Below are 72089 nucleotides of genomic sequence, written 5' to 3' on the forward strand. Positions count from 1 at the left end.
GAGCAGACTGGATGTCACTGTGTTGTCTGCAGTGTGTACTGAGTATACAATGGGGCTCTCCGACAAGAAACCATGTGATAGGAACTGTTCATAATGACTGGAACTGAAACATACAGTCTCTGGTCTCTCTACCTTTCCTTGCACACATACGCTTGAGTCACTCATCTCTGGTTCTAATGAGGTTCACTCTCACACGGGAATTTTTGACTGCTCTCCATATGAGGTACATTCTCTCAATCTGCACTTCAGGCCTTTGCTCTCAAAGTGTCCACTTGTACTGCTGAATGGTCCTTTACTGGATACTAATGTGCATCTCAGGTCCTCAGCTCTACATGGACTTTCTCCTTGTTCACAGTCCTGACCTCATTTGGCCAATAGTCTTTCCCACTCGGCTTTGGCTGTCACAGTTACTTTAGGAGCACATACTTGAACTCTCTCTCAGATTTGCCCCTTCAGGCTCCGGCTGTTACAGCTAGTTCTGGCAGCATGCATTTACCCTCTTACTATAGCTTGTTTCTCCTCTCAGGGAGACAGTTTATTAGGGCGGTTTCTACAGTTATAGAGTCAATCACCTCCATACACACTACTGTTGTGAAATTGGATTTTGGGCTCCCCCGGTGGCCACTGGTGGAATTGAACTTGTGTGCATCATCCCCTCTGTTCACCTGTTCCCATCAGGATGTGGGAGTCGCTATTTAACCTTGCTCCTCTGTCACTTCCATGCCGGTCAACATTGTAATCAGAAGCCTTTCTGTGCATGTTCCTGCTACCAGACAACTTCCAGCTAAGTCGGACTTTTGTCCTTGTTTGTTTTTTGCATTTTGTTCCAGTTCACAGCTGCAGTTTCGTTTCTGTGTCTGGAAAGCTCTTGTGATCTGAAATTGCCACTCTGATGTTATGAGTTAATACTAGAGTCTTAAAGTAATTTCAGGATGGTGTATTGATAGGGTTTTCAGCTGACCATGAAAGTACCCTTTCTGTCTTCCTGCTATCTAGTAAGCGGACCTCGATTTTGCTAAACCTATTTTCATACTACGTTTGTCATTTTCATCTTAAATCACCGCCAATATATGTGGGGGCCTCTGTCTGCCTTTCGGGGAAATTTCTCTAGAGGTGAGCCAGGACTATATTTTCCTCTGCCAGGATTAGTTAGTCCTCCGGCCGGCGCTGGGCGTCTAGGGATAAAACGCAGGCTACGCTACCCGGCTACTGTTAGTTGTGCGGCAGGTTTAGTTCATGGTCAGTTTAAGTTTCCATCCTTCCAAGAGCTAGTTCCTATGTATGCTGGGCTATGTTCTCTTGCCATTGAGAACCATAACAGTTTGACCGGCCCACAAAGGGTTAAATTAATTGGCAGAGAAAGGAGAGAAAAAAGAAGTCTGCTGAAAAAATTTTTTTTTTTTTTTCCTTCAGTTCTGAGTGTGCTTTCAATTGAATCACTTGCAAGTCTGCCTATATTGCAGCCTTCCTCTCTCTCTCTCCTTCTAATCCTGGAATGGCTCTGTGTTCACCTGTTTAAAATGGATATTCAGAGTTTAGCTGCAGGTTTGAATAATCTCACCACGAAAGTTCAAAATTTACAAGATTTTGTTGTTCATGTTCCTATATCTGAACCTAGAATTCCTTTGCCTGAATTTTTCTCGGGGAATAGATCTTGCTTTCAAAATTTCAAAAATAATTGCAAGTTGTTTTTGTCCCTGAAATCTCGCTCTGCTGGAGATCCTGCTCAGCAGGTCAGGATTGTGATTTCCTTGCTCCGGGGCGACCCTCAAGATTGGGCTTTTGCATTGGCTCCAGGGGATCCTGCGTTGCTCAATGTGGATGCGTTTTTTCTGGCCTTGGGGTTGCTTTATGAGGAACCTCATTTAGAGCTTCAGGCGGAAAAAGCCTTGATGTCCCTATCTCAGGGGCAAGATGAAGTTGAAATATACTGCCAAAAATTCCGTAAATGGTCTGTGCTTACTCAGTGGAATGAGTGCGCCCTGGCGGCGAATTTCAGAGAGGGTCTCTCTGATGCCGTTAAGGATGTTATGGTGGGGTTCCCTGTGCCTGCGGGTCTGAATGAGTCCATGACAATGGCTATCCAGATCGATAGACGTCTGCGGGAGCGCAAACCTGTGCACCATTTGGCGGTGTCTACTGAGAAGACGCCAGAGAATATGCAATGTGATAGAATTCTGTCCAGAAGCGAACGGCAGAATTTTAGACGAAAAAATGGGTTGTGCTTTTATTGTGGTGATTCAACTCATGTTATATCAGCATGCTCTAAGCGTACTAAGAAGCTTGATAAGTCAGTTTCAATTGGCACTTTTCAGTCTAAGTTTATTCTATCTGTGACCCTGATTTGTTCTTTATCATCTATTACCGCGGATGCCTATGTCGACTCTGGCGCCGCTTTGAGTCTTATGGATTGGTCCTTTGCCAAACGCTGTGGGTATGATTTAGAGCCTCTTGAAACTCCTATACCTCTGAAGGGGATTGACTCCACCCCATTGGCTAGTAATAAACCACAATACTGGACACAAGTAACTATGCGAATTAATCCGGATCATCAGGAGATTATTCGCTTTCTTGTGCTGTATAATCTACATGATGTGTTGGTGCTTGGATTGCCATGGCTGCAATCTCATAACCCAGTCCTCGACTGGAACGCTATGTCTGTGTTAAGCTGGGGATGTAAGGGGATGCATGGGGACGTACCTTTGGTTTCCATTTCGTCATCTATTCCCTCTGAGATTCCTGAATTCTTGTCTGACTATCGTGACGTTTTTGAAGAACCTAAGCTTGGTTCATTACCTCCGCACCGGGAGTGCGATTGTGCCATAGATTTGATTCCGGGTAGTAAATACCCTAAGGGTCGTTTATTTAATCTGTCTGTGCCTGAACATGCTGCTATGCGAGAATATATAAAGGAGTCCTTGGAAAAGGGACATATTCGTCCTTCGTCATCTCCCTTAGGAGCCGGTTTTTTCTTTGTGTCTAAGAAAGATGGCTCTTTGAGGCCGTGTATTGATTATCGGCTTTTGAATAAAATCACGGTTAAATATCAATATCCGTTGCCACTGCTGACTGATTTGTTTGCTCGCATAAAGGGGGCCAAGTGGTTCTCTAAGATAGATCTCCGTGGGGCGTATAATTTGGTGCGAATTAAGCAGGGGGATGAGTGGAAAACCGCATTTAATACGCCCGAGGGCCACTTTGAGTATTTGGTGATGCCTTTTGGCCTTTCAAATGCCCCTTCAGTCTTTCAGTCCTTTATGCATGACATTTTCCGTGATTATTTGGATAAATTTATGATCGTGTATCTGGATGATATTCTGATTTTTTCGGATGACTGGGACTCTCATGTCCAGCAGGTCAGGAGGGTTTTTCAGGTTTTGCGGTCTAATTCCTTGTGTGTGAAGGGTTCTAAGTGCGTTTTTGGGGTTCAAAAAATGTCCTTCTTGGGATACATTTTTTCCCCCTCTTCCATCGAGATGGATCCTGTCAAGGTTCGGGCTATTTGTGATTGGACGCAACCCTCTTCTCTTAAGAGTCTTCAGAAATTTTTGGGCTTTGCTAACTTTTATCGTCGATTTATTGCTGGTTTTTCTGATGTTGTTAAACCATTGACTGATTTGACTAAGAAGGGTGCTGATGTTGCTGATTGGTCCCCTGCTGCTGTGGAGGCCTTTCGGGAGCTTAAGCGCCGCTTTTCTTCCGCCCCTGTGTTGCGTCAGCCTGATGTTGCTCTTCCTTTTCAGGTTGAGGTCGACGCTTCTGAAATCGGAGCTGGGGCGGTTTTGTCGCAAAGAAGTTCCGACTGCTCCGTGATGAAACCTTGTGCTTTTTTTTCTCGTAAATTTTCGCCCGCCGAGCGGAATTATGATATTGGGAATCGAGAGCTTTTGGCCATGAAGTGGGCTTTTGAGGAGTGGCGTCATTGGCTTGAGGGGGCTAGACATCAGGTGGTGGTATTGACCGACCACAAAAATTTAATTTATCTTGAGTCCGCCAGACGCCTGAATTCTAGACAGGCGCGCTGGTCGTTGTTTTTCTCTCGGTTTAATTTTGTGGTGTCATACCTACCGGGTTCTAAGAATGTTAAGGCGGATGCCCTTTCTAGGAGTTTTGAGCCTGACTCCCCTGGTAATTCTGAACCTACAGGTATCCTTAAGGATGGAGTGATATTGTCTGCCGTTTCTCCAGACCTGCGGCGGGCCTTGCAGGATTTTCAGGCGGATAGACCTGATCGTTGCCCACCTGGTAGACTGTTTGTTCCTGATGATTGGACCAGTAAAGTCATTTCTGAGGTTCATTCTTCTGCGTTGGCAGGTCATCCTGGAATCTTTGGTACCAGGGATTTGGTGGCAAGGTCCTTCTGGTGGCCTTCCCTGTCACGAGATGTACGAGGCTTTGTGCAGTCTTGTGACGTTTGTGCTCGGGCCAAGCCTTGTTGTTCTCGGGCTAGTGGATTGTTGTTGCCCTTGCCTATCCCGAAGAGGCCTTGGACGCACATCTCGATGGATTTTATTTCGGATCTTCCTGTTTCTCAGAAGATGTCTGTCATCTGGGTGGTGTGTGACCGTTTCTCTAAGATGGTCCATTTGGTTCCCCTGCCTAAGTTGCCTTCTTCTTCCGAGTTGGTTCCTCTGTTTTTTCAAAATGTGGTTCGTTTGCATGGTATTCCGGAGAATATCGTTTCTGACAGAGGAACCCAATTCGTGTCTAGATTTTGGCGGGCATTCTGTGCTAGGATGGGCATAGATTTGTCTTTCTCGTCTGCTTTCCATCCTCAGACTAATGGCCAGACCGAGCGGACGAATCAGACTTTGGAGACATATTTGAGGTGTTTTGTGTCTGCAGATCAGGATGATTGGGTTGCTTTTTTGCCTTTAGCGGAGTTTGCCCTCAATAATCGGGCCAGCTCTGCCACCTTGGTGTCTCCTTTTTTCTGTAATTCGGGGTTTCATCCTCGATTTTCCTCCGGTCAGGTGGAATCTTTGGATTGTCCTGGAGTGGATGCTGTGGTGGAGAGGTTGCATCAGATTTGGGGGCAGGTGGTGGACAATTTGAAGTTGTCCCAGGAGAAGACTCAGCTTTTTGCCAACCGCCGGCGTCGGGTTGGTCCTCGGCTTTGTGTCGGGGACTTGGTGTGGTTGTCTTCTCGTTTTGTCCCTATGAGGGTTTCTTCTCCTAAGTTTAAGCCTCGGTTCATCGGCCCGTACAAGATATTGGAGATTCTTAACCCTGTGTCCTTCCGTTTGGACCTCCCTGCATCTTTTTCTATTCATAATGTTTTTCATCGGTCATTGTTGCGCAGGTATGAGGTACCGGTTGTGCCTTCCATTGAGCCTCCTGCTCCGGTGTTGGTTGAGGGCGAGTTGGAGTACGTTGTGGAAAAAATCTTGGACTCCCGTGTTTCCAGACGGAAACTCCAGTATCTGGTCAAATGGAAGGGATACGGTCAGGAGGATAATTCTTGGGTGACTGCCTCTGATGTTCATGCCTCCGATCTGGTCCGTGCCTTTCATAGGGCTCATCCTGATCGCCCTGGTGGTTCTGGTGAGGGTTCGGTGCCCCCTCCTTGAGGGGGGGGTACTGTTGTGAAATTGGATTTTGGGCTCCCCCGGTGGCCACTGGTGGAATTGAACTTGTGTGCATCATCCCCTCTGTTCACCTGTTCCCATCAGGATGTGGGAGTCGCTATTTAACCTTGCTCCTCTGTCACTTCCATGCCGGTCAACATTGTAATCAGAAGCCTTTCTGTGCATGTTCCTGCTACCAGACAACTTCCAGCTAAGTCGGACTTTTGTCCTTGTTTGTTTTTTGCATTTTGTTCCAGTTCACAGCTGCAGTTTCGTTTCTGTGTCTGGAAAGCTCTTGTGATCTGAAATTGCCACTCTGATGTTATGAGTTAATACTAGAGTCTTAAAGTAATTTCAGGATGGTGTATTGATAGGGTTTTCAGCTGACCATGAAAGTACCCTTTCTGTCTTCCTGCTATCTAGTAAGCGGACCTCGATTTTGCTAAACCTATTTTCATACTACGTTTGTCATTTTCATCTTAAATCACCGCCAATATATGTGGGGGCCTCTGTCTGCCTTTCGGGGAAATTTCTCTAGAGGTGAGCCAGGACTATATTTTCCTCTGCCAGGATTAGTTAGTCCTCCGGCCGGCGCTGGGCGTCTAGGGATAAAACGCAGGCTACGCTACCCGGCTACTGTTAGTTGTGCGGCAGGTTTAGTTCATGGTCAGTTTAAGTTTCCATCCTTCCAAGAGCTAGTTCCTATGTATGCTGGGCTATGTTCTCTTGCCATTGAGAACCATAACACACTACATTGCTGGAAACCAGAGGTGAGTCTAGGATTTACCGCACTTGGGACAAAAATTAATTTTGGCGCCCTCCACTATACACAGTATTTGAATAGTCACCATGAGATTGCTCATATGTTATTTGCATACTTACACTCGCGTGCCAAATAGTTGCTCTTCCTAATTCTCTCAATCTTCAGTGGAAAACTAGACCACATGCTTCATTGAGACAATCAGGAAGAGACGTTAGTTGGCACATTACCGTAAGTATGAAAATTGCATATGAGTGGTCACGTGATGACCATTGAAACCGGCAAGGAAAACCATATCCTGATAGTGAGCATATCATTCGTTGTTAGGATTTAGCATGCTGCAGGACTTAATTTGACAATGCTCTTTATATAAATAGATATCTTAACCCTTAATTTCTCAGATCACATAATACTTTACTAACATAGACATGTATCACCTTATCTAACAAGTTATGGATTGTTACATGTGTATAGTGTCATAACTACTAACTGTGCAGAAGTACAGCATCACCATAACCATAATCAGTAGAGAAATATATCACAAGAACCACCGTCAGTATAGAATTACCATCAGTACATGAACACATTACCAGAAGAAACATTAGTACCATGAATGCATCATCATGAGGACTATTAGTAACATAAATAATAATAATAATAATAATAGCAAAAAGCTTGGAATAGAAATTAATTACAGTGTCAGGTTAGCCCCATATGCATTTGTATTTCATGAACCTACATCTCCCAGTATGTCCTTAACAATGGTAAAGAGTTACTGTAAGTTGTTGTTAACAGTCACCATCAGACTGTGGACCATACAGGAACCGCAGCACTGATAGGCCGTAGTCAATATCACAAATAAACATTTACATCCAGGTGCATAATCTCTGATTGGAGTCATTGTCTTTCTTTTATTCTCCATCTTTTCCCAACATCATGGTGAATTTTCACATCCACAGCTTGTATCTGCAGACTTTCATCTTCTCTGGTCTTGCGTACCACAAACCGTCATGTTGCCCTTGAAAATAACAGTGTCATTATGATGGTCCTGAATAAAAACATCTTTCTTAAGCTGTGCCCCTGAATATTGCCACTCACTGTGAAAAATATGACCTCTACACTAGCCCTCTTGTGATTCATTCCCTTCACACTGTCCACTCACACTATGTTCCCCTCTGTTACCCAATCTCTATTCTGTGCCCCTCCTGATATAACCCCCTACCTATTGTCACCTTTATAATCTGCCCTTCCACTGTCCCCAGTTCTCACCCCTCTATGAATTGCTCCCTATGCTGCTCTGTCTCTATATTGTGCCCCTGCACACTTTTCTCCCCTAATGCTGTCTCCACACACATTTCTCCCCCATATTGTCTTCTCACATTTCCCCTCATTGACCCTTACACATCCCCCCATACTGTTTCCTCACACATTTCCCTCCTTGCCATACTATCCCCTCATATTTTCCTCAACTGACCTCTCGCACATTCCCCCATAGTGTCCCCTTACATATTTTTCCACCTCTTCATTCTGTATCTTCACATATTTCTTCAATCCCCATACTGTCTCTTCACACATTTCCCCCATTACTGCATCCTCACACGTCTCCCTCACTATCTTGACTCCTCACACATTCCACTTTGCTAATACTGTCCCTCACACTTTTCCTCTCCTGAACATTACCCCCTGCCCATACTGTCTCCTTACATTTTCCCATCATACTTCTCCTGAGACATTTCTGATCCCATACTGTCCCCACACAATTCACCCCCCATACTGTCCCTTAACATTCCCCCCACTGACCCTTCACACATCCCTATATTGTCTCCTCACACATTTAACTTGCCTATGCTGTCTCCTTACACATTTGTCCCTTCTCATGCTGTCTCCATATCCCCCTACCCTTACTTCTCACACGTTCCACCCCCTCCAAATACTGTCTCCTAACATATTCCCTCTCATACTGTCTCATACATTTCCGCTCCTGCCCATATTGTCACCTCACACATATCCTCCCCCTCTCCCTGCCCATATTGTCTCCTCACATATTCCCCCTCTACATACTGCCTCCTCACACATTCTTCCCTATTCATATTGTCTCCTCAAAAATGTTTCCCACTGCCCCATACGATCTTCCCATACATTTCCCTCGCTCCATTCTGTCTCCTCACATATCCCTCAATATTGTCTCCTCATACATTTCCATTGCACCTACTGTCTCCTCACACATTACCCCTACCCATACTGTCTCCTCACACATTTGCACTCTGCCCAAACTGTCTCCTCATACATTTCTTCTCTTACCATACTGTCTCCTCACACATTTACACCCTGCTCATACTGTCTCCTCATAGATTTCTTCCCTTCCCATACTGTTTCCCCACGCATTTACCCCACCCATTCTGTTTCCTCCCACACCACGCTCCCTACCCATACTGTCTTCTCACACATTCCCCCTACACACACTGTCTCCTAACATATTTTCCTCCTGCCCATACTATCTTTTCACACATTTCTCTGCTCCTCATACTATCTTCTCACATATTCTACCCCTCCCATTATGGTCTCTCCACACATTTCCCCCGTGTCCATACTGTCTCTTCCCACATTCCCTCTATCCATACTGTTTCCTCACACATTTTTCCTGCTCATATTGTCGCCTCACATATTTCCCCTCCTGTCTTTACTGTTTCCTCATACAATCCCTCAACCCATACTGCCTCTTCACACATTTCCCTTAACTATACTGTCTCCTCACACATTTCCTCTTCTGTTTTGCCCATACTGTATCTTCACATATTCCCCCCTGCCCATACTGACTCATACTGATTTTTCATAACCAGTCAAGGTAAACCAGACATCTGTGGGCTGATATTATCAAGCTGGAAAGGTCCCTTGTATTGGCCCCTTCACAGTCTAAAAATACTAGCCCACAGCAACACCAGAATTGGCGCATTACATGAGATACGTCAATTCTGCCCCCTTGCCCGGCTCTTGCCGATTGTCCTGATGAGGTGGCAATGGGAGTAATTGTAGTTGGGGTTGATGACAGCTGTGATTTGCAAAAATCACAGCTGCTATCAACACCTGGTGTTAATAATAGAGAGGCGTCTATCAAACACACCCATTACTAACTCCGTATTCAAAAAGAAGAAATTCAAATAAAGTATTTTTCTGTGTGTTTATATTTTTTATTACCATTTACTAAGGGGGGGTCTTTGTCTTTGATAGACACCTCTCCATTACTAACCCTAGGGGTTGCTGGCAGCTGTGATTTTTGACAAGTCACAAAATCACAGCCGCCATCAACCCCTACTACGATTTCCCCTATTGCCATTGATCGTTCTAATGGATGTGCCAATTTTGGGGCAACCGTGGGCTGGTATTTTTGGTCTAGGAAGGGCACAATAACCATGGACCTTCACAATAACCATGGACCTTCACAGCCTGATTATATGAGCCCGCAGCTGTCTACTTTACCTTGGCTAATTATGAAAAAAGGGGAAACCCATGTATATCTTTCTATCTATCTACACCATATCTATCTCTATCATTGCACATCTAACATCTAAATATGTCATATCTATTCTGCATTCTGTTCCGGTACATGTCACATGGACGGCACAGAAATGTCACACTGTATATAATCCGTGTACATGTCCACGTGTGGGTCACACGGACACACGGTATGTGTGAACACACGGATATTTGCGCTGCCCCATAGATTAAAATAGGTTTCACGATGGAGATTCAGCAATATCACACACTTTAAAAAGGCTGCTATCACTTTTAGTAATAGAAAAGAGATGTCACCAATCCTCAGAGTTGATTTATGAATCATTTTCTATTGCTTTTTTTGTTTGTTTTCTTTTTTTAAACATCTGTGTAGTTTTTAACGTTTGCTTTATTGTAGATTGTGGAGAGCAATGCTGAAATTCTTTTTTTCTTTATAAATAATCAACATAATATATAAAATACTGTTTATACCTCTCCTTTATTTTCCAAGCAGAGGTAATAACTTGAAGGGAAAAAAATGTGAATTTGTCTGTCCCTTATTTAATCTTAAGAATTAGTTTAAATAGTTTGCTTTTGCTTTAAATATCTGCAGTAAGTTTTGTGTCTTTAGTGTTTAGAGATGTAATATTTTTCCTTATTAATTGTACACTAGACTAACAGCCTGATACTGCAGATATATAGTTTATCCATCAGATGGCGCTATAATACTTGGAAAAAATGTAAACATGCGCTCAGCTGCTGACTGCATTTCGTTTGTCTTTAGTTAATATTCTAATGTTTAATGTACATATAATACTAACATGGTATACCGTGCCACAGCTCAATTAAATCATTGCTGACTATAGAAAAATGCTGGATATATAGATATTCACTGGAAAGAATTCTGCTGCAGCCATTCAATACACACAGTTATGGGAAAAATACTACCGCTTGTAACAATTATTATTACCATAATCCATTGTTTAAGCAGGTGTGGAAATATGCCGCAATGTAGCAAAGCTTTTACAAATAGAGGTGTTAATAATTTATTTATTATTTTTTTATCAATTAACAAAATGCAAAGTGGGTAAATAAAATGTAAATCAAATCTACTGTATATTTGTTCTGCCCTCTGCTTTTAAAATGGGTACAATTCTTCTAGGTACACTTACACAAAATCAGGTATTTTGCAAAATTGTCAGGTGTATGAGTAATCAATGTTACCAAACAGGTGATAATGATAATCATCACAAATAATTTAAAATACAAGCATTAACTGAAACAGAAACATCCACGTAGGAGGCTTAAATCCGGGTGAAGAACAGTCAAACTCTGCTACAAAGGTGAAGTTGTGGAAGACCGTTTTATCGAACAGGTCATACATTCATTATGGCAAGACTGAGCACAGTGACAAGACACAAGGTCGTTCAACTGCATCAACAAGGTCTTTCCAAGGCAAAGATTTCAAAGCAAAGGTTTCAAGTTGCGCTGTTCAAGCTTTTTTGAAGAAAACCAAGAAATGGGCAATGTTGAACACCATAGACACAGAGGTTGGCCAAGGAAACTTAGTGTAGAAGATAAGACACATCATGCTCTCTTACCTTTGAAGTCGGAAAATGTCCAGCAGTGCCAATAGTTTAGAATTGACAGCAATTAGTGGGACCCAGCTACACCCATCTCCATCTACTGTTCTGAGAAGCCTGGCCAGAAGTAGTCTTTATAGAAGAATAGTGGCCAAAAAGCCGTACTTTTTACATGGAAAGAAGGCCAAAGTCTCAACTAGAGATGAGCAAATTTGCTCGGGTTCCCTCTTATTTGGTAAGCTATAACGGTTGCCGAATAAACTGCAGAGGAAAACCTGGCTTCCTGGATCGCGTCGGCCGATCAGCTGTCCGGCGGTGCAGTTCCATGTGTTGAGGCTGTGTGACAGTCACGACTCATGCATGGAGAGCCCACCAAACAGTAGGACAGCGACCCCAAAAATACAGGCGATGTTAGAGATGTGTGAATCAATTTGCAAGAACCAGGCCACAGGCTAGGTCATTACTCTCTGCCACTGGATGGGAGCCCTGAAAACTGCTTCTTACCTACCAGAAATTGCAGTTCGTCTTTCGATTAACTGGCCTGGCATGACATCACATATGCAAAACAACACAATGGTAAAGTCCCACAAGGCATGTTAATCAAAAGAAAAACCACAAATGCTGGGGAGTAAGCGGTGTTTCTCAAGGTTCCTGTCCAGTGGCCAAAGATTACTGACCTTACTGCTGGGCTAAGTACTGCGAATAGGTTTGAAAGAGTTCTATTTTCAGCATAAAGAAGAACAAGGAAGTGATGATACGGCTCCACATACCCCTAATCTCAACATCATCAATTCTGCCTGGGATTAATGAAGAGACAATATGATTTGTGCAAACCGACATCCACAGAAGATCTGTGGTTAGTTCTCCAACATGTTTGACACAATCTCTCTGCCAAGTTACTTCAAATTCTATGAAAGTGCACATAGAAGAATTAATGCTGTTTTGAAGGCAGTGATATGATGTAGATTTCTCTTTTGTTCATTGACTTTGCAATTTGTATACACAGTTGATTTATTTATACAAATATATATAAGTAAAGGCAATGTAAATGGGCAGAAAACATTGACATGTTGTGAAGAATTGAATAACAATTTAAAACCATTTTTGTGGCTTAAAAAAGATGCACATTTTCTAGCAACTTTTGTCCAAAAATAATTGTATCTTGTAATTTTGCACTTTTTTTTGTGACTTTTCAAAACTGCCTGTAGAAATGGGCAAGGCTTAGTGGAGGAGGTGGTGCCTGATTTCCTATAACTTACAACAGAAAGTGGCCACACTGGTTCACAGCTCGTAAATTTTAGCTTTCACTACATGGACAGCCCAAGATGTACAAAGTTATTTAGATGTGCGGGCCTCTTAATAACTCTAAGGCCGCCGTCACACATGCGAGTTTTACAGACGTAAGAGCGCAGAAACTACGTGCGTAAAACTCGCATAACATACGGCACAATTATTCTCAATAGGTCTCGTCCTATCAGCCGTATATTACGGATCCGTAATATACGGCGTTCTACGGCCGCAGAAAATCGCAGCATGCTGCGCTTGTCAGCGTATTGCGCAAATAATACGCCAATGAAAGTCTATGGGGGCGAGAAAAATACGGATTCCACACGGACCAGCAGTGTGACTTGCGAGAAATACGCAGCGGTGTTAGTGAAAAGTCGGTAATTCAATTGCCGGCTTTTCATTTCTCCTGCCTAAACCCGACAGGATATGAGACATGGTTTACATACAGTAAACCATCTCATTTCCCAATTTTTTTTGCATATTCCACACTACTAACATTAGTAGTGTGTATGTGCAAAATTTCAGCGCTGTAGCTGCTAAAATAAAGGGTTAAATGGCGGAAAAAATTGGCATGGGCTCCCATGCAATTTTCTCCGCCAGAGCGGTAAAGCCAGTGACTGAGGGCAGATATTAATAGCCAGGAGAGGGTCCATGGTTATTGGCCCCCCCGTGGCTAAAAACATCTGCCCCCAGCCACCCCAGAAAAGGCACATCTGGAAGATGCGCCTATTCTGGCACTTGGCCACTCTCTTCCCATTCCCGTGTAGCGGTGGGATATGGGGTAATGAAGGGTTAATGTCACCTTGCTATTGTAAGGTGACATTAAGCCAGATTAATAATGGAGAGGCGTCAATTATGACACCTATCCATTATTAATCCAATTGTTTGAAAGGGTTAAAAAACACACACACACATGATTTAAAAGTATTTTAATGAAATAAACACAGCGGTTGTTTTAATATTTTATTGCTCTCTCAATCCATTTGCAGACCCTCGCTTGGCAAAACAATAAACCCACAATATACATACCTTCTGCTGACCCGTCACGTCCTACGAGGTAATCCATCTGAAGGGGTTAAAATAATTTACAAGCAGGAGCCCTGCAAATGCAGCTGTGCTCGTGCTTGTAATTCCACGGCGAATGAAGGAAATGTAGGTCATTGACCTACATTTCCTTCAGTGGCGGTGATGCGCCCCTGCTGGATGTTCTCATGAACTGCAGCCTGGGAACTTTTTCCCACGCTCCAGGTCATATGAGGACATCCACCAGGGGGCGCATCACCGCGACTGAAGGAAATGTAGGTCAATGACCTACATTTCCTTCATTCACCGGGGAATTACAAGCACGAGCACAGCTGCATTTGCAGGGCTCCTGCTTGTAAATTATTTTAACCCCTTCAGGTGGATTACCTCGTGGGACGTGACGGGTCAGCAGAAGGTATGTATATTGTGGGTTTATTGTTTTGCCAAGCGAGGGTCTGCAAATGGATTGAGAGAGCAATAAAATATTAAAACAACCGCTGTGTTTATTTCATTAAAATACTTTTAAATCATGTGTGTGTGTGTGTGTTTTTTAACCCTTTCTAACAATTGGATTAATAATGGATAGGTGTCATAATTGACGCCTCTCCATTATTAATCTGGCTTAATGTCACCTTACAATAGCAAGGTGACATTAACCCTTCATTACCCCATATCCCACCGCTACACGGGAATGGGAAGAGAGTGGCCAAGTGCCAGAATAGGCGCATCTTCCAGATGTGCCTTTTCTGGGGTGGCTGGGGGCAGATGTTTTTAGCCACGGGGGGGGCCAATAACCATGGACCCTCTCCTGGCTATTAATATCTGCCCTCAGTCACTGGCTTTACCGCTCTGGCGGAGAAAATTGCGCGGGAGCCCACGCCAATTTTTTCCGCCATTTAACCCTTTATTTTAGCAGCTACAGCGCTGAAATTTTGCACATACACACTACTAACGTTAGTAGTGTGGAATATGCAAAAAAAATGGGGATATGAGATGGTTTACTGTATGTAAACCATGTCTCATATCATGTCGGGTTTGGGAAGGAGAAATGAAAAGTCGGCAATTGAATTACCGGCTTTTCACAGATATCGCGCTATAGTAAATATAAATACAGACTATATATATATATATATATATATATATATATATATATATATATATATATACATATATATATGTCTCAATGACATATATATATATATATATATATATACTGTATATATGTTTTCCCGAACATTTGAGCACATAAATCCATTAGATGTCGGTTTTGCAAGCCTGCGAGAAAATATCGCAGTACGGATGCCATACGGATTACATACGGAGGATGCCATGCGCAAAATACGCTGACACACCCTGCCTACGGATCACTATTTTGGGAACATTTCTCCGTATTACGGCCGTATTACGGCCGTAAAATACGGACCGTATTGTCTTACGCTGAGTGTGACGCCGGCCTAATACTCTAATACTCTTAGTTGGTTTCTGTTTAAGACTAAGGTATAAAACCTAAGTCTTAATTAATTACCCCCATTGACTTTGTAATATTTTTAACTAGCTCACAAAAATTCTAAGATATGTCACTTCCCTTTTTCATTTAATCCAATCTGTACTTTAAATATTGGACAATCACGATTTATTACCATCAAGCCCCAACAGATGTTAGTGGAACCTGTCTCAGGAATCATGCCTTCTGACAGGTTTCCTTGAATTATTGAGATTTCTTATTAAGATTGAGCTTAAAGGGCCTTTTGCATAGAGCGATATTCACCTGAATGATGAATATTCATTGCATCTTTGTACATACATAAACATTAATTTGTTGGCATCTGACAAATTTCAGACAAATGATCGTTCATACAAAACCCATATGAAAGTTGCAACAACAGATAAATAAACCAGGCCAACTGTCTGGCTATAGAGTCCATTGGTGCTCATAGTGAAAAACGTATCTGCCTTTGCAAAAAGAACCTTAGAGTGAGGACCTGGGGCAAAGTGTGACCAAGACAAAAATTAAAAGTGGGGCCCCAAATGCTAACATATCACACTGCGACCCAGAAACCTATAGAATGCAAGCCTATGTTTGACCATTAAATGAGCGAAGATCCCTATACTCAAATCATTCAGTGCTTGTTTACAAGCCTCTATACATAGGCTGACGAGGAATCATGGAGATAGCATGATCGCTAACAGATCGTTCCGTCCCCATGCATTATCTTTTTATTAGTAGGCTGCCTTTGACACAGTGGACCATTCCCTATTATTACAGACCCTCTCATCCCTTGGCATCACAGACTTGGCCCTATCCTGGATCTCATCATACCTAACAGACCGGACATTCAGCGTCTCCCACTCACACACCACCTCCTCACTTCGCCCCCTATCTGTAGGAGTCCCACAAGGTTCAGTCCTTGGTCCCCTGCTGTTCTCCATTTACACCTTTGGCCTGGGACAGCTCATAGAATCTCATGGCTTTCAGTATCACCTCTATGCTGATGACACACAGATCTACATCTCTGGACCAGATATCACCTCCCTACTAACCAGAATCCCTCAATGTCTGTCCACTATTTCATCCTTCTTCTCCGCTAGATTTCTGAAACTTAACATGGACAAAACAGAATTCATCATCTTTCCCCCATCTCACGCGACCCCCCCAACGAACCTATCCATTACAGTGCATGGCTGCCCACTCTCCCCAGTCCCACAAGCTCGCTGCCTCGGGGTAATCCTTGACGCTGATCTCTCCTTCAAACCACATATCCAAACCCTTTCCACTTCCTGCCGACTTCAACTCAAAAATATTTCACGAATCCGTACATTCCTCAACCAAGAATCTGCAAAAACCCTAGTCCATGCCCTCATCATCTCTCGCCTTGACTACTGCAACCTCCTGCTCTGTGGCTTCCCCTCTAACACTCTCGCACCCCTCCAATCTATTCTAAACTATGCTGCCCGACTAATCCACCTGTCCCTCCGCTATTCACTGGCCTCTCCCCTCTGTCAATCCCTTCACTAGCTCCCCATTGCCCAGAGATTCCAGTACAAAACCCTAACCATGACATACAAAGCCATCCACAACCTGTCTCCTCCATACATCTGTGACCTCATCTCCCGGTACTTACCTACACGCAACCTCCGATCCTCACAAGATCTCCTTCTCTACTCCCCTCTTATCTCCTCTTCCCACAATCGTATACAAGATTTCTCTCGCGTATCACCCCTACTCTGGAACCCTCTACCACAACACATCAGACTCTCGCCTACCATCGAAACCTTCAAAAAGAGCCTGAAGACCCACCTCTTCTGACAAGCCTATAACCTGCAGTAACCACCGATCAACCAAACCGCTGCATGACCAGCTCTATCCTCACGTACTGTATTCTCACCCATCCCTTGAAGATTGTGAGCCCTCGCGGGCAGGGTCCTCTCTCCTCCTGTACCAGTTATGACTTGTATTGTTTAAGATTATTGTACTTGTTTTTATTATGTATACCCCTCCTCACATGTAAAGCGCCATGGAATAAATGGCGCTATAACAATAAATAATAATAATAATAATTAGTAGCACATGTCCTGTTTACACTGGGTAATGTGCAGCTGGTAATGATGATTTTTCCTTCAACACAAACCATCCAGTCACCTAATGAATGAACATTTAGCTTGTTCATTGGTTGATTGACAACATGATTACACCTATGAATGCTCATCTGCACTGATAGTATTCTTAGATGTGGACGCTACACACACTGTATGCAACGCACACACACATACATTTTATGTTACACACACACTGCATGTTATACACATACACACGATGTATCCTACAATCACACATACACACGATGTATCCTACAATCACATACACACAATGTATCCTACAATCACACATACACACAATGTATCCTACAATCACACATACACACAATGTATCCTACAATCACACATACACACAATGTATCCTACAATCACACATACACACGATGTATCCTACAATCACACATACACACGATGTATCCTACAATCACACATACACGCGATGTATCCTACAATCACACATACACACGATGTATCCTACAATCACACATACACACAATGTATCCTACAATCACACATACACACAATGTATCCTACAATCACACATACACACAATGTATCCTACAATCACACATACACACAATGTATCCTACAATCACACATACACACACAATGTATCCTACAATCACACATACACACACAATGTATCCTACAATCACACATACACACACAATGTATCCTACAATCACACATACACACAATGTATCCTACAATCACACATACACACACAATGTATCCTACAATCACACATACACACACAACGTATCCTACAATCACACATACACACAATGTATCCTACAATCACACATACACACACAATGTATCCTACAATCACACATAAATACTGCATGTTAGGCATAATTCAAGTTACCCACATACACACACATACACACACACACACACGGTTCATATTACACACACTGCATTACACACACATACACACTGCATTTTACACACACACATTGCATATTACACACTCTGCATTTCACTCACACGCATGCACACACGCACAGACTACATGTCACACACATATTACACACATACACACTACATGTCACTAGTGTTGAGCATTCCGATACCGCAAGTATCGGGTATCGGACGATATTCGCTGTATCGGAATTCCGATACCGAGTTCCGATATTTTTGTGATATCGGAAATCTGAATCGGAAGTTCCCAGTGTATGGTTCCCAGGGTCTGGAGGAGAGGAGACTCTCCTTCAGGCCCTGGGATCCATAGTCATGTAAAAAATAAAGAATAAAAAAAAAAAATATGGATATACTCACCCCTCCGGCGGACCCTGGACCTTAGCGGTGTAACCGGCAGCCTCCGTTCCTAAGAATGCAGTGAGTGTAGGACCTGCGATGACGTCGCGGCTTGTGATTGGTTGCGTGAGTGGTCACATGAGCGGTCACACGACCAATCACAAGCCGCAACGTCATCGAAGGTTCTTCACTCTGCATTCTTAGGAACGGAGGCTGCCGGTTACACCGCTAAGGTCCAGGGGCCGTCCGAGGGTGAGTATATCCATATTTTTTATTTTTATTCTTTATTTTTTACATGAATATGGATCCCAGGGCCTGAAGGAGAGTTTCCTCTCCTTCAGACCCTGGGAACCATCCAGGATACCTTCCGATATTTGTGTCCCATTGACTTGTATTGGTATCGGGTATCGGTATCGGCGAGATCCGATATTTTGCCGGTATCGGCCGATCCAATCCGATACCGATACTTTCGAATATCGGAAGGTATCGCTCAACACTACATGTCACATACACACTGCATATTATACACACACTGCATATTACACACACACTACATGTCATATACAGTACACACTGCATATTACACACATACACACATACAGCATGTTACACACACACTACATGTCACATACACACTGCATATTACACACACACTGCATGTCACATACACACACACACACACACTGCATGTCACACACACACACACACACAATGCATGTCACATACACACACACACACACCGCATGTCACATACACACTGCATATTACACACATACACTACATGTCACATACACACTGCATATTACACACATACACTACATGTCACATACACACTACATGTCATATACACACTGCATATTACACACACACACACACTGCACGTTACACATACGTACACATGCACACTGGGAAAACCTAGGTGGTTCTTGGCTGTTTTTAAATCTCAGCTTAGACACGCGGAGCAGGTGCACATATTGGCCGAAAAGCTTAACAATGCCATAAAATATAAAAGTATATAAACTTTTTATAAAATAATGTAAGCAGAAAAAGCCAGAATACAACCTGCAAGTGATAAACGTCTCAGTTTTGCACAAAAGGAGAAAGTCCATTCTAAAACTGTATGTATGCAGACTGGAGTTTATCCATTTACAGGGAGGACTGCCATAGGTCATGTAAACAGGACACCGTATTAGTTATTTATTATCTTTCCCCCCATATAGCAAACTCCAAATAACCCATAGCAAAGAATCGGTGACTCGTGGACATATCAACTTAAAATGTCTGCAAATCCTATTACTTTAGATGATTTTGAGCAATATGCTAAGCGTTTTATGAAAAAATCAGTGTATGATTATTATCGATCAGGGGCCGAAAATCAACAAACCCTAGCTGACAATGTTGCAGCATTTTCAAGGTGAGACACAGAATGCAATGATTTACTCTGCTTTTCTTGTTGTTAAAAATAATCATGATCGCCTTGTTCTACATTTCCCAACTGTACTCGTCACATATACTGTTAGTAGCTTGGGAACTAAAAGTTGTAATTATCTCCATGGAACCATTTACAGGTCCTTCTCAAAAAATTAGCATATAGTGTTAAATTTCATTATTTACCATAATGTAATGATTACAATTAAACTTTCATATACTATAGATTCATTATCCACCAACTGAAATTTGTCAGGTCTTTTATTGTTTTAATACTGATGATTTTGGCATACAACTCCTGATAACCCAAAAAACCTGTCTCAATAAATTAGCATATTTCACCCGACCAATCAAATAAAAGTGTTTTTTAATACCAAACAAAAAAACCATCAAATAATAATGTTCAGTTATGCACTCAATACTTGGTCGGGAATCCTTTGGCAGAAATGACTGCTTCAATGCGGCGTGGCATGGAGGCAATCAGCCTGTGACACTGCTGAGATGTTATGGAGGCCCAGGATGCTTCAATAGCGGCCTTAAGCTCATCCAGAGTGTTGGGTCTTGCGTCTCTCAACTTTCTCTTCACAATATCCCACAGATTCTCTATGGGGTTCAGGTCAGGAGAGTTGGCAGGCCAATTGAGCACAGTAATACCATGGTCAGTAAACCATTTACCAGTGGTTTTGGCACTGTGAGCAGGTGCCAGGTCGTGCTGAAAAATGAAATCTTCATCTCCATAAAGCATTTCAGCCGATGGAAGCATGAAGTGCTCCAAAATCTCCTGATAGCTAGCTGCATTGACCCTGCCCTTGATGAAACACAGTGGACCAACACCAGCAGCTGACATGGCACCCCACACCATCACTGACTGTGGGTACTTGACACTGGACTTCAGGCATTTTGGCATTTCCTTCTCCCCAGTCTTCCTCCAGACTCTGGCACCTTGATTTCCGAATGACATGCAAAATTTGCTTTCATCAGAAAAAAGTACTTGGGACCACTTAGCAACAGTCCAGTGCTGCTTCTCTGTAGCCCAGGTCAGGCGCTTCTGCCGCTGTTTATGGTTCAAAAGTGGCTTTACCTGGGGAATGCGGCACCTGTAGCCCATTTCCTGCACACGCCTGTGCACGGTGGCTCTGGATGTTTCCACACCAGACTCAGTCCACTGCTTCCTCAGGTTCCGGTCACCTCTTCTCGTTGTACAGCGTTTTCTGCCACATTGTTTCCTTCCAACAGACTTACCATTGAGGTGCCTTGATACAGCACTCTGGGAACAGCCTATTTGTTGAGAAATTTCTTTCTGGGTCTTACCCTCTTGCTTGAGGGTGTCAATGATGGCCTTCTTGACATCTGTCAGGTCGCTAGTCTTACCCATGATGGGGGTTTTGAGTAATGAACCAGGCAGGGAGTTTTTAAAAGCCTCAGGTATCTTTTGCATGTGTTTAGAGTTAATTAGTTGATTCAGAAGATTAGGGTAATAGGTCATTTAGAGAACCTTTTCTTGATATGCTAATTTATTGAGACAGGTTTTTTGGGTTATCAGGAGTTGTATGCCAAAATCATCAGTATTAAAACAATAAAAGACCTGACAAATTTCAGTTGGTGGATAATGAATCTATAGTATATGAAAGTTTAATTGTAATCATTACATTATGGTAAATAATGAAATTTAACACTATATGCTAATTTTTTGAGAAGGACCTGTATGAGAAATACAGCAGTTACGGTAATACCGGTCCCTGAATGTACCCATCCACCTGCTATTCTATTATTGCCATAGGTTTAAAATTCTGTATTGAATCATTTCTTAATGTGTTTTCATTTTTTGAGTCATTAATCATGATGAAATGAAATAAATACTGTGTTTTACTTTTTTGCTGCTAATACTTTTTATGTCGTTTCATCTAATTAGTGACCACAAAATTTTGTCTCATTGCTTTCAGAAAGGCAGGTTCACAAATCCGCATTTCTTGGTTCGTGTATGAGCCAAAATTTCCAAACCAACCAGTGGTTTTCTATATGCCACCTACAGTACGTCATGTTCACACGTTCAGTATTTGGTCAGTATTTTACCTCAGTATTTATAAGCCCAAACCAGGAGTGGAACAATTAGAGGAAAAGTATAATAGAAACACGTCACCACTTCTGTATTTCTCACCCACTCCTGGTTTGAGCTTACAAATACTGAGGTAAAATACTGACCAAATACCGAATGTGTGAATGTGGCCTTAGGCTGCTAGTTCAGATCAAGAGAGCTACTGTCGGTCTGGAATCTGATTCATACATGGACTATGAAATGCGTGAAGCTGAACTTAAGCTATATTTTCACATTTGGTGACATGTCCAAGAAAAAAATGTAACGGCATGTGGACTCATAGAGATTCATGGACCCATACTCACACAGATTAGTGTTTGACATCCCTGAGATGTAGAGAAGTTCCTATTCTGATCTGTGTTTTTGGATTAGATTTGGATTTCTTTCATTCAAGTCTATAGGGATCTGTCAAAAAGAGATGCAACTTGTAAGGCTTCCATAAAAATGGCCGAGAAAAAGGGTGCACAACGGATGCCACAGGGAGAAGATTCAGATGATACATGAGAAAAAACTGCCAATGGCTTATGGATGGTGAAATTGGCACAGATGTGTGATTGTAGCCTTAGAATTATAGATACGACATCTTTTAGTGGCTAACTAAAATTTTTAAAACGCAAACATTGGGGACAACTTGAGTCTCTTCATCAGTGATCAGTTGTCTCGAAAATTTCAGTTTAAAGGGGTAGTCCAGGTTTAGCAACAAAGTCTGCAGTCACTCTATGTTGTCTTTCAGTTGCACTGCTGGGCCCGGAGAATTCTCATAAAGTGACTGAACACTTTCATGAAAAATCTGGGTATCCCTTTACTATAAATTCAGCCCTTATTTATTTTAAGCAGACTTTTGTGTAACTGTATATGCCATTGGAAGAAGGAAGCTCATTTCTGGTTGGGTTCATTCATTTTGCTATACAGGGGGTGAGAATCTATATAATATTATGAAACAAGGCCATGGGGAATAGGGCAGAGTTGTATTATGAGTCTTTGGGCTCAAGTGCAAAATCTGTAACATGGCCCACCAAGCAACACTCTTTAGTTACAGTACTGATTCTTCATACAGTGCAGAGAAACCTTTTGCACTATACTTTTCTGATTATACCATTGGGTGGAACATAGGTATACTGTCCATAGCAGCAGTCCACCTGGCCATTATGGGGCTTGTGATTCGGGGAGCCTGATGCAGCTTGGCACCAGGCCCCCTCCTCCTGTTATCACAATTTCCGCGATATCCACATCTCCAGGACCCAGATACTGTTGCGTAGAATAGCAGTTCACGGGGCCATAAGTGTTGTGAATTCCGTTCTCGGGCTCCCTCCTGTGGTCATGAGTGGTACTGTGTGAGTTTGTTCTTGGGCTCCCTCTGGTGGCCTTTAGCGATATGGCTGGGCTCAGCTGCTTCATTTCCTTCTATGCTGGGCCTATTTAACTCACCTGGACCTTCATTTGTTGCCTGCTGTCGGTGTATTCAGTCCTGTTTCTGAGAGCTCCTGAATATTCCTTGTGACCAGTCTCCTGCTGGAGAAGTTAAGTTTGTTTGTTCATTTTGCTCATTATTTCCTTGAAAACGTTTCTCTGTATATGATGAGTTCAGTCCAGCTTGCTTATATGTGATTTTTCGCTTGCTGGTTAGTTCTGGGGTGCAGAGTGCGCCCCTCACATCGTGAGTTGGTGTGGGGGTTCTTGTATTCTCTGCGTGGTTTATTTTTGATAGTTTTGTACTGACCGCACAGACTCCTATCTATTTTCAGTCTATCTAGTGTTAGCGGGCCTCATTTGCTGAACCTGTTTCATTTCTACGTTTGTCTTTTCCCCTTAACTCACCGTTATTATTTGTGGGGGGCTGACTATAACTTTGGGGTTATTTCTCTGAGGCAAGTGAGGTCTTTGCTTTCTCTCTAGGGGTAGTCAGTTTCTCAGGCTGTGAACGAGGCGTCTAGGATTTTAGGAACGCTCCACGGCTGCCTTTAGTGTTTGTGTATAGGATCAGGATTGCGGTCAGTATAGCTTCCACATCCCCAGAACTTGTCCTATATTCTGGTCATATGTGTTAGGTCAGTTTTGAGATCCTACCACCGGATCATAACACATAAGCTCTTTGTCTCACCATACAGCCTGCACCTGTGAGTCTTGAGACTCCACGCAGCAGGCGCGATGTCATCACTACGTCGAGCCTATAGTGTGGTGCCTCAGTACTCACAATGCACAGACCGGAGAAGTATGCCAGGAAAACGTTAGTAGTGTTTTTCTAAATGTTATTAATTGTGGTTGTGGGTCCTCATGCGGAATGGGTCAGTATACTGAGTGAGGGCTGGTGGAGGCCATTACCCTGAGTGGTAGGACATGGGGGCTTTAACGGCCCACATACCGAGTTGGGAGGTGTGATTGCTGACATACTGTGTCAGGGGCTTTAGGGGCCCTTTGATGAGTGGTAGGCTATGGAGGCCATCATACTGAGCGGGGAGTTGTAGAGGTTATTATATAGTGTGAGTTGCTGTGGGGGCCATTATTCAGTGAGGGGCAGTAGGGGCCATGATACTGTGTGAGGGGCCGTATCATACTGTGTGATGGACTGTGGGGTGCATGATAATGAAAGGGGGCTGTGGGGTTCACTTACTAAGTGGGTGGTTGTGGGACCTGAGTAGGGGGCTGTGAGGGGATCCATGCAGAGTTGGAGGATATGGGGCCCTGATACTGTGTAGGGGCCATACTTTGTTGGAGGCAATATGGAGTCATCCATAGGGACATAATTACTGTGTACATGCTACAATACATGTCCATGTATGTCTATATATACAGTGGGGGAAATAAATATTTGATCCCGTGCTGATTTTGTAAGTTTGCCCACTGACAAAGACATGAACAGTCTATAATTTTAAGGGTGGGTTAATTTTAACATTGAGAGATAGAATATAACAAAATAAAATCCAGAAAATCACATTGTATAAATTATATATATTTATTTGCATTTTTGCAGTGAGAAATAAGTATTTGATCCCCTACCAACCATTCAGAGTTCTGGCTCCTAGAGACCAATTAGATTCTCCTAATCACCTCGTTACCTGCATTAAAGACAGCTGTCTTACATAGTCACCTTTATGAAAGACTCCTGTCCACAGACTCTCTCAAGTAGCTCTGGCGAGTAGCATCCTATAATTCTCTCATGCAAGAGAATGGGATCCTACATACAAATGACCCCCGGCTTAAATTCTTCTGCGAGCCTAATCCAAGTGTTACTTTAATGTGATCTGATTCTCTTGCATGTGAGAATCAGATAGCAGGTGTGGAGAAGATAGAGAGCCTAATTTCTCCATTTTCTCCATTCTGTGTGTTGACGTGTGTCGGTCTGCACTCGGATGACATCCAAGGGCAGTCCGATATTTTGCATGCACCCATAGACTTGCGATTTGATTCTTAGATGCATTATAGCAACATGTTGCGATTGTTGTATCATGCCGAATCGGAATGAGGAAATAATTGCTGCTCTTCACTGCCCCATGTATATATAATACATAACATTGGGCCAAGTGCTATTCAATAAAACACTACGATGAAATGAAAGCTGCAAAAGGTGTTTGTAATGACTCATGGCTCTGCTCTACTCTCATCTACTGCTCATAATCACAGTAGATACAAGCAGTGAGATGAATGAGGAGAGCAGAGTTGTGTGTCATTACACGTCTCACACAGAGAAAGCCAGGCCTGACATTCTCTAGGGGCATGTTCTTTTTTACCCTTGCATGGCACCTTATTCTTATGATTGGCCAATATCATGCAGGGGGGAAAGGAAACGCCCACAGAGGAGAATCTCCACTAATGTCTCAGTGATCTTAACACAAATTAGAATATTAACTTTGCAAGCTAATATCTCTGTAATAGAGATAAGAAATCAACAAAAAATATTTGCTTCATGTAGCTCTGCCATCACTATTCCATGATGCGGTGGTGAAGAATCCTCTTCAGAAAGTTGTCTGTCTTCGGACATAGACCGGTGTGTGATGGCTATGTTTGCAGCTCGATGTTTATACATAGAACAGAAAGAATGGATTTTGTCAACTTAGAAATAAAAGAAAAGTCAGCCTCTACAAAGGGTTACAGCTTAGTATGGAATTTAGTACCACTACAAAGAAGCTCTTGTCTGTAGTGAGTGTGTGGGTAAGCTACAATGTAAAACATCATAAAAATGATACTAAAATAGAGGTCTCTATTTCTTCAGCACATAAAATCTGATGAAGATAACAATTAGCTGTAAATGTATTGTAAACACATTGTAAATAGCATTAAATGACTGTGTCTGGATTAAGTGCAAACTAAATATACATTAATCTAAAAAATGACTGCTTAAATATTGTAGGTTTTCTAGAAAGTTTGAAAATCCTGTAGAATTTGCATAAATGCAGACTGAGCGCCCTGACAGATTCTTAGATAATCTCATTCTTCAGCCAGCAATGCGCAAAGAAACAAACAGCCTTAAAAGACAAATAACATTTTTTGCTACATTTTTGCTGAAATCTAATTCTAGAAATAATTTTTAGACCAAAATACAAGCATTTAGGTCAAATAAAATTGCCACCAAAAGTGTCCATATTTTTTAACCCACAGAGAAAACACCCCCATTTTTCGTAGCACTTTACAATCATGGAAAGAGACAATAAAGAAAATGTCAAAATGCTAAAATAAGTAAACGTTTACTTTGAAACAAGAGTTTCGAAAAGCGCACGATTTATAAGAAGTATGGGGAAAAGCAAACCTGATATATGTAATTGTCACTTAGAATGGGCGGAATATGCACGGCCAATGCAGCAGTCTCGTAAAGACACCTCTTCTGTACAAATTTGGACAAAACAGCGTGACATGGGAACAATATGGTGTTTGCTGTAAAGCTGGATTGGATTCAGTTGCAGAACTGCTTCTTGTCATTAGCACGTTGATTAAAGAATTGGCACAAATAGCTGCCATGAAAAATGATCTTTTCAGGATTTGCCTTGAAATGTTGCTCAATTGCAAAAAAAATGTGAAAACCAAATCCTAAACACGTGTCTAAAGCTCGATTTCCATCTCATTGTTGTCAGATGGAGGTTGTATCCTCGTGTTCTGAGAGATGTTTCTGCTGCCGATCTCTCGACAACCATCCTAGGACAGAAAGTGAGCATGCCAATATGTGTAGGAGCAACAGCAATGCAGAGAATGGCTCATCCTGATGGAGAAACGGCAACTGTGCGAGGTAAACCCGCTCTTCTTGTAACACAAGACTGAGCTCCTCCATAGAGAGGCATCCTGTAAAAAACATTCACCATGCTAGATAGGTTTTTTAAACATAGAAGTTGCATCCATTAAGCTTGTACATCCATTGAGAACTTCCTCAGAACTGAAACCTTGGGCTGGCACCACAGAATGCAATTTCAGTTTATCATGGGTTCCAAGATTTTGGTGACAATTAATGGTTTATTATTAATATTTTAAGCTCACTGGGGCAGAGTTACTAATCCTGTGCAATATTAGACAGCGCAAACTTTGATTTTACAGTCATAAAATGTACCAAATTAATAGCAATGGCTTATTCCCGATGGTAAATTTGCTGCACTATTTAGCTTGCAGGTCATCTGGAACAGGAATGATGTTGAGCTCTTGGGCCACCTCCTCCATTGAAGAGGTTGCTGAAGCTGCACCGGACTGTCTTCGTTGGATGCAGCTGTACATCTACAAGGATCGCAACCTAACAAAGTCACTGGTTCAAAGGGCTGAACAACATGGATATAAAGCAATCTTTCTAACTGTGGACACGCCTTATCTGGGGAGGAGACTTGATGACGTGCGGAATAAGTTCCAACTACCTCCTCATCTCAGGTAATATTCCCATGATATAACTATTACTGATTGTACAGGATTAGAAAAAAAACTCAGTCTTCTTCCAAACATACCATCACACCATCTTACAGGTTGTGGGTGGAATTGTAGCTCAAACCTCTCAGTTAAAGTAGTAGTTAAAGGGAACCCGTCAAACGATTCATTCCAAATGAATCAAAGCCTTGATGCACAATTGCAGCCAGGCATGTTTTTCTCCAATATACTCTGGCATTTCAGAGAAAACATAGTTCAAGAAGCTGGTCGAGGACCATCGGGAGAGACAAGTCTAGTTCATGCATGGGTGGGACCTGTCAATCAACTATAGCAATGCAGGGAAAAGGCGGCTGGGGGCGGCGTCACACTAGTAATATCAATCCCTCCAGCCCTCTGGATCCTTGACCTGTTCTTCAAACTGTGGTTTCTTTGAAACACTGGGTTATTATAGGGAAAAACGTAAATGGCTGTAGTTGTTCAGCCGGCTTTGATTCATGCTGTGCGTAGTTTATTACAGGTTCCCTTTAAACTCTGGTCAATATATTACTTTTCCTTAAAGAGATATCGTCATTTAGATTTTTATGAAATAAGAGGTTCTAACCATTGTAACTACTTTGTAATATAATACGCTACCTGATTCTGCCTATTTCATGCTTTATGCTGCTCCCCCAATTGCTGCCCCTGTCTTTTTTTTCACTCTAGCAGATGGCGGTTGTTCTGTTCTATTCGTACTCAGCTCAGTCGAGGCTGAATATTAATATTTGATAGGGGAAGTGCCCTCTGCGATCTACCAGCTCCATACAGCTATGACATTGACAAGCATTGTTGCCCATATTCATCAAGACTGGTGTTGTTCATGCCAGACTTGATGAGAGGGCATGCTGGTGGAGTCAGAGGCTAATTAATGATTCAGGCGAGTCTTAAAAGTGTCGTGTGCCTCCACCTACTGTATTGGCACACTGAGCTATATACATTCAGCAGCAGCAAAATAGCAGAATTTTTTTTAATAAAGACTATTTAGAAAATCGCTCAATTTTGCATTTAGAAAGCAAATGAACAATAAGAAAAATTTAATGCAAAGGCCTTAAAGGAAACCTGTCAGCAGGATTGTGCACAGTAACCTACAGACAATGTCAGGCTGGAGCCATTATACTGATTAACCCCTTAATGACCGCAGATACGCCTTTTAATGGCGGCAGCTAAAGGTAGTTATTCCTCCGCTGCTTTTTAACGGCGCTAAAAAATAAGGTTATAGTGCCCCCCAGCATCGGAAATTCTCTGGGGTCTCCACTACTGGGGGTAGCGGAGACCACGGAGAACATGATTCAGGTTGGTTTTTACCATCCTCAGTGTTGCGATCACAGTTATTCATGGAATAATGGTGACCCTCAAAAAAGTCAGATTTCCTATTTATTTTTCTCTCCTCTGATATGATCCAGCACATCATAGAAGAGAGAAGTGGGGTCCCCCTGAGCCCTGCAGTACCTCTGGCACCTCTTGCATCCCTGGTCATCTCTCCCGGTGTCTTCTTCTGGGAAGAAAATGGCGGGCGCATACGCAGTGCGCCCGCCGAGATCTGCTGGTCGGCACCTGGCAACAATAGGAGATTTTTGCTACTGGTTCATTTTGATCACTGTGATATACCCTATCACAGTGATCAAAATTAAAAAAAGTAAATCAAAACCCCCTTGATCACCCCCCTAGTTAGGTAAAAATAATAAAATATATATTTATTTCCTTTTTTCCATTAGAGTTGAGGATAGAGCTAGGGTTAGGGTTGGGGCTGTTCTTAGGGTTATAGTTAGGGTTGGGCTAGAGTTAGGGGGCTAGGGTTAGGGTTGGGGCTAAGGTTAGAGTTTGGGTTAGAGCTAGGGTTAGGGTTGGGTTAGGGTTGGGGCTATGGTTAGAGCTAGGGCTACGGTTTGGCTAGAGTTAGGGTTGGGGTTAGGGTTGTGGTGTTGGAGTTAGGGTGATGTTGGGGTTAGAGTTGTGGTTAGGGTTGGGATTAGGGTTATGGGTGTGTTGGGGTTAGGGTTGGGGTTAGGGCTGTGTTAGGGTTGGAGTTAGAATTGGGTTTTCCACTGTTTAAGTACGTCAGGGGGTCTCCAAACCCGACATGGCATCCGCCATTGATTCCAGGCAACTTTGCGGTCAAAAAGTCAAACAGTGCTCCCTCCCTTCTGAGTCCTGCCATGCGCCCAAACAGTGGCTTTCCCTCACATACGGGGTATCTGCGTACTGAGGAGAAATAGCACAACAAATTTTGTGTCCAATTTCTCCTGATACCTTTGTGAAAATAAAAAAAAATGTGGTTCCAAAGTAAATTTTTTGTGAAAAAAGTAAAATGTTCATTTTTTCCTTCCACATTGCATTAGTTCTCGTGAAACACTGGAAGGGTTATTAAACTTATTGAATGTGGTTTTGCACATATTGAGGGGTGCAGTTTTTAGAATTATGTCACTATTGAGTATTTTCTGTTATATGAACCCCCAAACTGACTTCAAATGTGAGGTGGTCCCTAAAAAAAAATGGTTTTGTAAATTTTGTTGGAAAAAATAGAAATCACTGGTCAACTTTTAACCCTTATAACTTCTTAACAAAAAAAAATTATGCTTCCAAAATTGTGCTGATGTAAAGTAGACATGTGGGAAATTTTACTTATTAATGATTTTGTGCGATATGACTCTCTGATTTAAGGACACAAAAATTAAAAGTTTGAAAACTGCAGCATTTTAAACATTTTGAAAAGTCATATCGAATAAATTTTACCACTAACATGAAGTATAATATGTCACAAAAAAACAGAATCAGTGGGATTCGTTGAAGCGTTCCAGAGCTATAACCTCATAAAGTGACAGTGGTCAGAATTGTAAAAATTGGCTCAGTCATTAAGTGCAAAATTGGCTCTGTTACTAAAGGGTTAAAATGATACCTTGGTTGATGAGATCCATCTTGTGGTTGTTGTTTAACGTTTATTTTCAGTCTTGAGTTAATGATATGCTTGTGCTCCGGGCGGCCTGTGGGGGGGTCTTCATGTGGTGTTCTGATTAGGTATACATAATGCAGACTGCTGACGGGCCACTGATCCCTTTTTTTTTCTTTAAATACTTAAGGAAAAAAAAAACTGCAGGCAAGTGCCTGCCGTGCCACCTGTGCTGCAACATAATCGCATGTTTAATTTGTAGTTAATAAATGTGCTTTATGTTTTCCTGAGGAGTATAAAAAAATACATTTTAAAATGGCGCTCATCATGTCTGCGCAGTAGCATCTATCGGTGTATATAGAGGTGATCCGATAGCTGCTACTGCGCATGCTCCGGTAGCACCATCTTGCTAGAGAAGAAAAAAAAGTCCTCCTCCAAGATGGTGCCGCCCGTGCCTGTGCAGTAACAGGTACAGAATTCTGGTGTAAAACTTTTGATGAATTGGGCCCTGTGTGTTGAATCGAGTAAGGGAAGCAAGTAAAATCAAAAGGGATGACTGTTGTGAACTATATTTCTTGGCTCCCTCTTGTGGTCACTAGTGGTATTACACTTGGATCTTCTTTCTCCAGGTTGGTACCCACCTGGTTCGTTAGGCCTTGGGTGTTCCTATTTAGACTTCCTGGAAACTCAGTCTAGTGCCTGGAATCGATGTAGTCAGTCTATGTCTGTTTGCTCCTGTCTCCTGGTCTCCTGTTTTGTGCAAGATAAGCTAAGTCCTGCTTTCTTATTTTTGTTTATTCGCATTGCTTCTATTTTGTTCCAGCTTGTTCATAATGTGATTCCTGATTTTAGCTGGAAGCTCTAGGGGGCTGATATTCTCCCCCCACACCATTAGTCGGTGCGGGGGTTCTTGGATATTCAGCGTGGATATTTTTGTAGGGTTTTTGCTGACCGTATAAGTCTCCTTCCTATTTTCTGCTATTAATTAGTGGGCCTCTCTTTGCTAAATCTAGTTCATCCTTACGTTTGTCTTTTCTTCTTACCTCACCGTTATTATTTGTTGGGGGCTTGTATTATAACTTTGGGGTCTTTTCTCTTGAGGCAAGTGAGGTCTTATTTTCTCTGAAAGGGTTAGTTAGTTCTCCGGCTGGTGCGAGACGTCTAGAATCAACGTAGGTACGTTCCCCGGCTGCTTCTAGTTGTTGTGCTAGGATTAGATATACGGTCAGCCAAGTTACCACCTCCCTATGAGCTGGTTTTTGTGTTTGCGGACTTAGCTGGAACTTCTGCGATCCTCTACCACTAGGATCATAACAGATGACCTTCATTCAGCAAGTGGCAGTGTTTTAGATGATTGCATTGCTATTTTTATGATTTCTTTGGTGTAAATCCTTATGGACCACAAACATTCTACAGTTCATCTTATTTATCCAAAATTTATCCTCATAAGGGCTCACTGAATCATTTGGTATCAGCTGAAAGGGAATCTGTCAGCAGGTTTTTGTTACTTCTGAGAGCAGCCTGATTTACCCAAGGAGCAGCTGAATCCAAAGATGTATCACTTAGTTAACTGGGTACAATCGTTCTGACACAATCAGAGTTTTTAGATGTAGCAGTGCAGCAGAGCTGAGAAAGCTAACCCCGCCCACACCAGGCTCTGTATGTACAATGTCCATAGACAGTGAGGTGCCTATCACAGGAGGGGGCGTGTCGGACTAGCATGTATGTGCTGCTATGTCAGTGAAATGATAAACTCCTTGTGTTAAACAATCATTGTAAGCAAACAAAACCATGGAGGTTAATAAGAGAGACACCCCTTAAATCTGTGTATTTACCCCGACCTCATGCTGTCTTCAGTTTTATTCTTGAATGTGTTATTTATTAAAGTGTCAGCTTCAAAATACATTGCTGATCCCAAACAACCCACTTAGTGCAATGGGATGCAGGCTAAAAAAGATTAAAATGTTTTAGTTCCATGTCTATGTGCATCCATAATCAATTTCTTCAAATATTTCCCTTATGTATTCTTGTAACTTGCTATATATTTCTGTTAATATATATCTGAAGGATGAAAAACTTTGAGACCGAAGACTTGGCATTTTCATCAAAACAAGGCTATGGAGATAACAGTGGTTTGGCAGTGTATGTGTCACAAGCGATTGATGCTTCTATCAAGTGGGAGGACATTGAGTGGCTTAAAGGATTAACGTCTCTGCCCATAGTAGCCAAAGGGATTTTAACAGGTCTGTAAAAATGTAATACCAACATAATCAATTAATTCCGCCGCATTGTGGAATATAATGGCTAATCAAGATACACTTCTAATTATCTTATGACAAGTGTTGTGAATTCTGTTTGTGGGCTCCCTCTGGTGGCTACTGGTGGTACTGGTTGACTTCTGTCTTTTATCTCCAGTGCACCTGTTCCCATCAGGAAATGGGAGTCTCCTATATAGTCTGGCTTCTCAGTCATTTACTTGCCGGCTATCAATGTTACCAGAGCTCCTCTGTTACTTGCTACCTGCTCCAAGTCTGCTGATTCAGATAAGTTGGATCATCTGTACCTTTGGTGAAAGTTTTGTCCAGCGTTCATTTGGATCATTTGTACCTTTTGTCCAGCGTGCATTTATATGAATCTTGCTGCTGGAAGCTCTAGCGAACTGAAATGACCACTCCGGTGTCATGAGTTGATACCGGAGTTTAAAGTCATTTCAGGATGGTATTTTGTAGGGTTTTGAGTTGACCGCGAAGTCCACTTTTGTATTTTCTGCTATCTAGTTAGTGGGCCTCTCTTTGCTGAACCTGTATTCATACTACGTATGTGTTTTCTTCTTAACTAACCGTCATTATATGTTGGGGGCTACTATCACTTTGGGGTTTTCTCTGGAGGCAAGCCAGGTCTGTGTTTCCTCTATTAGGGGTAGCTAGATCTCCGGCTGGTGCGAGATGTCTAGGGATAAAACGCAGGCACGTTCCCCGGCTACTGGTAGTTGTGCGTGAGGTTCAGTATCGCGGTCAGCTTAGATTCCATCTTCCTAGAGCTAGTCCTGTTTTTGCCTATGTCCCTGCCATTGGGAACCATGACAGTATAGCCGGCCCACACTGTGTTAAAAGTATTGGCTGAAGAAGGAGAGAAAAGAAGTTTCTGACACCTTTTTTTTTTTTTACTCTGAAGTCTGTCTAGCCATAATTGCTGTCTGCTGCTTTTCCCTCCTCTTAATCCCTGAATGGCTCAGATCTCAGCTGCTGAGAAATGGATATCCAGAGTTTAGCTTCAAATCTGAATAATCTTGCTTCTAAGGTTCAAAATATACAAGACTTTGTCATACATGCTCCTATGTCTGAACCTAAAATTCCTATACCAGAGTTTTTTTCTGGAGATAGATCTCGTTTTTTGAATTTTAAGCACAATTGTAAATTGTATCTTTCTCTGAGATCTTACTCCGCTGGAGACCCCGCTCAGCAGGTTAAGATTGTTATTTCCTTGCTGCGGGGTGACCCCCAGAATTGGGCATTTGCATTGGCGCCAGGGGACCCTGCGCTGCTCAATGTGGATGCGTTTTTTCTGGCACTGGGGTTGCTCTATGAGGAACCTAATTTGGAGATTCAGGCTGAAAAAGCCTTGATAGCCCTCTCTCAAGGGCATGATGAAGCTGAGATATATTGTCAAAAATTTCGAAAATGGTCTGTGCTTACTCAGTGGAATGAGTGCGCCCTGGCGGCGAATTTCAGAGAGGGTCTCTCTGACGCCGTTAAAGATGTCATGGTGGGGTTTCCTACGCCCACAGGTCTGAATGAGTCCATGACAATGGCTATTCAGATTGACCGGCGTTTACGTGAGCGCAAACCTGTGCACCATTTGGCGGTGTCTTCTGAGCAGGCACCGGAGAATATGCAATGTGATAGAATTCTGTCCAGAAGTGAACGGCAGAATTATAGGCGTAAAAATGGGTTGTGCTTCTATTGTGGCGATTCTGCTCATGTTATATCAGCATGCTCTAAACGCACAAAAAGGGTTGATAAGTCTCTTGCAGTTAGCACTTTGCAGTCTAAGTTTATTTTGTCTGTGACTTTGATTTGTTCGTTATCATCTATTACCGTGAATGCCTATGTGGACTCTGGCGCCGCCCTGAGTCTTATGGATTGGTCCTTTGCCAGGCGATGTGGGTTTAGTCTAGAGTCTCTGGAAGTCCCTATTCCTTTGAAGGGTATTGACTCCACACCATTGGCTAGGAATAAACCTCAATACTGGACACAAGTGACTATGTGTATGACTCCAGACCATCAGGAGGTGATTCAATTCCTTGTGTTGCATAATTTGCATGATGTCTTAGTGCTTGGATTGCCATGGCTACAAACTCATAACCCAGTTCTTGACTGGAAAACAATGTCCGTATTAAGCTGGGGATGTCAGGGGACTCATGGGGAAGTACCTTTGGTTTCCATTGCTTCATCTACTCCCTCTGAGGTTCCGGCATTTTTGTCTGACTACTGTGATGTTTTTGAGGAGCCTAAACTTAGTTCGCTCCCTCCTCATAGGGATTGCGATTGTGCTATAGATTTGATTCCTGGCAGCAAATTTCCTAAAGGTCGTTTGTTCAATCTGTCTGTGCCAGAGCATGCTGCTATGCGAGAGTATATTAAGGAGTCCTTGGAAAAGGGACATATCCGTCCATCCTCATCCCCTTTAGGAGCAGGTTTTTTTTTCGTGGGTAAAAAAGATGGTTCCCTGAGGCCTTGTATTGATTATCGGCTGTTGAATAAGATTACAGTCAAATATCAGTATCCTTTGCCACTGTTGACTGATTTGTTTGCTCGTATTAAGGGGGCAAGGTGGTTTTCTAAGATTGACCTTCGGGGTGCGTATAATTTGGTGCGGATTAAGCAGGGAGATGAGTGGAAAACTGCATTTAATACGCCCGAGGGCCATTTTGAGTATCTGGTAATGCCTTTTGGTCTTTCTAATGTCCCTTCAGTCTTTCAATCCTTTATGCACAATATTTTCCGTGAATATCTGGATAAATTTATGATTGTGTATTTGGATGATATTTTGATTTTTTCTGATGACTGGGAGTCACATGTTCAACAGGTCAGGAAGGTTTTTCAGGTTTTGCGGGCCAATTCTTTGTTTGTAAAGGGTTCAAAGTGTATTTTTGGGGTTCAGAAGATCTCTTTTTTGGGGTACATTTTTTCCCCTTCTTCTATTGAGATGGATCCTGTCAAGGTTCGGGCTATTTGTGATTGGACGCAACCTACTTCCCTTAAGAGTCTTCAGAAATTCTTGGGCTTTGCTAATTTCTATCGTCAATTTATAACTGGTTTTTCAAGTGTTGTTAAGCCTCTAACGGATTTGACTAAGAAGGGTGCTGATGTTGCCAATTGGTCCTCGGCGGCTGTGGAGGCCTTTCGGGAGCTTAAGCGCCGCTTTTCTTCTGCCCCTGTGTTGCGCCAGCCTGATGTTTCACTTCCTTTTCAGGTCGAAGTTGATGCTTCCGAGATCGGAGCGGGGGCGGTTTTGTCGCAGAGAAGTTCCGACTGCTCGGTGATGAGACCATGTGCGTTCTTTTCTCGAAAATTTTCGCCCGCCAAGCGAAATTATGATGTTGGTAATCGGGAGCTCTTGGCTATGAAGTGGGCCTTTGAGGAGTGGCGTCATTGGCTTGAGGGTGCTAGGCATCAGGTGGTGGTCTTGACTGATCACAAGAATCTGATTTACCTTTAGTCTGCCAGGCGTCTGAATCCTAGACAGGCGCGCTGGTCGTTGTTTTTCTCCCAGTTTAATTTCGTGGTCTCATATCTACCAGGTTCAAAAAATGTGAAGGCAGATGCCCTTTCTAGGAGTTTTGAGCCTGACTCCCCTGGTGATTCTGAGCCTACGGGTATCCTTAAGGATGGGGTGATATTGTCTGCTGTCTCTCCAGACTTGCGACGTGCTTTGCAGGAGTTTCAAGCGGATAGGCCTGATCGTTGTCCGCCTGGGAGACTGTTTGTTCCAGATGAGTGGACCAGTAGAGTCATCTTGGAAGTTCATTCTTCTGTGTTGGCAGGCCACCCTGGAATCTTTGGTACCAGAGATTTGGTGGCCAGGTCCTTCTGGTGGCCTTCCCTGTCTCGGGATGTGCGTACATTTGTACAGTCTTGTGATGTTTGTGCTCGGGCCAAGCCTTGCTGTTCTCGGGCTAGTGGATTGTTGTTGCCCTTGCCTATTCCGAAGAGGCTTTGGACGCACATCTCTATGGACTTTATTTCAGAACTCCCGGTTTCTCAGAAAATGACCATCATCTGGGTGGTGTGTGACCGTTTTTCTAAAATGGTTCATTTGGTACCCTTGCCCAAGTTGCCTTCTTCATCTGAGTTGGTTCCTCTGTTTTTTCAGAATGTGGTTCGTTTACATGGTATCCCGGAAAACATCGTTTCTGACAGGGGATCCCAATTTGTGTCTAGATTTTGGCGGGCGTTCTGTGCCAGGATGGGCATTGATTTGTCTTTTTCGTCTGCATTCCACCCTCAGACGAATGGCCAGACAGAGAGAACTAATCAGACCTTGGAGACCTATTTGAGGTGTTTTGTGTCTGCTGATCAGGATGACTGGGTCGCCTTTTTGCCGTTGGCAGAGTTTGCCCTTAATAATCGGGCTAGTTCTGCCACTCTGGTTTCTCCTTTCTTTTGCAATTCGGGGTTTCACCCTCGTTTTTCATCTGGCCAGGTGGAATCTTCGGATTGCCCTGGAGTGGACACGATCGTGGATAGACTGCACCGGATTTGGAGTCATGTGGTGGACAACTTGAAGTTGTCCCAGGAGAAGACTCAGCGGTTTGCTAATCGTCGTCGTCGTGCTGGTAATTGTCTTCACGTTGGGGACTTGGTGTGGTTATCTTCTCGTTTTGTCCCTATGAAGGTCTCTTCTCCTAAGTTTAAACCTCGGTTCATAGGTCCTTATAAGATTTTGGAGATTCTTAATCCTGTATCGTTTCGTTTGGACCTACCAGCATCTTTCACTATTCATAATGTCTTCCATCGGTCTTTGTTGCGGAGGTACGAGGTACCGGTTGTTCCTTCTGTTGAGCCTCCTGCTCCTGTGCTGGTGCAGGGTGAATTGGAGTATGTTGTGGAGAAGATTTTGGACTCTCGCATTTCCAGACGGAGACTTCAATATTTGGTTAAATGGAAGGGATACGGTCAGGAGGATAATTCTTGGGTGACTGCCTCTGATGTTCATGCCTCTGATTTGGTTCGCGCCTTTCATAGGGCTCATCCAGATCGCCCTGGTGGTTCTCATGAGGGTTCGGTGCCCCCTCCTCAAGGGGGGGGTACTGTTGTGAATTCTGTTTGTGGGCTCCCTCTGGTGGCTACTGGTGGTACTGGTTGACTTCTGTCTTTTATCTCCAGTGCACCTGTTCCCATCAGGAAATGGGAGTCTCCTATATAGTCTGGCTTCTCAGTCATTTACTTGCCGGCTATCAATGTTACCAGAGCTCCTCTGTTACTTGCTACCTGCTCCAAGTCTGCTGATTCAGATAAGTTGGATCATCTGTACCTTTGGTGAAAGTTTTGTCCAGCATTCATTTGGATCATTTGTACCTTTTGTCCAGCGTGCATTTATATGAATCTTGCTGCTGGAAGCTCTAGCGAACTGAAATGACCACTCCGGTGTCATGAGTTGATACCGGAGTTTAAAGTCATTTCAGGATGGTATTTTGTAGGGTTTTGAGTTGACCGCGAAGTCCACTTTTGTATTTTCTGCTATCTAGTTAGTGGGCCTCTCTTTGCTGAACCTGTATTCATACTACGTATGTGTTTTCTTCTTAACTAACCGTCATTATATGTTGGGGGCTACTATCACTTTGGGGTTTTCTCTGGAGGCAAGCCAGGTCTGTGTTTCCTCTATTAGGGGTAGCTAGATCTCTGGCTGGTGCGAGACGTCTAGGGATAAAACGCAGGCACGTTCCCCGGCTACTGGTAGTTGTGCGTGAGGTTCAGCATCGCGGTCAGCTTAGATTCCATCTTCCTAGAGCTAGTCCTGTTTTTGCCTATGTCCCTGCCATTGGGAACCATGACAAACAAGCCCTTTAGACCGTGTTACCGGATGGCACCAGTGAGAATCTATGACCACCCCATAGGTGGCAAAACTCAACGTGCTGAAACACTACACAGAATACCATGTCCATTGATTGTGACACCAATTCCTAAAGGCAATCTGTCACTCCCTGGGACATATACGACCTATTAATATGGGCATACAGGTGATAGAATTCTTACACTAGTCCTACCTGTATGCCTATCTCCCGCACAAACATGTCAATGATAGAGGAACCAGGTTTATGTCACTATTTTTTTTTTTTTTACGTATATATTTAAACATCTGATTAATTCATGTTACATCATTTCACCTTTCAGCTGTAAAACTTGGGTTTCATTCAGACATCCTTGTAGCACGAACGCGTTCTGTGTTTTTCACGGATACAATTGTAGTTATTATAGTCAACGAATACAAGTCTATGGGTCCATCATGAGCATCATAGTCCATGGATCCATGAACGGATGACATCTGTGCACTGACCCTGATTACAATTGCAATGGAAAGGAGAAGCTTTGAAATATATTTATTTATATAGTATAGTATAGTCATGCTGTACAACCATATTAAACAATTTTAATACCCGGCAGACCCTGACTCCTAATGTGAGTTGACTGTGTGATATAAGCCTATGAGGCCATTAGCTCAGGTCCAGAAATTCAAGAGGGGGCCAGGAATTGTGGCGCTCACAGACTGTAAAATATGGTGATGTAATTGCACCCCAAATATAGGGGCATATACCTGTATGTATCCATTTGAATGTAAAAATAAAGTGACTACTAGTGATGAGCGAGTATACTCTTTGCTCGGGTTTTCCCGAGCACGCTCGGGTGGTCCCCGAGTATTGTGAGTGCTCGGAGATATAGTTTTCGTTGCCTCAGCTAAATGATTTACAGCTGATAGACAGCTTGAATACATGTGGGGATTCCCTAGCAACCAGGCAACCCCCACATGTACTCAGGCTGGCTAGCAGCCATACATTATGCAGCTGAGTCAACAAAAACTAACTTGCCTACTTTAACCCCGTCACGACAAATTACATATACAGTATTTACATCATATGTCGTGTCCCTGACTTTGATGTCGTCTCCGGCGCTGAACCCACATCTTTCCCCGCAAATGACAGCTGATTTAACAACCGCCAGTAGATCAGAGCTCCACTCTCGGCTGTTAGCCAGTTAGATCCCGCTGTCAAACTCTGCTGAAGCTCTGCTATGTTTAGTACAGGTGATCGGATGATCACAGCCTCAAGTCTCCTGAAGGGACTATTAAGTAAAGTAAAAAGTGAAAAAAAGTTTTAAAAAATATGAAAAAAACAAACAAGTTCAAATCACCCCATTGAAAATAAAACAATAAAAAATACACATATTTGGTATCTCTGAGTTTAGAAATGTCCGATCTATCAAAATATAAAATAAATTAATCTTATCTGTAAATGGCGTAGTGAGAAAAAAAATCGAACCGCCAGAATTAAGGTTTTGCTGCCGCAACATTGCAATAAGTGGCCATCAAAACATCGTATCTACCACAAATAGTATCAATAAAAAATAAGCTCAGGGCACAAAAAATAAGCCCTCACTCCGCCTCAGATCATGAAAAAATAGCAGCAAATGCAAAAACTTTTTTGTCATATAACCTTCAGAATTTTCTTCCCCCACTTAACCCCTTTACCCCCAAGGGTGGTTTGCACGTTAATGACCGGGCCAATTTTTACAATTCTGACCACTGTCCCTTTATGAGGTTATAACTCTGGAATGCTTCAACGGATCCCGGTGATTCTGACATTTTCTCGTGACATATTGTACGTCATGATAGTGGTAAAAAATTATTTGATATTACCTGCGTTTATTTGTGAAAAAAATGGAAATTTGGCGAAAATTTAGAAAATTTCGCAATTTTCCAAATTTGAATTTTTATGCAATTAAATCACAGAGATATGTCATACAAAATACTTAATAAGTAACATTTCCCACATGTCTACTTTACATCTGCACAATTTTGGAACCCAAATTTTTTTTTGTTAGGGAGTTGTAAGGGTTAAAAGCAATTATTAAAATTTCTCATTTTTACAACGCCATTTTTTTTTTAGGGACCACATCTCATTTGAAGTAATTTTGAGGGGTCTATATGATAGAAAATAACCAAGTGTGACACCATTCTAAAAACTGCACCCCTCAAGGTGCTCAAAACCACATTCAAGAAGTTTATTAACCCTTCAGGTGTTTCACAGGAATTTTTGGAATGTTTAAATAAAAATGAACATTTAACTTTTTTTCACAAAAAATTAACTTCAGCTCCAATTTGTTTTATTTTACCAAGGGTAACAGGAGAAAATGGACCCCAAAAGTTGTTGTATAATTTATTCTGAGTACGCTGATACCCCATATGTGGGGGTAAACCACTGTTTGGGCGCATGGGAGAGCTCGGAAGGGAAGGAGCGCCGTTTGACTTTTCAATGCAAAATTGACAGGAATTGAGATGGGATGCCATGTTGCGTTTGGAGAGCCACTGATGTGCCTAAACATTGAAACCCCCCACAAGTGACACCATTTTGGAAAGTAGACCCCCTAAGGAACTTATCTAGATGTGTGGTGAGCACTTTGACCCATTAAGTGATTCACAGAAGTTTATAATTCAGAGCCGTAAAAATAAAAAAATCATATTTTTCCACAAAAATTATTTTTTAGCCCCCAGTTTTGTATTTTTTCAAGGGTAACAGTTGAAATTAGACCCCAAAAGTTGTTGTCCAATTTGTCCTGAGTACGCTGATACCCCATATGTGGTGGGAACCAATGTTTGAGTGCATGGCATAGCTCGGAAGGGAAGGAGCGTCATTTGGAATGCAGACTTAGATGGATTGGTCTGCAGAGGTCACATTGCGTTTGCAGAGCCCCTAATGTACCTAAACAGTAGAAACCTCCCACAAGTGACCCCATATTGGAAACTAGACCCCCCAAGGAACTTATCTAGATGTGTTGTGAGAACTTTGAACCCCCAAGTGTTTCACTACAGTTTATAACGCAGAGCAGTGAAAATAAAAATCTTTTTTTTTTTCCACAAAAATTATTTTTTAGCCCCCAGTTTTGTATTTTCCCAAGGGTAAAAGGAGAAATTGGACCTCAAAAGTTGTTGTCCAATGTGTCCTGAATACGCTGATACCCCATATGTTGGGATAAACCCCTGTTTGGGCACACGGGAGAGCTCGGAAGGGAAGGAGCACGGTTTTACTTTTTCAACGCAGAATTGGCTGGAATTGAGATCGGACGTCATGTCGCATTTGGGGAGCCCCTGATGTGCCTAAACAGTGGAAACCCCCCAATTATAACTTAAACCCTAATCCAAACATATCCCTAACCCTAATCCCAACGGTAACCCTAACCACACCCCTAACCCTGACACACCCCTAACCTAATTCCAACCCTATTCCCAACCGTGAATGTAATCCAAATCCTAACTTTAGCCCCCACCCTAACTGTAGCCTTAACCCTAGCCCCAATCCTAGCCCTAGCCCTAACCCTAACCCTAACCCTAGCCCTAACCCTAATGGGAAAATGGAAATAAATACATTTTTGTAATTTTTTACTTTTTCGCTAACTAAGGGGGTGATGAAGGGGGGTTTGATTTACTTTTATAGTGGGTTTTTTAGCAGATTTTTATGATTGGCAGCCGTCACACACTGAAAGACGCTTTTTATTGCAAAAAATATTTTTTGCATTACCACTTTATGAGAGCTATAATTTTTCCATATTTTGGTCTACAGAGTCATGTGAGGTCTTGTTTTTTGCGGGACGAGTTGACGTTTTTATTGGTACAATTTTCAGGAATGTGACAGTTTTTGATCGCTTTTTATTCTGATTTTTGTGAGGCAGAATGACCAAAAACCAGCTATTCATGAATTTCTTTTGGGGGAGGTGTTTATACCGTTCCGCGTTTGGTAAAATGGATAAAGCAGTTTTATTCTTCGGGTCAGTATGATTACAGCGATACCTCATTTATAACATTTTTTTAATGTTTTGGTGCTTTTATACGATAAAAACTATTTTATAGAAAAAAATAATTATTTTTGCATCGCTTTATTCTGAGGACTATAACTTTTTTATTTTTTCTTTGATGACAATGTATAGTGGCTTGTTTTTTGCGGGACAAGATGACGTTTTCAGCGGTACCATGGTTACTTACATCCGTCTTTTTGATCGCGTATTATTCCACTTTTTATTTGGAGGTATGATAATAAAGCGTTGTTTTTTGCCTCGTTTTTTTTTTTTTTACGGTGTTCACTGAAGGGGTTAACTAGTGGGACAGTTTTATAGGTCGGGTCGTTATGGATGCGGCGATACTAAATATGTGTACTTTTATTGTTTTTTTTTATTTAGATAAAGAAATGTATTTATAGGAACAATATATATATTTTTGTTTTTTTGAATTTTTTGGGGGATTTTTTTTAAATTTTTTTTACACATGTGAATATTTTTTTTTTTACACTATAACATTGCCCCGGGGGGGGGGGGCTTCATGTTATAGTGTAAGATTGCTGATCTGGCACTTTGCTGTGCACTGTGTCAGATCGGCGATCTGACGTGCACAGCTCCAGGCTTCCCGGCGCATGCTCTGAGCAGGCGCTGTGAAGCCACCTCCCTGCAGGACCCGGATGCCACGGCCATCTTGGATCCGGGCCTGCTGCAGGGAGGAGGAGGTAAGAGACCCTCGGAGCAATGCGATTACATCGCGTTGCTCCGGGGGTCTCAGGGAAGCACGCAGGGAGCCCCCTCCCTGCGCAATGCTTCCCTATACCGCCGGAACACTGCGATCATGTTTGATCGCAGTGTGCCGGGGTTAATGTGCCGGGAACGGTCCGTGACCGCTCCTGGCACATAGTGCCGGATGTCAGCTGCGATAGTCAGCTGACACCCGGCCGCGATCGGCCGCGCTCCCCCACCGTGAGCGCAGCCGATCGCATATGACGTACTAACCCGTCGGTGGTCATACGGGCCCACCCCACCTCGACGGGATAGTACGTCTAATGTCAGAAAGGGGTTAAATAAAAACTAAACTATATTTGTTTTGGTATCTGCGTACTTGTACTGACTTGGGGAATCATATTGCCAGGTCAGTTTTACCATACAGTAAACATGGTAAATGGGAAGAAAAAAAAACACAAAACTTTTTTTGCTATTTAACCACACTTGAAATTTTTTTCCAGTTTTCCAATACATGTGGTAAAATCAATTATGTTTTTCAAAAGTACAACTCATCCCACAAAAAACAAGTCCTTATACAGCTGTATTGATGGAAATTTAAAAAAAAAGTTATGGCTCTTTAAAGAAGGGAAGGAAAAACCAAAAACAAAAAAAAAAGGAAAATGGCCATGGCTGAAGGGGTTAAGGACTAAGCCTTAATACATACATATATGCTCATGTCAGTTTTGACTGGCCAACACTCAAACCAAGTATCTAATATCAGTCAATTAAAGGGGTTATCTGTGATTTAAGATCTCTTTTTCTATAGGGTTAAGAAGTCACCGACAGGTAGTACCTAACTATTTTTAAAGTAAAATAATTCATAAAAGTCAATCAAACTATAAAACTGTTTATCCAATACTGTAAAAACAGAATGAAAAAAAAAAAATAAAATTCCTAAATTGCTGTTTTTCACTCACCTTACCTCCAAAATGGGTAACAAAAAGCTGTCAAAATCATGTGTACCCCAACCCCCAAAACATTTAAAAGCTGTCAAATAAAAAAATCTTCATACATTTGGCATCATACTGACCAGCAGACTCACATCACAAGGTAATTTTTACTGCACAACAAACACCGTAAAAATAAGACCCAAAAATTTATAGTGGAATTGCAATTTTTTTTCATCATTTCACCATACTTTTTCTTTTTTGTTAGTACATTATATGAATGGTGTCATTTAGAACTAAAACTTGTCTCGCGAGAAACATATAAATATATTTCTCACGTACAAAGCTCTCATGTAACCTATATGGCTTTGTGGATGGAAAATTTTAAAAGTTATGACCTTTGGAAGAAAAGAAGGAAAAATGGAAGTAACAAAACAATGGAAGCAACACGGGAGACTATTAAATGATGGACTTCTATGGCTGTACATGTAATAGTACTGATTGTATCTTTCCTTTAAGCGGAGGATGCAAAAGAAGCTGTGAAGTGTGGCGTAAGCGGCATCTTGGTGTCCAATCATGGGGCGCGTCAGTTGGATGGGGTCCCAGCCACAGTAAGTGCATGGTTAATTTATAATGAACCGCAACTCAAAGGGTCTAGATACTCAACAGGGCTGCAGCATGCAAAGCTGTTTATATCAGAAAGGTAGGAAAAAATTACCGCACACTGGTATGATGCAAATAGGTATATGCCAGGTTTATTCAAATGAACAAAAGTAGGTTGCCACATAGAAAAATTGTCGAAAGAAACTCAACGTTTTGACCCTCCTGGGTCTTATTCATGGGGTTACTTTGATCCTTAGGTACAAATACATAAGAGTGGCAATGGTAGAGGGTGGGCGAACGATCCCTTTTAGAGCATATCCTGTCACTTGCTGTAGGGCCAGTAAGGCCTGTGTGTCCCGGGTGGATGAGGCTTGAAGTGGAATAGCCATCACAGTTAAGAAGGGCCTGTAATGTGGTGTTCCAGGATAAGCTGCGCTCCCGCGCCCTGCTAACGGTGCGGGAGCACCGCTTATCCTGGAACACCACATTACTGGCCCTACAGCAAGTGACCGGATATGCTCTAAAAAGGATCGTTCGCCCACCCTCTACCATTGCCACTCTTTATGTATTTGTACCTAAGGATCAAAGTAACCCCATGAATAAGACCCAGGAGGGTTGAAAAGTTGGGTTTCTTTCAACAATTTTTCTATGTGGCAACCTACTTTTGTTCATTTGAATAAACCTGGCATATACCTATATGCATCATACCAGTTTTGAAAGTGCGGTAATTTTTTCCTATATGAGTTACGGGACCACACGATCTGTTTTACCAGCACCGCCCTGTCCCTGACCTGAGTGCACATAATTATCCCTTTGTATATCAGAAAGGTAGCACATAATTCTGCAGCTGTATAACTATTCTTCTGTCTACTTTAAGCAAATTTCAAGATCCAGAGTTCAAGTTTAGGGAAGTTATAGAACCTCTTTGACCCTTTCTGCTGATACATTGAGAACATGGTGTACAAATAGGGGCCGATTCATCAAACGGTTTCCACCAGAATTCTGGCATAAAACTGCTTGCACTTGGTATAGATAGGAGAAGAAAAAAGCACCAGTATCCAAATGCTTCGACTTAGGGCCATAATTGACTTAAAATGCGCCAGCAGTGGTTTCTGTTTTATGGAACTGTATCTGCAGCCATTGTGATGCTATTAATTGTACAATACGAAAGCAAAACAAAACATTTTAATATTGCAATATTGTTGAGCAACTCAAAGTTGTGAAAAATTGCAACTTTTTACATTTTGATGCCAGCTCCATCAACTTTTTGAGAAGTTGGCTGAGCTCGGGCAGGACAGACAAAACTCCAATCAGGGCAGTAGTCTGAGTCCAACTTGGTCCACTGAACAACTAAGTAAAATGCATTTGCCTGTAGAAGAGAAAAACAGCAACTTTCTTGTTGGTACCACAAATTTTTCAATCACCCATGGTTTTTCGTTAAAGTAGAAAAAGTGGCTCAGTAGTCTGTGTGAACCTTAGAGCAAATTTCCACATATTGAACACAGTTTAGTAGTCTTTGAGGAATATGTTTGCATATGTTTTTTAGATACAAAGCTGTATTATGGGACTGTCCTCTGATACTTGAAACTCTTCCATGAACAGTCTTAACACCAGTTACTCCAATGAACAAATTCCAGAGAACGCTTTCGTTTTCGCCATTTCACCCCTATATGGGAACATAGCTTTGGTTGTGTCCACAGAGTAGCTGCTGGCTGATAGAGCGGGTTTGCAGTGGATGGCCTTCTTGTTGGGATAGCAAGACAAGCCAGGTCAGGTATTGGGAAGGAGAAGAAGATACATAAGGCCGATTCATTAAGGCTGGCTTTTCTTATAACAGTTGTGAAAAAAAGTCTGCTAGAGTAACATACACTAATTTCAAGAGCTGCCAGCCTCTTAATGAATTTTGCACATCTTTTGGGGCTGTAGATCAACACAGTTTGAAATTAACTCATGCAGTGAAATGTAGTCCATTTTTGCTATAGTGATGCTGTCGGGCTGCACCTGGCCATGCCCCATTGCAATAAATACTGCTCACTTTAAGAAAAGTGTTAGCGCTGACCTAAAAATATCACAAAAAAGTCACATTTTTGCTCAGACATGCATAGGTTCAAAAACTTGCAACTTGTATATACCACACTAGTTTTCTTATATAAAAGACATGATGAATTTTGTCCATAGAGTTACATTAGAAAATTATATGTATCCATCACTAGAGGGCGCTTATGAGCTTACTGTATACTGTTTATTAACTAGATCAGGACCAGACCATCTTCACCCATTCTCGACCAAGTACATTTTCAGGTGTTATCGCTATAATATCTGTGCTTTTAATGAATCTAAAAAAATGTTCCCTTTTCGATATCCAAATAACTTTTTGCCTCTTTTTTTCCAATATCTGAGGCCTAATTTTTTTTGACATTTTTTATATTCCTTTTATTTTGCTAATTAATTAAAAATATAAGGAAGAAAAATGGAATGTCTATTTTTCACCTTTTTTTAGCGTTTTTTTTTTTATGACCACAAAAGACTGCTACAAAAAAATTTAAAATTGTGTTCCGCATTAAGTAGAAATTATTTTTATTTATAGGACATACTTTTTTACAACAGTTTCGGGGCTATAAGTAGCCATTTGGACAGGGAGTGTTTTTATTCATTCGTTATATTTTCCTTTTCTTCTCTTTTTATTTATTTCTTATTTTCACATTATGATTCCCATAATGTCTTCATGACCTCTGGGGGATTTGAACATGTAAATATGTTATTTTTATTTCTGATTACACTTGTACCAAAGAGCTAGTATATTAATCCCATTTACAGGGGCTATTTAGCAGAGTTGACTGGGCCCACTATGACCCAGCAGCTTCTGGTCCCTCCCTACACATGATCACTGGGATCTGTTGGAGGAAGCATTGTCAGTACACAGTGCTCATTCCGAATTGTGTGCACAGTGATCAGAAAGGCAAAATAGTAAAAGTTCATGTCTGCCTTCTCCTTGGGCAGTTGGCTGTGTCTGACATCCGGCTCCCTGTCCTTGTGGCTTCACAATCTGCAGTAAGTTGTCCACTCTGCATTGAAACTTAAGAATGTCACTACAGAATAAAGCATGGACTGCCCACGCATTTAACGTCCATGGGCAGTCCAGAAATACTACTCCTTAGTGGTGGGCAAAGGCAGGCAAAATCTCACAATTTGTCTCTGTTTTCAGACCGCAATGAAGATGGCTTAAAAAATATATGGCAAAAAAATCTGAAAAAAAAATTCAGACTTGTTAAAATTTAAATTACAAATGGTTCAAGTGTATTCACTTTATAAAAAATCAATAAAGAAAACAGTTATTTTACTCATATTGTCCCTAAATGTATCAGAAAAATGTATTGAGGTAATCCTGGATATTGACATAGTACAGAGACCTGATATGCAAATGCTCATTCATGGGTAGAACACAGGGTTCGAGGTATCTACGTAGAATATGTTTATGTGTAAAAAAGTTCAAAAAAGTTCACCAACATCTTTAACGCAGTACTACAGGGAATCACAGAACACCAAAAAATGGCAAATTTAGTTTAATCTCATTCTCATCTTTGTACACCTCATTGGATACCATCTTAATACCAGGATATACAGTGGGGGAAATAAGTATTTGATCCCTTGCTTTTTTTGTAAGTTTACCTAGTGACAATGACATGAACAGTCTGTAATTTTAAGGGTAGGTTAATTTTAATGTTGAGAGATAGAATATCAAAAATAAAATCCAGAAAATCACATTGTGTAAATTATATAAATTTAATTGCATTTTGCAGTGAGAAATAAGTATTTGATCCCCTACCAACCATTAAGCGTTCTGGCTCCTACAGACCGGTTAGAAGTTCCTAATTAACTCATTACCTGAATTAAAGAAAGCTGTCTTATATAGTCACCTTTTATAAAAGACTCCTGTCCACAGACTCAATTAATCAGTCAGACTCTAACCTCTACAACATGGGCAAGGTCAAAGAGCTTTCTAAGGATGTCAGGGATAAGATCATAGACCTGCACAAAGCTGGAATGGGCTACAAAACCATAAGTAAGGCGCTGGGTGAGAAGGAGACAACTGTTGGTGCAATAGTAAGAAAATGGAAGAAATACAAAACGACTGTCAATCAACATCGATCTAGGGCACCATGCAAAATCTCACCTTGTGGGGTATCCTTGATCATGACGAAGGTGAGAAATCAGCCTAAAACTACGGAGGGGGGACTTGTTAATGACCTATAGGCAGCTGGGACCACAGTCACCAAGAAAACCGTTGGTAGCACATTACGTCATAAAGGTTTAAAATCCAGCAGTGTCTGCAAGGTCCCTCTGCTCAAGAAGTCACATGTGTAGGCCCGTCTGAAGTTTGCCAATGAACACCTGGATGATTCTGTGAGTGATTGGGAGAAGGTGCTGTAGTCAGAAGAGACAAAAATTTAGCTCTTTGGCATTAACTCAACTCACTGTCTTTGGAGGAAGAAAATTGCTGCCTATGACCCAAAGAACATCATCTCCACTGTCAAGCATAGAGGTGGAAAATTATGTTTTGGGGGTGTTTCTCTGCTAAGGGCACAAGATTACTTCATTGCATCAATGGGAGAATGGATGGAGCTATGTACCGTAAAATCCTGAGTGACAGCCTCCTTCCCTCCGCCACGACATTAAAAATGGGTCGTGGCTGGGTCTTCCAGCAAGACTATGACCCAACAAATACAGGCAAGGCAACAAAGGAGTGGCTCAAAAAGAAGCACATTAACCCCTTCATGACCTTGGGATTTTCCGTTTTTCCGTGTTCGTTTTTCACTTCCCTCATTCCCAGAGCCATAACTTTTTTATTTTTCCGTCAATATGGCCATGTGAGGGCTTATTTTTTGCAAAACAAGTTGTAATTTTGAACGACATCATTGGTTTTAGCTTGTTGTGTACTAGAAAACGGGAAAAAAATTCCAAGTGTGGTGAAATTGCAAAAAAAGTGCAATCCCACACTTGTTTTTTGTTTGGCTTTTTTACTAGGTTCACTAAATGCTAAAACTAGCCTGCCATTATGATTCTCCAGGTCAGTACGAGTTCATAGACACCAAACATGTCTAGGTTCTCTTTTATCTAAGTGGTGAAAAAATATTCCAAACTTTCCTAAAAAAAAAAAAAAATTGCGCCATTTTACGATACCTGTAGCGTCTCCATTTTTCATGATCTGGGGTCGGTTGAAGGCTTATTTTTTGCGTGCCAAGCTGGCGTTTTTAATGATACCATTTTGGTGCAGATACGTTCTTTTGATCGCCCATTATTGCATTTTAATGCAATGTCGTGGCGACCAAAAAAACTTAATTCTGGCGTTTCTAATTTTTTTCTCACTACGCCGTTTAGCGATCAGGTTAATCCTTTTTTTATTGATAGATCAGGCGATTCTGAACGTGGCGATACCAAATATGTGTAGGTTTGATTTTTTTTTTATTGATTTATTTTGAATGAGGTGAAAGGGGGGTGATTTAAACTTTTATATTTTTTTATTTTTTTCACATTTTTTTTAACTTTTTTTTTTTACTTTTGCCATGCTTCAATAGCCGCCATGGGAGGCTAGAAGCTGGCACAACTCAATCTGCTCTGCTATGTAGCTTAATAACAGTCTTGCTATGAGCGCCGACCACAGGGTGGCGCTCACAGCTAGCCAAGATCAGTAACCATAGAGGTCTCAAGGACCTCTATGGTTACCCTTCTGATGCATCGCTGACCCCCGATCATGTGACGGGGGTCGGCGATGCGCTCATTTCCGGCCGGATGGCCGAAAGCGCCGATTAAATGCCACTGTTAGCGTTTGACAGCGGCATTTAACTAGTTAATAGCGGCGGGTGAATCGCGATTTCACCCGCCGCTATTGCGGGCACATGTCAGCTGTTCAAAACAGCTGATGTGTCCCGGCTTTGATGCGGGCTAAGCGCCGGAGCCCTGCATCAAAGCGGGGGATCTGATCTCGGACGTACTATCCCGGCCGAGGTCAGAAAGGGGTTAAGGTCATGCAGTGGCCTAGCCAGTCTCCAGACCTTATTCCCATAGAAAACTTGTGGAGGGAGTTGAAGCTCCAAGTTGCCAAGCAACAGCCTCAAAATCTTAATGATTTAGAGATGATCTGCAAAGAGGAGTGAACCAAAATTCCTCCTGACGTGTGCGCAAACCTCATCATCAACTACAAAAAAGTCTGACTGCTGTGCTTGCCAACAAGGGTTTTGCCACCAATTAAAGAAATTTATATTATTTTTACAATATGATTTTCTGGATTTTATTTTTCATATTCTATCTCTCAATGTTAAAATTAACCCACCCTTAAAATTATAGACTGTTCATGTCTTTGTCAGTGGGCAAAGTTACAAAATCAGCAAGGGATCAAATACTTATTTCCCCCACAAAGGCTGGATGTTTTTTTACCCACAAAGGCTGGATATTTATACAGTGACCCTGTGTACTTTCTCTGAAGATGTGTTCTTAATTATTAGTGATGTTATTACTGTAGTTCATAGCAGAATCATTCTTATATTGTACAATGATGGTTGTGTCTTTTATTCATGTTACCGATTTATATGTGATACTGAACATCATTTATTCACCCCACATTTATTTACCCCACAGCTTGATGTGCTTCAGGAAATTGTGAAAGCTGTGGATGGGAAAGTTGAGGTATATCTTGATGGTGGAGTAAGGAAAGGAACCGATGTTCTGAAAGCTTTGGCATTGGGTGCCAAGGCAGTGTTCATAGGAAGACCTGTGTTATGGGGCTTGGCGTATCAGGTACAGTAGATTCATAGGATATGGAGACATGTAGAATATATTACAATTATCAGTAGAATTTGAATTGTTTTACACCTTTTGTATTAACACAAGGGAGAACATGGAGTGGAAGAAGTACTTAATATTCTAAGAGATGAATTTCGGCTGGCCATGGCTCTCTCAGGTAAGTTATATATATATATGTGTGTATATATATGTGTGTGTATATGTATATATGTATATATGTATATATATATATATATATATATATATATATATATATATATAACAATAGTCACATGAAAATAGGACATTTTCTCATGTATCTTATTAGAGAAATTTGCTTCTAACTCCTTCTGGACTGTTCGTTCAATCATGGATAAAACCTGTCCTCAGTAAATACAGATTTTCCCATCACTGAGGAAGGAGATGACAGTTGGTGCTTATAAAGTTCTCTGGATAGAGGAGAGGGAGGCGCTAGAGGCAAATACAGATATTCTGCTTTTCCTGAAAGGACAGGTACACTTTAATGTATTTTATTCATGGCAGCAAAGATCATTTCACACCATAGTTTCTGTGACTATCCCTAAGCTTCAGATCTGTTCCTTCTTCTATACTTGGTAAAGTTTTTATATTATGCTGTTCCTATCAGGGGGTCTGGAGGGGTGGCAGGGGCGCTGTCACTTCTATTCTATTCTATTTACTTATCTGCAATAACTGCATCTTAGACATGAAATCTCTATCTTACTGCATCCATTATCAGCAGAGGCATAAAGCATAACTGGACATCAAGGCACATGGTTATGAATGCAGATCCTACACAGTAGCTTCTCCATGCATTATGAGTGGCATACAAACCAATTTTTCTACAGTTTTACCTTGTACTGCAAGTGGCAACATATCCAGATAATGTGGCTACCGTAAAGCCGGCCATACACATTAGATGGCTATCAGACGAACAATGCACCGGCTGATAGTTAGGCTGACAGCCATCTAGACCGTCTCACCCATACACAGAAGTGCTCATTTGGCTAAACGCTCTTGTGTTCTACAAGAGAAAGACACCGACAGATATGTCTGGTGGCTGATTTAACTCTGTCAGAACTAAATGACTGGCTATCCGAAATCGGACATATCTGATTTAACATCTCACCCACCCAGCAATCAGTTGGCCAGCTGCCCCAAACACATTAGAGCGACACCTGAACCCGCTGATATTGATGGGTTCGTCCAACATTGGGGGCTTTAGCCTGTGCTCATCTCCTGAGGCAATGGAGTAGAGCACAGTTGTGAAACCATGGAAAACAAATAGACATGTGATGTCATAAGTTATACTCACGTAGTCTGCAGCCTGGAGGTCTGGGATTTGTAAGGCTGGGATTTAGCTGTAGCTACTTGTTTCCTACACACAGAAATCTGTCATGTAAAATGGACTCTGACGTTTCCAAATCCAGCGTTAATGATGATTAATATAAGAAAACAAGTGTAGAATCCTGTTCAGACTTTCTTTTTTCAGTATTTTGACAAATGAGATAGCTACATCCATGCCATGAACATATACCTATAGTATCTACCTCATTGTACAACTTCCAAATTGTATGGAGCCATAATACGACACCCAATATTACAGCACCCAAAGACTTATATTGGACACTACTCATCCTCGTGTTATATAGAGATGCAAATACAGAATTTTGCTCTCTTGGATTCAGTATGCAGTATTATGCCATGTTGCATATAGCTCTCCATGTAGGCTCTCTATAGCGGCACATTGAATGCCAATATCTCTGTATTATGGAGCCATATGGTCTCTGTATGTATGAGATTATTTTAAATGAAAGGGGGTGTTCCCAATGTGAGACATGTAATGGCTGACAGTCTGCTCTCCTGATTTACATGTCTCACACTGGTAACGCCCAGTTTTCACTTAAAATAATCTGCTATCCCTGGAGGAAGATTCTCAGGAAGATCTATGTCCTGCCCAAAGATCTTAACAGCTCATTTACATATTAAAGAAAACCTGGATGTGTCTGGAATAAGACATTTGATCAAAGATATCAAGTTATCATTTTATTTAACTTTCTATGACCTACTTGCCCATAAAGACATACGTGGGTTTATCCTACTGACAGATTCCCTTTAAAGCATGCTAATAATCAGAACTTTCACATTTTACCTTGCTATGTAATATACACTAAATATATCATCTGTCTGTAGCCTGCATATGGCCCAAAAATGCATTTTTCCTTATGGAGCTTCATCCTAATTAGTTGGCAGTGCATTCATGCAGCGATTAGAACAGGCATTTAATGTGTAATACCCCATAAAACCCCTTTATTTGGCCAGTTCATTAAAAGAGGATTTATAGCAGGTGTCAAGCTTCTCTGTCACATTTCAAGGCATGGCTTTACCCAAGACAAAAGTGTTCAGGTAATGACTGACATGTAGAACAATTCAGACTTCAACCTATTTATTTACTGTTCTTAGTTTTAATCTCTTCATTGAAATCTAGGTCTTTGTAGTTATTTTAATCTCTTCAAAGACAAGACAGCGAAAAACTAATAAAACGTACATTTTACTGTAATTTTCTACTGTTAAAGGGCACTTACAGTAATTGGGTTGGTATATAGACAGGGCATCGGTAAGAAGAATACTAAATTTATCCGACAAAATTTAAAGTGAGTCTATATGCAAAAATGACTGTTCAAACCAAGTACAGGCGCTCAGTGCATCTTGGTGGGTTTCCTCCGGGTTCTCCGGTTTCCTCCCACATTCCAAAGACATACTGTTAGGAAATTTAGATTGCGAGCCCAATTTGGGGACAGCGATGATAATGTGTGCAAAACTGTAAAGTGCTGCGGAATATGTTAGCACTATATAAAAATAAAGATTATTATTATTGGTGGGGCAATTCATTTAATTACATGTTCCCACCTACTTGTTTCTCCTCTTTCTTGACCACCCTCATTTCTGATTGACAGCTCTGGCTTAACGACCCAGAGAAGGGCAGACATACATGGAATACAAGTAGGTAGGAAGGTGCCAGTCAGCAGCGTTCAAAGTATGATTAACAAATGCAAAATCAGGGGCTCTGTAAAAACAAAATCAGTGTCAGGTAGACCAACAAAAATTTCGTCCACAACTGCCAGGAAAATTGTTGGTATGAAAAGAAAAACCCATAAATAACATCAGCTGAAATACAGGACTCTCTGAAAACTAGAGGTGTGGCTGTCTCAAGATAAGGAAGCACTTGAAGAAAAATGGGCTGCATGGTCGACTCACCAGAAGAAAGCCATTACTGTGCAAATGCCACAAAGTATCTCACCTACAATACGCAAAACACCACAGAGAGAAGCATCAAAACTTCTGGAACAAGGTAATTGGGAGTGATGAGACCAAAATTGAACTTTTTGGCCACAACCATAAACGTTACATTTGGAGATAGGTCAACAAGGCCTATGATGAAAGGAACACCATTACTACTATAAAGCACGGAGTTGGAATGCTGATGTTTTGGGGATGTGTGAGCTACAAAGGCATAGAAAACTTGGTCAAAGATGAAGGAAAGATGAATGCAGCACGTTATCAGCAAATACTGGATTCAACATGACAACGATCCAAAACACAAGGCCAAGTCCACCTGTCATTGGCTACAGCAGAACAAGGTGAAGATTCTGGAGTGGCCATCTCAGTCTCCTGACCTCAATATCATTGAGCCACTCTGGGGAGATCTCAAGCATGCAGTTCATGCTAGAGAGCCTGGGAATTTACAGGAACTGGAAGCTTTTTGCCAAGAAGAGTGGGCAGCTTTACCATCTGAAAAAATTAAGAACCTCATCCACAACTACCAAAAAAGACTTCAAGCTGTCATTGATGTTAGAGGGGGCAATACACAGTATTAAGAAATGGGGTATGTAAACTTTTGAACACAACTGTACATATAAATGTCCTTAAATCAGTTGTTCTAATCCAAACTGGCATTATTCTGGAATATGATACCCTGGGACTATTACATGCATTTTAAACAAAATATCTATTTTCTTTTACAGGTTGCTGCAGTGTAAAAGAAATTGACAAATCTTTTGTTCGAGAAGACCGATTTCTTTCCAAAATGTAGACTACTGAATGGAAGCCAGAAGCTTGGTCAGGGAAAGTTATGTGGAAAGTGAGACTCATGTAACTGAGTGTGAAAATAAGCAAAAAGAGAGACCGTAGTATGCTATGTTATAATTCATCTTTGGAGTATTCTCTGAGTATTAAAAAAAAAAAAAAAAAAAAAAGAATGAAATTACGATACTACTTGATATATTGCTGCCTTTCTGGCTCATACATTTCCTTTTTTGAACTGTATTACAATGTGTTAAAGGGGTTGCCTGATTTTAAACTTCATGTCTGCAGTCTATGTGACTGCATACTTGTGAATGCTCACAGCTCGTGCACTGCAAGCTGTCTACAGCACTGCAGCCAATAACTGAGCTCAGCTATGCTAAGACACGCTGAGCCACTGATTGTCTACAGCGCTACTGACATCATGTCTACCAGACTGCAGTCAATAACTGAGCTCAGCACTGCTAAGAGATGTTTAGCAACTGATTGTGTTACGATGTGACATGACCCAATGGGGGTTCGATCAGCGGATGGTGCAAAACACTAACAACAGAATGGAAATGGGGAGAGGAAGTCCCTACTGATAGGGAAATGGGGGATGGTCACCACCTGAGTTCAAACCTGAGCCTGTAACTGCACTCCCCTAATGCCCTAAGTGAGTCCTTCCCCCCCCCCACTGCAGTCAGTAACCTTGACCTTTGCTGTCACCTAATACTACACTGGCTAGTGCACTGGCCGGCAAAGGGCGCTAGCCTCACCACTGCAGATAATACCACACAGGGGACAGGGACAAACACGAATGGGATGGGGTAAAAACACAATTTAGCTTCAACTTCCTCTGCTGCAGCGCACCACACAGTAGAATAAAGGCACCAGGATCACAAGCTCATGAAACCAGCTGATACAACACAGCAGCCAGCAAGCTCCTACCTCCAGGCTTGGTCACTGTAGATTGCTCTGTCACTGACAGTCAGCTGATGCATCAGGTGACCATTTAAAGGATGGTGGGAGTGGTCACCACCCACATCAGCTGACCTAGCTACACTGCAGTTACAGCTCATTGCCAGTGGGAGAAAACTGATATTAACCCCCGCTGGTCCTGAAAGGAAAAAGCTATATTTAAAACAGACTCCAAACATGGATTGTGACAGTACCCCCCTTTCAACCTTTCAATGAGGGGCCTCTAGACCCTCAACACCGGACCTCACCAGAAACTGCATATGGTGAGGATGCCTCGATCCACCAGAGCTCACCTGGAGATGGTAATAACGTAGACTCCGGAGGCGCCACAAATCAGAATTCTGCTTTTCACTAGCATTCTGTGCCTTTCTGGACTGTGTGGCCCTCTGGCCTGTTGTGCCTTCTCCTAAATCACTCTCCAACACTTTCTTAATGTTATAACTATAATACAGTACTGTACACTGCTTCCACTGAATGACTGAGAATCAGGAAGTCTCCCCTAGAAAAACTCACTCACTCTTACCCCTCGCAACTTGGAAATCCCCAACTTTAACTATTCTAATACTGGTTACCCTAGTTTCCTGACTCTATTTTGCCCCACTATACTAAACCCAATCCTAATTTATAGCTATCCTCTTATCTATTACATCTTTCCCTAATCTTGTAACTATATCAAATCACATATAATTAGATGTAAATCCCTTATACAATGTAACAACCAAATTATTATTAGTAAGGTACAAGTAAGCATCATTTACATCACCACACATTAATTGTATGCACATGAACACTAGGGGGAGATGCAAATGACAGCGTCTGTCACACTCTTACACAGTCACTGCTCTGAGAATACAGAACAACAGCTGTAACCGCCCCTCGACCCTGACTAAGTGCCGGCCCGGGGGCATGGTCACAGCTGTCGCTCTGTATTCTCAGAGCGATGACTAAACCGGAACACTGCCATGAGCAATACAGTTCATGTCCTCCCGGCAGCGGGGGTCTAAGTGCTGGTGTCGGGCAGGTTCCCAGTGTTATTAACCTGCACATTAACCCCATATCTGCAGATTAATAGGGTTTATTGCAGGTAACAGGTTCCATTTAAGTCATTCAACCTAATGACTTGTCCTATGCAGCTCAAGTTAAAAATGATTTCTACATTTTGTGTGTCTCTTTTTTTGTTAGATGTGCTTCATGTATTAGGCTAGGTTCACAATGCGTTATTGGGTGGTCGCTAACGGACAGCATTGCATGGCGAAAATGTCACAATTAACGGCGTGCAACGAGTCCGATAGCGCACCCTTTGACAGCAATGTAAATTTCGCCTGCAGCGCATGCCAGTTTCGGCACACGCTAGCGATGTGCCGTTCTTTTGTGGCGCACCTCGCAAGCAGCGTCCGCGGCGCGTCCGAGGTCCGTTCCCCGCTGTGGCAGATCGGGGATCTGCACTAGCGGGGACGTAAACGCGGCCCCGAAAAAGACATTGCGTTAGCGCAATCCGCTAGCGCTAAACGGATTGCCCTAACGCAATGTGAACCTGGCCTTAGGATCTATGCACTATATTTATCCGAGAATTGGAAATTCTAAAAATGGTATAATTTTATGTTAAAGAAATTTCACTGAATATTAAGCCACAGGTTGAACAAAAATAATTTCAGGTTACCTCATAAGTCATAAGTCAGCTACATGGTATATAATGCATCTAATTAAATAAAATGGAATATAAGTTGGTGTCCATGCAGTGTGCAGTCGCATGTTTACACTGGCTACTAAACAGACAAAACCTAAGATAAAAACATAATAAGAAAATACTCTGCATAAAATAGATAAATAGCAATAGTGCATGAAATAATATAGGGTACTTAGTTAACACAATTTTGGCCAAAAAAACGTTAACGCCATCTCACCACGTCACGGTGACCCTATTCAGGATGGTCCTAACCTCTAATATTAAAACCTTACCATTTGTCAAGTGTATTAGGACTGAGAGGGACTTAGACCCAGCTAATGGACACCCAGGCATGGGGAACTACATGAATGTAATAGCCAGCTCAAATAAAAGGGAGGCCACATCTTTATTGGCACAAAGTGCAAAAGGACTGAGACAAAAAACCTAAAGAAATAAACTGAAATATAATAAATAATAATAAATCTTTATTTTTATATAGCGCTAACATATTCCGCAGCGCTTTACAGTTTTGCACACATTATCATCGCTGTCCCCGATGGGGCTCACAACCTAAATTCCCTATCAGTATGTCTTTGGAATGTGGGAGGAAACCGGAGTGCCCGGAGGAAACCCATGCAAACACAGGGAGAACATAAAAACTCCATGCAGATGTTGTCCTGGGTGGGATTTGAACCCAGGACTCCAGCGCTGCAAGGCTTCAGTGCTAACCACTGAGCCACCATGCTGCATTCACACCAATATAAGTTGGTGTGAATGCAGTGTAAAGGTACATGTTCACACTGGCTGCCAAACACACAAAACCCAAGATAAAAACAATAAGCACCATGACGAGCTAGGATGGCTTCTACGTTCTTTTTTTTTTAATTAAAATTATGTTAACTAAGTACCCTATGTCATTTTCAAGCTCTATTGCTATTTATTTATTTACTGTAGGATATTTGCTTATTATGTTTTAGCCTGTTTTTTTATGGTATATAATGCTTAAAGGAGTTGTCTGGCTTGTAAAACCAATTTTTTTATGCTCTATTCTGTAATTCTACATTAACTTTCGAATGTCCCCCATTAAAAACTCACACCCCTTGAATGGGGAAAATCCATAAAGTGTGTCTTTTACTATGGAGTAACTAGCTGAACTGTGCATCAAGTTCAACTTTAACCTAACAGAGAAAGGGAAAAACCCCATGAGGCAAATAGTAATTGCCCCACATTAGAAGAATAATTCCTTTCCGACTCCTCATATGGTAACCGGAGCAGTTCCCTAGATCTACTCCCCTAGAAAAATCCAAACAAAACAATCCTTTTAAGAACTTTTTGACTTCTCTATTATGTCTATTTACCTTTATAGGGGTTGTCCGGCCTTAGGGTACAAGTCTGCAGTCACTCTATGTGATCTATGGGCAGTGCGTGCGTTGTGAGGATTCTCCGATGCTGAGAACGGGTGGTTATGTATTTGATTTGCAAACTTCTGGCCACATTCTGACTAGACGCGTCAGTCCTCACTCCCTCCACTTTCAGTGAGCGAGGCTGTGCATGTCTAGTCAAGATGTGACCGCATGTATACAAATCACATACTTGCTCTCCTGGCAACGCCACCTAAAAATCTTCACAGCGAGCAGTGCCCACAATGTGAGGGTTCACAAGTCTGCAGTCACATAAAGCCTAAGGCCGGACAACTGCTTTAAATAGGATTTTTCTAATGTCTCATGTGTCAGTTACATAGGTTGGAAAAGACCTAGGTCCATCAAGTTCAACCTTTCTCCACCAATTATATTCTCTCTATGTGATTACGTAAATGTGTAACATTTTTACATTAAACAGCATGGAATATTGAGGAAATGGCTGCTTTTTTTCACATGGTAGAGCCTGGCTTACCGAGGTTCCTGTCGTCTTTTGCTTTTCTATCTACATCATGGACTATCTCCTGTTAATACCCTACTACATATTTATATGATATAAACTAACGTTCCTCTATAGTTATGCCTGGAATGTGTGTGTCTGCCTGTAGCACCATAACATGAGAGCTATTACCATGTGGAGGACACAGACTTCTTTCCTTTTTGTAGCTAACCAACATTAACATACTCACCTATATGCGATGCCTAAATTGGTAATGTGTAAGTATAAAATATTTCCACACGTTATATGACAGACGAGTCAGACCACTGAAGTAATTCATTATGGCAGAACAGCTCTTCACTACATCTAGTGTTTCTTGTCTTGTAGAGGAGTCTGGAAATACTGAGGACATCATTTATGGCCTCCATAAAGATGCTTTTCAGCAGGTCCACAAACATTAATCAAGAACCTCAGGTGTTAAGTTAGACTTTCTCCCAGGACTCTGGAGTATATCCGTGGAACAAATACAAGGTTCACTCAAAAGTTCCAAGCCCTTACTTAAAAAGGAATTAAGAGAAGAAAATCCTGGCTGTAAAAACACAGTTAAATCTGCACAAGATCTATCAAAGGAAAGTAATCTCCTTCAAGCAATGGGAGTATTTAGCTTAATACATTTGCTCAAGGTTGTCTGCTGGGTTTCACATGGAATGGGGGAGGGAGGTTGACATTTTTAATTTAACATTCTGATGTATAAATGCACAGCTTTAACATGAGAAAAAACATTATATTATATTATCTGAGACCTTTAAAAATAAACGATTATATAATTTATTCTACTAGTCTTCTCATATCAGAACCTTTATTGTCTCAGTCAAAAAAAAACTTTCACTCAAATATTACAAATCAATAATAACAATATAAAAATGACAAACAGAACCAAAGTATAATAAAGAATAGTAACAGAATTGAGGATGTTGTGTTCTTGTTATATTTAACCGAATATGTAAAAAGAAAAGAATATCTTAACTGAGAACCTCTAAATCATTGAATTTAGGTTTCTCATTCAGTCCCATAATCTCAGGTGTATAAGATCCACCTTCGAGCCACACAGTCTCTGCCATTACAAATGTGTAGTAGAATGAGTTGTTCTAGAGGTCTGGCTGAATTATTGCCTGGTCCTGTACTAGGATGTCACCGGTGTAAGACGTCAGCTTGTGAAATGTCTTCCTTCCTTCCTGTGAGTGATATTATTGAAAAGTAGCAGCGTTTATGAATCAAAGCAACTCAGCCACGAAGTTGGAAACACATAAAGTTAGAGCAGGGTCTCTGAGGGCTGAGACACAAAGCTCCATACTAGTGTATGTAATGCCAATCTAAATGAAAGACTGGCATATAGCTCTGGAACGTCTTGGCATGCTTTCCACCAGTCTTTCACACTGCTCATGGCACACAAATGTAAGCAGTTCTTCTTTGTTTGATGGCTTGTAACTATCCATCAACCTCTTGATTACATTCCAGAGGTTTCCAATGGGGTTCAGGTCTGGAGATTGGGCTGCCCATGACAGTGGTTTGATGTGGTGGTCTCTTAATTTTTGCCAGAGCTGTATATACTGTATATTGGGCAAAATACAGAGGAAATGTGGCATCTTTAACTTTTGGCCTTTTAGGGATCCATTTCATCTTCAACTTGCTTAACTGTTCACAATAACAGTAATTTTGACCAGGGGTGCCCAAACTTTTACATGCAACTGTATATACCAGAGTAAACTTCTGCAACATGTCTAGAGAATTTCATGCCAACATTACATATGGTATAGGGAATCTTTTAACTGTAGCCTGAACTTTTTTTGTAAAAATATATGCTTACCATAAGCTTTAATAGAATTGCTCACTTAAAAAGTTTTAGGCTGTGTTCAGACTTTGGTGTTAGTTTAGCCTAGCAATCCATCACTGGGAGATAACTCATACTCCATCTCATTGTGTGTAGATATTCCTGACTAAAAAAAAAAAGTTTTTGGTTTAGAAGTATCATGCCAATGTACAATTACATAAGTAAGAAGAAAACACAGGGGTAAGAAATATAAAATAGAATTGGGGGAAATAGGTGAAAAGTAAGGACATGGGTGGTAAGTAAAACAATGAGATGTGGGGGATAAGAAGGAAAGGACTATAAGCAGACATGTAACACATTGTGAAGGTGGAGCAATAGCTTAAAATTAATTGAGAATATGCAAAAAGTATGTACCTGAAGTCTCCAGTAGATGCAGCCCAAACCTCCAAGAAGACAGGAATTTTCCTTCTGGTTTTAGTCAGGGAAGTTTTTGTAAGGTGCACAGGCCAAAGGGTGTGTCCTGGGGAACACAGAGAGAGAACGAGGAATCACAGCAACTGGTGGAGACAGCAGGCCACCCCGGCAGTGTCGGAGAACTGGAGACAGACTGTGACTTCTCCTAGAAGATGACAGCCAGTCCAAGAGACCAAGTACAGAAAGAGACAGGACAGCAGGAATCCGGCACCAGGGCCTTCCCATAAAGAGCACATGGGCAAGCTGCAGAGCTAGACAAGAGGACAGCACCCTCAGAGGCATTACCCGGAGGCCCGGGATCCGTCACCTGGGACTGTAAGGGCCCCTTCACACTGTGCAATCAAAGTCTGAACGAGCGTTCGATTTGTGACGTTTATCCGTCCTCGTTCCGAGGTTGCAAAGTGTGACATGGCGTTACGATCTGCGACGCAGCCCAGCATCGTACGATGTGAAAGAAAGAGCAGAACTTTCTTTCGTCGTAAATGTCTCGCTGTGGCGGTCGAAATCGTAGTATGTGACGGCGGTCATACGAGCTCGTAATGCGACTACGTGGGTTGGGCTTCCGCATACCTGTCTCCTGATTGGGCGTGACGTTTTAGCACGCCCATGCTGGTAATACGTCACGCTCGGAGTCGTAGGACTATGGCGGTGTGAAGGGTAGCGTACGATTGCGACGCGTGACGTTCACATCGCAACTACGTCAGAAAAAGCGTTAACATCGTAGAGTGTGACCGCTGGCTACGAGCTCGTACTGCGATGTCGAATATGACGCAAATGCGTCGTAATCGTAGCAGAATCGACCAGTGTGAAGGGGCCCTAAGTATTCAGAGACTGATTGCTTTATTGCCATTGACGTGTGCTGCCCTTATTCAGAACCAATCCAGCTTAAAAGACTTCTTCAACCTTATACTTGCTATTTTCCTTATCGCCTATGCTTGTGCAGTTTTTCTGATCTCAACTAAGTAAAGCGTTATTTAAATATAATCCAGCCTCAGTGTCATTGTTGCCTATCCACCGGCATCTCACAGACAATAAGATGGAAGCATAAAACTATTGGAGATTGCAAGGATTAAATATTAAGGTTTTTGGCAGATTTGGGATGTTGTTCTCCAGTTAGTCCTTTAGGTCTTTTACATATCCCGGATGGGGAAATTCTAAATTTAAGCAGGGATAATCCCCTTATCTAGACAACAATCCAAACTTGGCGCTTGGTAAGAAAAGGAACTAGATTTACCTCCTATTGGTCCACAACTCTACCTTATTTGGCTAGCCCATTATTCTTAGAAGGTAATCCTCCACTGATATTTAGAAGTTTACCAAGTCGTGAACAGTTTGGCCTTGTGAGGAATGTTATCTGTTACTTTGTAACTTAAAGGTACCGTTACACTAAACGATTTACCAACGATCACGACCAGCGATACGACCTGGCCGTGATCGTTGGTAAGTCGTTGTGTGGTCGCTGGAGAGCTGTCACACAGACAGCTCTCCAGCGACCAACGATGCCGAAGTCCCCGGGTAACCAGGGTAAACATCGGGTTACTAAGCGCAGGGCCGCGCTTGGTAACCCGATGTTTACCCTGGTTACCATTGTAAATGTAAAAAAAAAAAAACACTACATACTTACATTCCGGTGCCTGTCACGTCCCTCGCCGTCAGCTTCCCGCACTGACTGCGTCAGTGCCGGCCGTAAAGCACAGCACAGCGGTGACGTCACCGCTGTGCTCTGCTTTTACTTTATGGCCGGTGCTCACAGTCAGTGCGGGAAGCTGACGGCGAGAGACGTGACAGACACCGGAATGTAAGTATGTACTGTTTTTTTTTTTTTACATTTACAATGGTAACCAGGGTAAACATCGGGTTACTAAGCGCGGCCCTGCACTTAGTAACCCGATGTTTACCCTGGTTACAAGCGAACACATCGCTGGATATGTGTCACACACACCGATCCAGCGATGACAGTGGGTGATCAGCGACGAAATAAGGTGCTGGCCTTCTAGCTCCGACCAACGATATCACAGCGGGATCCAGATCGCTGCTGCGTGTCAAACACAACGATATCGCTATCAAGGACGCTGCAACTTCACGGATCGTTGTCGTTCTCGTTGGAAAGTTGTTCAGTGTGAAGGTACCTTAACATGTCTGATTCCTTATTTTTTATCTCTATTGTATAAAGACCTAATAAACAAGGATAGAAAAGAAAGGAGTTTCGATTGGTGAGTATCGCCGAAGACCAGACTACTTCCGCCCTTTTTCCCTCGCTTCTGCAATTGGTTGACGGATTTCTCCCTATGTACACAAGTACGGGGGACCTCTCGGTCACCAGTGATGGTAATGTGGGAGTGTCAGCCACAGGCTTCGGCTGTGGTTCCCAAATGACTGTTTAACCCCTTACTGACATTTACTTCTCTAATCCTAGTCCCTTATGCTTGCTCTATCCACTATGTAGTGCATATAAAAGAGAAGGCAGCCGCATGGTAATGTTCAAAAATGGTTCCACATTATGTGCCAGATTTTGCAACCATAGAAAAAAATGCCTACCATTGTTACACTCCATGGGCCAATTCCTCACTCATATGTGCAGTTTCTCTAGAGAGGTGAGTCCCGTGCAAGTTATTGTGACCTAGTAGCAAAGAAGATGGGGCACAATAGGACTACATTTCTTACAGGCATCTATTTTCTTCTTTTATATGCCAGCAAAACATCTCTATGGGCAATCCCACTCTCAGCTATCTTGACTTGTTGCAGAGCCTGCAGTGCCCATCTCTTCTTTTCCTGTGATGCTCTTGGCTGCTTTGGGTTGCCTGTGCATTGTACAACAGTAGATTACTTTTGAATAGGGATGAGCAGACCTGTAAATATGCGAGTTTGTCGAAACTTTAAAAAAAGTTAGGTTCGGTATGAGAACGGTAACCGAACTTGATCCTGAACCCGCACTTCATGCAAGTCAATGGGGGGCCCAAATGTCCGGCGGTTACATGCTGTCATCTGTATGACAGCATGGGAAACACTAGCTCTGACTGACGGTAACCTTACTGAAGTCACTGTCGGTCACAGTCGCTGGGTATCATGGTTCCCTTGCTTCCACACAAAGGACATCTGTGTGGATCAAAGAAGAAAAAGGAATATTATACAATTGTGCAGGTGCTCCCCTGTAGTGGTTGTACAACTCAGTCACAACACTGGTTGAAGTTAGATGGACATTCCTATTAGCTGCTGTTCCACCTGCTGGTTCTCATTGAGAGTCCACGTGTAGGATGATAGAAAGGAGGATTTAGGGTGATCTGCTTAGCACTGCCCAGGATCATCCAGTCATAACAATAATTTATAAATGTTTATTTGCTATGCGTTTTAAAGCAGTTCTTGCTCCTTCTTCAGGCAAAACATAAAAATACCATGAACACTGTGTTCAAACCATTTCTTAGGCCGGCTTCACATTAGCGTTTCTGGCACAGTGTAAGATCCGCATACATCCGCATGCGTCATGCATACATATCTTTAACATTGTGTACGCAGGGACATGTGTTTTGCATGTGGATGTGTACGCATGCGTCGTTTCGCGGTGTGCGGCAGTGTCCGGCGAACGCAACATGTTGCATTTTTGAGGTGTCAAATATTGCGCAAGCGTCCGCATGGGAATGATTGTGGATGATTGTGTCAAAAAATGCATTACTGTCTATGGGAACGCATTGGAACGCAAGGACATGCGTACGCATGTGTTCGATATGCATGCGTACTTTAGACTGCACATGTCCAGAAAAATATGTCATCTCCTCCACCATGCGCATAAAAAATGCAAACGCATGCCAAAGCACATTTAAACGCATGCATATGCAGCGTTTTTGTTTGCGTCATGCGCAGGCGTAAACATGCGTTTGTGCATGCAGATGATATGCTGCGCACAGAAACGTTGTGAGTATCAGCTAACAAATCAGATACAGAATTATGATTTTATGATTTTATTACATTAAAAAATCATGGCATATATGTTCGCTTTAAAATATAAACAACATTGATTAAAATAAATTTATCATAAAACATATCAAATAAAATTGTTTGGTTCCTTGTCACTAGTGTTGAGTGATACCTTCCGATATTTGAAAGTATCGGTATCGGATTGGATCGGCCGATATCCAAAAAATATCGGATATCGCCGATAACCGATACCGATACCCGATACCAATACAAGTCAATGGGACACAAATATCGGAAGTGATCCTGGATGGTTCCCAGGGTCTGAAGGAGAGGAAACTCTCCTTCAGGCCCTGGGATCCATATTCATGTAAAAAATAAAGAATAAAAATAAAAAATATGGATATACTCACCCTCGGACGAGCCCTGGCTGTCCCCACTGCAAGCGTCTGCCTCCGTTCCTAAGAATGCAGAGTGAAGGACTTTCGATGATGTCGCGGCTTGTGATTGGTCGCGTGACCGCTCATGTGACCGCTCACGCGACCAATCACAAGCCGCGACGTCATCGCAGGTCCTACACTCACTGCATTCTTAGGAACGGAGGCTGCCGGTTGCACCGCTGAGGTCCAGGGGCCGTCCGAGGGTGAGTATATCCATATTTGTTATTTTCATTCTTTATTTTATACATGAATATGGATCCCAGGGCCTGAAGGAGAGTCTCCTCTCCTCCAGACCCTGGGAACCATACGCACCGCACACGCCTGGGAGCTTATAGGAACTTCCGATTCCGATTTCCGATATCACAAAAATATCCGAACTCGGTATCGGAATTCCGATACAGCGAATATCGGCCGATACCCGATATTTGCAGTATCGGAATGCTCAACACTACTTGTCACCAATAATCACTGATCTCAAAAATGTTCGACAAAAATTCTCATTTTCCCCCAGTATTATCCTGTGTTTTCTATGCAGTCTTTCCGGCTTGAACGTGGATAGCTTGAAGATCCAATATGATTCCCTAATGGTTAATCTTAGCAGTTGGTTAACTTCATTTTCTGGTATCCGTTTTAATACAATTAATTTCAGATTAGTGAGATCCTTATTGTGTTCAGTTGAAAAATGTCTGAAAAGACTATGCTGGGTGATGCCAGTTCCAATATTGTGTCTGTGTCCATTCATTCTGTCATTCATGTGTGACCTATCAGCAGCTGTGCGATGGGAACGTGCTTCACACCAAGCTATGTTTTGCCTGAAGAAGAAGCACGAACTGCTCCGAAATGCATAGCAAAAAAACATAAATTAATCAACGTCTTTATTGTGACTGGATGATCCGGGGCAGTACTAAGCAGATCACCCGAAAATCCTCCTATCTTTCACAGAGAACAGCATGTGAGCCAACAGCTGTGACCGGCAGTGACAAGATTACTGCCAGTCAGGCACCAGCTGATGACTACTTCTGTCATCAGCATATCGTGCACTCGCTGATAGCAGCGAGAGTAGGCAATGCTGATGAGAGTATTCATCAGCCGATAACTGTGCTAAGCAGTAGCTTTACTTCTATCCACATGTGCCAGAGATAAAGAAGATGAAGGTGGATTACAATGTGGTATCATATTATTAATAAATGGGTGTATGTGGGCTAGTATGGGGGAGTCTTTAATCAAATTAACTTTTTTTCTATGGTTATGTATTTATTTTACTACTGGGTTAGCAATGAGGTGTCTGACAGACACCTCTCATTTACTAACCTCAAAACAATTACCTCGATTGCCACCGCACCGGGGCAATTGGGAAGAATATATTCATCAAATATGATGCACAACTTCTGGGGCAGCTGCAGACTAATATTTGTAGGTTGGGAATGGCCCAATAACCATTGGCATTTCCAGCCTATTAATATCAGCCCACAGCTGTCTTCTTTCTCTTAGCTGGTTACTAAAAATAAGGGGCCCACACGCTGATTTCTTCATTTAGTTATTTATTACTAATAAATTAAAGAAAAATACTAGTAAATAAAAAATGCCTTAAGGTCTCCCTATTTTTAATAACCAGCCATGAAAAAGCAAACAGCTGTGAGCTGGTCTTATTATTCTGGTAAGGAGCCAATATCCATGGACCTTTCCAACCTATTAATATCAGCCCCCAATTGTCTGCTTTCCCTTTGCTGGTTATTAAAAATGGGGAACCATAAAAAAAGACGTGGGGTCCCCCCTTAAAATAATAATTAAAAAATAATATGGAGGTCCCACGACGATCCCAGTTTTCTTCATTCAGCCTTCTTCATCTGTTCAGAGAATGCAGCTCCGTAGACTTGAACAGCAGCTATGGAGCGTTTAAGGGAGACTTTAAGGTTACTGGAGTTTCCAGCTGCTTAGCCACCAGGAGGCTGTGGACTCTGGTAACCTTAGTTCACAACCTCCGGATGTTCCAAAAGCTGGAAACTACAGTAGCCTTAAAGTCTCCCTTAAAGTCTACCTTAAGTTTTTTTGGCCTCACAGCTGTCAGGAGTCCCAGTGGCTGTGAACTATGGTTACCTGAGTTCAGACATTAGGTCTTGTGGCAGCTCACATGCCAGACTAATGAGTGCTGAGTGCTAGACTCATGGTCACTCACCAGTTCGGCACTCTCATTGCTATCATAACAACCGGCTGCTGTGAACTGAGATAACCTTACTGACGTCATCTCAGTTCACAGCAGCCAGGTCTCATGGAGCGCAGGGTGAGACTTGGCAGTGGCTGCTGCTCCAGTTTATGAAGCTGTGCTCTCTGAACGGAGCTCCATAAACTTGATAAAGAAGACTGAAATAACCCATTGCTAACCTGTGGGCTTGATGTCAGCGAACATTACACAGCTGACATCAATCCTGCAATCCCATTAACCCAATTGCCACTGCACCCGGGTACGTGGGAAGAGCTCAGGCTAAGCCCTGGAATTAGAGCATTAAATGGATGCGCCATTTCTGAGACAGCTGAGGGCTGGTTTTATTAGGCTGTCAAGGGGCCAATATCCATGGCTCTTTACAGCCTATTAATATCAGTCACCAGCAGTCTGTGTAGCGCCCCAGAGTCCTGGTTGCTGCAGTAATGTCATTCTTCCACCAGGAGGAGTGATATTACATCTGATGGCACTAAAGGAGTTCATCTGTCCAGGTATCACGGCATCACAACACACTTCACACTCCAGACCACTAGGGGGAGCCATGCTCCTATCTAGTAGGGCACTCCTCACAGAAGGGTAAAACTGGTGGGTTGGATAGAAAGTGAGGGAGAAGCTGGCTGGGCTTTGCCCAGGCAACACCTGTCAGGCAGACAGGGGGAAAGGAGGAACATCTGAGCTGCAGATAGAGGGTCCCTGTCAGGGGTGGGATCCTGGCAGAGACCTAGCACGAGATAGAAAGCTATGGAGCTGTGCCTGCCCCACGTGCGGCAGTATCCTAAGAAAGGACACGAAGAGAGGTGTATTGTAGAGAGTGAGAAACTAAGTCACAGCACAATGAGAAAACACCGGGAGGAGTTCTGCCTTGAGACAGGCAGCCTCCTTCTGAGGCACGTAGCCGGTGGCCGGAACACCGAGGGAGTAATTGACTCTACGCATTACTTCAGAGACCGGCAGGACAGTCAATTCCAAGTTGGCTGCCCGACCTTAATACCTTAGAAGACACGGTGGCAAATTGTGGGGGTTGGGGCGTCTCTAGGGTCCCTATAAACAAGCCTCAGGCCATCCCAGTCAAACGGGTTTGTCCTATCCATACCATCTGGGGGACAGAGAGGAAGAAATAACATCTAGAAGATCTACACAGGTTGTGAGGACTATCAGTGGTGCTCAGCAGGGAAGTACTACAACACACAGGCGCTAGTAGGAAGGCTACTGATTTCCACCTGGATAAGAGAGCTCTGGATTTGCCTTCAGACTGGCCAGTCTCTGCCTACCCTGTGAACGGTACTCTGGGCTGTGGATGCTGAAGTCTTCAGTAAAAGGTAAAGAGACTGCAACCTTGTGTCCTCGTTATTCATCGCGCCTTACATCGTCCACCATCACCACCTACACATCTGGGAAGCCCTGGGGACATACTTCACCTGTGGGAAAGAATGCCATCTAGCTGCCACTCCATCACCCCAGCAGACCCCTAAGCAGCGTCGGTCACCCTGACCGAACACCACAGGTGGTGTCACGAACACTAGACAAACTTCACCTTTAATTGGACGCCCCTCAAATGGGCCACGGACCGGGTCAGGCCACCGTGACATCCCCCGGTTCAGGGACCCGGTACCGAAGGACCCGGTACCGAGTACCCCACTGCCCTTAACGTGGGGGTTATCCATCTGCTTTGCATGGATGTTGGCCTCTTCCCAGAAAAATAAGACAAGCTCACAGCAGTTTGATTTCCCTTAGCTGATTACTAAAAATAAAGGGGACCCGACGTCTTTTTTTCATTCATTTTTTATGTATTAGTATTTTTCATTTATTTATTTGTAATAAATGAAAAAAATATGGCTTGGGGTCCCCCCTATTTTTAATAACCAGCTAAGGGAAAGCAGACAACTGCGAGGTAATATTAATTGACCGGAAATGCCCATGTTATTGGGCCATTCCAAACATACAAATATCAGCTTGCAGCCACCTCAGAAGTGGTGCATCATATTTGTTGCACCAATTCTGATGCTTATCCTTGGCTCTATCGGATTGTCCTGGTGCGGTGGCAATCAGGGTAATAGTTTTTCAGGTTGATGTCAGCAGTTGGCTAACACCAAGCCCAGGGGTTAGTAATGGAGAAGTGTCTGACAGACACCCCCATTACTAACCTAGTAGTAAAAAAAAAATAAACACAAAGAAAAAATACTTTATTTGAATAACTATTCCCCACAATCCCTCATTTACCCATTTATTAATTAAAAATAAATCCTGGAAGCTCTGCCGGTAATCCAATAGTGAAATGTCCCATGACTCCCACTGAATCCTATGGACTCTCATTGTGAGAAATTCTCACGATGATAATGAGACTCAATATGGTTACTTGCAGTCAGCGGCAGGTGAGAATTTCCATGTCTGCCACTGAATGGAAGTGAACTGTGAAGTCTCTTTAGGGTACGTTCACACAGGACTTTTTTGCTGCTTTTTTTTGCTGCTTTTTTTTATGCTAATTTTCAGCTGCTTTTTACAGTACCATTAAAGCCTATGAGATTTCAGAAATCTCATGCACACACGTTGGTTTTTTGTTTGATCAGTATTTTCTGCTTTGCTGCTTTTTTTGGACATAGGGCATGTCACTTCTTTCAGCATTTTTGCTGCGTTTTTGCAGCGTTTTTTCACCCATTAACTTGAATGGGTGATGAAAAAAATGCTGCAAAAACGC

At 42.2% G+C, this 72089-nt stretch overlaps 1 protein-coding gene across 1 annotated transcript; it reads left to right on the plus strand.

Moving 5' to 3' along the window:
* The first annotated feature begins 19815 nt into the window (after positions 1-19815).
* On the plus strand, positions 19816-56188 carry HAO1 (hydroxyacid oxidase 1). Its single transcript, XM_077282636.1, has 8 exons — positions 19816-19983; positions 27159-27310; positions 27678-27933; positions 32918-33093; positions 45072-45163; positions 51792-51950; positions 52044-52113; positions 55979-56188. The coding sequence occupies exons 1-8, from the start codon at positions 19847-19849 to the stop codon at positions 56044-56046; spliced, it is 1110 nt and encodes a 369-aa protein (XP_077138751.1). The 5' UTR covers positions 19816-19846; the 3' UTR covers positions 56047-56188.
* Positions 56189-72089: the final 15901 nt, after the last annotated feature.

The sequence above is a fragment of the Ranitomeya variabilis genome, chromosome 2 (assembly GCF_051348905.1).
Source record: "Ranitomeya variabilis isolate aRanVar5 chromosome 2, aRanVar5.hap1, whole genome shotgun sequence".
NCBI classification, from domain to species: domain Eukaryota; kingdom Metazoa; phylum Chordata; class Amphibia; order Anura; family Dendrobatidae; genus Ranitomeya; species Ranitomeya variabilis.

Coding starts and splice junctions, on each gene's coding strand:
- HAO1 (XM_077282636.1), top strand. CDS start 19,847: ATGTCTGCAAATCCTATTACTTTAGATGATTTTGAGCAATATGCTAAG. Junction 19,984..27,158: donor AATGTTGCAGCATTTTCAAG/GTGAGACACAGA, acceptor CATTGTTGTCAG/ATGGAGGTTGTATCCTCGTG. Junction 27,311..27,677: donor AGAAACGGCAACTGTGCGAG/GTAAACCCGCTC, acceptor TGCACTATTTAG/CTTGCAGGTCATCTGGAACA.